The sequence below is a fragment of the Gavia stellata genome, chromosome 18, assembly GCF_030936135.1.
Source record: "Gavia stellata isolate bGavSte3 chromosome 18, bGavSte3.hap2, whole genome shotgun sequence".
In the NCBI taxonomy this organism is placed as follows: domain Eukaryota; kingdom Metazoa; phylum Chordata; class Aves; order Gaviiformes; family Gaviidae; genus Gavia; species Gavia stellata.
The window spans coordinates 20,555,702-20,626,993 of record NC_082611.1 but is presented as its reverse complement, the minus strand read 5'-3'; the positions used below and the strand labels follow the sequence as shown (position 1 = coordinate 20,626,993).

The 71,292-nt window shown below is 50.5% G+C and overlaps 1 protein-coding gene across 1 annotated transcript; it reads right to left on the bottom strand.

The window, feature by feature from the left end:
* Positions 1-24,730: 24,730 nt before the first annotated feature.
* Positions 24,731-71,091, bottom strand: LOC132318601 (hydrocephalus-inducing protein homolog). The gene is made up of 20 exons (XM_059826437.1): positions 70,988-71,091; positions 69,713-69,838; positions 67,690-67,809; positions 64,143-64,277; positions 59,783-59,982; positions 57,019-57,143; positions 53,346-53,547; positions 51,350-51,533; positions 49,835-49,934; positions 47,821-47,939; positions 46,033-46,256; positions 42,086-42,153; positions 39,853-40,088; positions 39,102-39,202; positions 37,700-37,835; positions 37,057-37,221; positions 35,405-35,557; positions 29,964-30,202; positions 26,747-27,002; positions 24,731-24,758 (listed from the first exon to the last, which is right to left on the bottom strand). The coding sequence occupies exons 1-20, from the start codon at positions 71,078-71,080 to the stop codon at positions 24,756-24,758; spliced, it is 2,985 nt and encodes a 994-aa protein (XP_059682420.1). The 5' UTR covers positions 71,081-71,091; the 3' UTR covers positions 24,731-24,755.
* Positions 71,092-71,292: the final 201 nt, after the last annotated feature.

The window sequence follows — 71,292 nt, the reverse complement described above, 5'->3', positions numbered from 1 at the left end:
CCCACCTGTACGCAATCTCGTACTTCCCTTTGTTCTTCAGAGCCAGCACTTGCTTTGCATCATCCAGGACCTTAAGCATCCCAAAATCCACGCTGCTGCCTGTACCTGCAGAAAACCCACAGAGAGAGGTAAGAAATGGTGAGTATTTGTGAGCTGCTGCAGACTCACCAAGTGACAAGTTACAGATTTGGAGTTCTCAGGTGGCACAAACCCCTTCTCGGCAAGTTTCCTTTCTGGGAAGTTTTCTCTAGCTACTTTGCTGCCCTCTCCCTTACTCGGAGAATATCTGCAGGGTTTAGCAGCTAAGGAGCTCGCTTTCCATCTCCTTGCTTCCAAGCACAGATTCAACCACTCTCTGTGCCATGCTGAGCCTTCAGGAGTTGCCAACTGCTTGTTCACATCACTGTCATTTCAAAGGCCCCAAATCAAACTGCACATGAAGTTGCACACTTCAAAGTTTAGAGTTGGGAGACTCAAGGCTCTCTCTGTGCCCTGACAGTGCTTCACTCCACGCAGCTTGGAGGATACATGCGTTATGTATCCGTGCCACGCTTGCGTGGTACCCCATCCCATCCCAAGTGCTTTGGTTGCCCACCTGCCAAGGCAATGCAATGCACCCGGACTACTTGGCTTCGGGGGCATCCACTCACCTTTAGACATGCTGATGCTCAGAGCAACATCATAGGCCTCCACAAGGATTTGGGTATTTTCAATCTGAACGATCCCCAGCACGTTTTCTGCACCTGAAACCTGAGGTGGAAGCAAACAAACACTGCTTGGACCATTCTCCTCAATTCTTTTGTAGACAACATACGAGGCCTTGCCTCTGCCGGCTGCTTCCACCCTGGCCTCCCCTGCTTGACAAGCATTTGTGCGACTCCTAAGCTTTCCTAACCTGTTCATCTCATGGGCTGACCCAGGGAGATTCTGACGCAGGAAGAAACCCTGTCAGCCCACCTCGGCACTCCTCTAGCAGCAGTGTTGCTGCTAAAGCACCCTGGGAAGCAAGGGGATGTTAGAGCAACCACAAGAAGTGTGAGGTGTCCCAGAGCATTGACGACCAACCCTCTCCTCTTCAACCACTCAGCACCCTCACTGAAATACAGCCCCTAAACCCTGGGGAACAAAATCCCAGGCTGAGAGTTTGTTGCTCCATGTTAAGAGCCCCAGATGGACTCCAGGATGGCTGCAGGGAGCACACCCAAGTCTGGACAACCAAACGACAGCATTCAACCAGGCACAGCAGCAAGGTTGGTGTTGTACGGGCTCAGGACGAAGCCCCGTAACCCAGACGTAAGCCACACAGAGGCAGCACCTCTTCCTGAGGTGCTGTACAGCAGTACATCTCTTCCGGACTCCACAGCATACTTGCCCCATGAAGCTCAGCTACAAGAGCACCCTCGTAGTCACCTAATTTCCAAAACGTTATCCTTCAGTGAGAGTCCCTTGCTGCTAAGGGCCTGGCCCTCAGCAATGCAGGCAGAAAGGAATCTCGGGAAGGCTCATCCTTTTGCCCTTTTGGCAGGGTACCCTTCAAGCACAGTCTCCATCCGTAAAAGCACAGCGATCACTCTGCCCTGCTCTGCCAGGGAGGGCACAGTCCTCCTCACCTCTAGTCGGATGATCTTTTTAATGCTTAGAGCCTTTGTGGCCTTGAAATAGAGATGCACGCCAAACTCTGTGCGGGGAGCAACGATGCCCTCATCCTGTGACAGGGAGAAGTCCTCGCCGAGGTTTTCCAGCCCACTGACCCGCCAGGCCACGGGCAGTGGGGTGCTGTTTTGCAGCACCAGGGTCTCGCTGTCCCTCCTGTAGAGACAAGAAGACACTCAGCACCGGTTGCTCAACGGTCGTGCTAGCCTTGCCACTGAATGCAACTTGGAGCAGCCCTAGCCATGCGTATGAAACCAAATTTTAATGGTTTTTCTATGTCACAAGTCTGAGAGGTGAGGTCCTTGGGGGGCAGCTTGGTGTTACAAGTGTATCCAACAGAAGGGAGATAAGGAGGAACAACTGGACTGCTCTGCAACCAGCAGACAAGATACAAATGCATCGAGATGCCCATGGCACAGCATTGCTGGGGGGCTATGGAGCTCGTGGCTGTTACAGGATATCGAAGCCAGCGAGGAATGGTGAGCAAGAGACTGGGAATTGCTGGGAGAAAAAGGGATGCTAGCCCAGCCAGCTGGGAAAAACCTCCCTGGCCTCTCCCTTGTCCCTGCCCCTCCCTTGTCCCTGCCCCAGACTCTTCTCAGGATCCTACAGACTTCATATGCAAGAGTGCATTCAGGGCGCACAGGAGCGAAGATGGCACCAGGCTGCAGTGAAGTGATGGAGGTGACACTGAAGTCCTCCACTGAGGCCCTGTTGCCACAACAGACATAAAATAGGTGAAGGGCTTTGCGTTATTACCTGTCCCACGTCTTTCTTCAGCGCCTTCCTCCTCCTCCTCCTCTCCACATTCAACTTTAGAGTCCACCTTGCTGGACTGGCTTTCATCAAGAATGGAGGAGGGAACGACTGAGCTATGGGATGAGATGGTGTGAACAGTCCCAGCAGAGCCCTTTCCTCCTTGATCTGACAGAGGCTGGACATCTTCAAAGTTTGCTGAGGAGGAAGGACATGGGGAGGGAAGAAGAGGGTGAACGTGGCCAGGCAATCTGCTCTTGCCATTCGTCACTTTGCACGGCCACGTGCAAAAGATGGAAAACTTCCCAAGAAGAGAAACTCCCAAGGCAGAGTTTCCCTGCCCAGGCTGTCTCTGCCCTCAGAATTTTGAGCTTGTGCTTTTGTTACTGGGAAGGAGCGAATACAAAAGAGCTAGTGATATTAGACCTGGTTCTACCGGCTGAAGAACTCATCCAGTCCTACTCTTTGTGGATGAGGGACACAAGGGGATATCCTGATTATTCCCCCAGTCCATGCTAGGCAGATATGAGCTTGCTTAGACTGCACTCAGGGCTGGCAGAGAATGCGCATTCCAAGCCACAGACTTTCACCCGGGAATTCCTCCACCAAGCTGGGGAACCGGTGGCTGCTAAAAGCATGGGCTTTCCATGGAGAATGAGGTCACGGAGAGCTCAGGGGATGTTGGGCTGGACTCCCTGCTGTGTCCACACTCAGGACAGCCAATGCCAAACCCTCACCGTTGTCCTGGCCTGCTGGTTCCCCAGTCTTGCGCTTTGCCTGCTCATCCTGCAGTCTTTTCTGGTCCTGATAGTACTCCAGCACCTCTGGGGGCAGCTTCTCACCCGGGGCGTGTGGAAGCAGCAAGAAGGTGGTGTGGCAAACACAGTCCTTGAGCATCCGCAGGATCTGTGTGCGTAGGGAAGAGAAACCATAGACGGGATGTGTTTCTTGACCTCCATCCCATGAACAGACTCCCCAGCCAACCTATCTTCTCCCTCATTCCTTCCTCCCAACAACACAGACTATCCAAGCCCCGCCACAGCCTGCCAGCCCAGTTGGCTAACCCTCAAATGCCACCAGATTTTGCCCTGGGGACTGCCTCCATCTCCCCGGCACAAGCCTGGGAACGCTGGTGCCCTGTGGAGCAACAGGAGCATGCACATGGGGACCAGACCTTCCCTCTCACCTGCTCCTCAGCAAGTACTGCTGGTTGAACTCCAGCGAGTAAAACTCGATGGGGAACTCGCATGGGTTTTCACCACCACCGTCCCCTCCGCCCCACGGCTGTACAGCAGCACCGCTCCCAACTTGAGCACTGCAGGGCTCAACTCCAGCTGTGGCTCCAGCCCCTGCCCCGAGACCTGCAGCTGGAGGGGCTGGCTGCTCTGGCAAATGTTAATCTTCAGCTCGCTTCTGTAGGAATTCTGGAAAGAGATAAGTGCAGAGAGCTCCTCCATGAAGTCCCAGGTGACAGGGCCTCAAATTCAACCCTTGCCCCAAGGTCAGGGATGTTACCAGTACCTCTAAGGTGAATGGAAAACAGATAGTAACTTATAGCAGGGGCTACGGCACCTGCATGCTGGCTCTGAGTAATTGGGATGCATCCTGCTGTGAAGTGGAACTACATATTTGGGGATCAGATGGATCTAAAACAGACTACCACATGTTTCCACCTAGTCAGTCATGAGGGAGCGCAATGCTCATAAGAAAGGTCCTCATGGGTGGACTCAGCTCCCACAGGACTCAGGGGCTGCTTCACCTCCTTCTTCAGGGTTATGTTGCCCAGACACAGTCCTGGCACTGCTGCATCAGGGAAACGTCAGCTACATGAAGGAGGCAGAGGAGCTCTCACTGGCTAGAAATAAGGGTCTTCCTCTCTGCTCAGTGCTTGGCTCTGGTTAAAGCCAGAGACAAGATGGTTACAGCCTGCAAGCACACCCATGCAAGGAGGAAGATGAGGGGAAACAGGCAGATTTCCCCCCATGTGCTGAGAGGGAGCCACACCGCAGTGCCCTGATGCTCTCTGTGCCAGCTCCCCATTGGCATTTCAAAGCCCCTCTCAGAAGAGTGCGCTGCAGGGGAAACTGAGGCACCGTGGGTACGGGGCTTGCAGAAAGCTCCATGTGCAGGCAGACCTCATCTCCTCCTCCCTGTGCTGGGCTCTTGTTACCACACTGCCCTGCCACACCTCCTGGGGGTGACACCTGCCGATCTCACCTCTTCTGGGGGGGAAAGCCTGACTTGCACGTTGCAGTGCTGTCCTGGGGCCAGGGCTCCAGCCGAGGGCAGCACCTTGAAAACACAGGGCTTGGCCTTCGACTCCTGCAGCAGCTTCTGATGCACCCTCACTGGCAAACGTTTGTCCACCTGAGCACAAAAAACAATTGTGGGAGGTCTCCCTGGTCTGCGAGAACAGACCCTCAGGTCCTGCAGTACTCTGAGATACTGTCACGGTGCTGAGAGCATCCGCATCCAAACCAGCCGCGGCCACCACTGGTCTACAGCTGGAGGGAAGACACATAGGCAGGGCAGGCAGATGGGGAGGCACTGTCCTTGGAGGAGGAATGGGGGAAGACGGCAGAGAAGTGAAGCATCAGCTAGTGAACAGGTCCAGGCGAACCCGATTTGCTCGGTACTCTCTAAAGCTTCCTCAACGAGCTGTAGCCCAAGTGCTCAGGCAGCCACAGGGGCAGAAAAGGCAAGAGAGGCAAAGAAAACCCAACCAAGAAGTTAGGCGCTACACGTTGTCTGTGCTTTACCTTCTTAACAGGCTCATTCATGGTGATGAACCATTTACAGGGGACCTGGAGCTGGTTGTGGAGCTGTGCGGTTTCTTCCTGGCACTGCCCACACTGGACAGCGGAGAACTCCAGTCTGTCCCTGGAGAGGCAGAGGGACGGCACAGTCACGTTGGCACGGAGGTGGACATGAAACGTGGGGCCTCTTGCTGCCTAGTGAAGGACAGAGCATCCAGCTGAGAGCCCAAGTGACATCTACTGCTGTCCCCAACCTGCTGCCTGCCCCAAAAGGTGGTGTGGGCACAGGGAGGCAAGGGACCGTGAGGTACCTTGATGGGCAGGAGCACGTCCACGGCTCCCAGTGGCAGATTGGCACTTGGTGGGTCGAAGTGCACTTCAAATGTCTTGGTCTTGCAGCAGGGCAGGTGCTTCACACGGTCCAGGTCTACGCTGAAACCTTGAACAGATGAAAATAAAGCAGCTGAGACACTCAAGCGACAGGAAATGTGTCGCAAGTACGTTAAGGCCATACGGGTGTCCTGGCTGGCAGCTCTGTGAAGAAGAGGGCAGCTCTTTGCCTCTCTGGAGAAGCCTGCCACTCTTTCTCCCTTGCCACCGCTCAAGGAGAAAGGCTTTTCACAGCCAGAATCCAAGGTTCGCATGGTCAAAAGGAAACATAATAGCTGACGAGCACCGGTAATTCCTTTATCAGGCAACCCAGGGAAGGATGTGCAGACCTCTCCAAAGGAGAACTTCCAACTACGATTCCCACAGGCTGTGGTGCTCCCTGGAAAACAACTTAGAGGAGACACCTGACCATCCTTCAGACACAGCCAGTCACTGTCTGATGGCACTGCAGCCTTACCTCAAGGCCTGTTTCGGAAGCCTATTTTAATACACCAGAGGACCTCACAGGCTGTTTGCTCAATAAAGGCTGAACAGAAGTGCTGTGACATTATGAACTCTAAACCAAAGCACTTCCAAACCACCAAGGGGCCATCTGTTTGCAACGCAAACCCACTGCATGCACAAAAACTCAAGATGATGCTCACGGTAGCCAAGAGCAGAACATGCTGAGAGGTGACCACAGTGATCAGCACATCCAGCCCCTGCAATCACGTGTTAGGGCAGCCACAGGCAGGCCACGTCTCTGGGCACTGCTGGCCAGGACAACTCAGGCTCCAAAGCACCAAGCAGGGGGTACTAAGGAGGACAAAGCTATACAAATAAGCACTCAGGAAAACTCCCCATGCCCAGTGGCTTAAGCTAATCTGTCAGAGACAGCTCCTTCAAGCCCACGTGAAGTCTCCCCAGCACTGGTTACCTGTGTCACACAGGACACGTCCATCGGTGTGAAAGGACACAGGGAACTGCTCGGTGTTGGTGATCTTCACGATGTGTGTGTGGATGTTCCTGAGAATGACATAGCCAAAGTCCAGGACATACTTGGGCAGCTCAGCTCTGAAAGGAGGAGTAAGGAGCGCCCTTAAACCACAGCCTGGCTACGTTTCCAAGTGGATGGAAGATGCAAATAAAGTGGGTATTTCTGTATTTACTGCTGTAAAAACTCAACTCTAGCCAGTGAAACCCAAGCCTGACCACCTGGTAATAAGTCTCTGGTAAGTCACAGGGAGTGTAGGTCCTAGGCTTTTTCCGCTACCAGTGGGACCTTAACAAAAAATTCGTTTGTACTGCTCTGCAACCACATCTGTCCCCAGAGGAGCACTGGTAAATGCAGTAATCCACACCTACAAGATTCATGGGAAGGTCCTTTGCCAGAGTAATCCCACTCACAAAAACACTTAAACAATCTGTTTTGCAGAGCTTCTTCCTCCTGAACTGGAGCCTACAGTGCCCATCCCTCCTCATGAAGGAGAAAAGGAAGGATAAGTTACTTAGGTAAGGCCTGCAGTCCCACCAGCACCCAAGCCACCTGATGTAGGGCTTGTCAAGGCTTTGTCAACCTGTGCCGTTGCCTGCTCTTTTTGCTTAGTGGAATCTGTTAGTTGGAACAAAGACGCCAGCTTTGAGCTGCCTCTTTCAGAGCTGGTCAGCAGGGATGCTGTCTGTGCTGTTTGGATGGGCTTGACGGTCAGCACTGGACACCCTCAGCTCCAAGAACAGAACCCATCATCGGTGGGGAGCTGAGTCCCCAGCTATTCCCAGCTCTGCAGGCACAAGGAGCTCTCAGGAGCAGGGGTGTGCCGCCGGGTGTTACCCTTGGGGTGCCTGGACATAGGGTACGGGAGCCCCCACTAACTTGAGAAGCCTCCGACGAGCACGCTGGTCAAAGACAGTGTCCTCAGAGGGACCGGAAGCGAGAGCTTTCTGCTGCTCCAGGGCGTGTTCCTCTATCAGCACCTGCTCCATTTGCATCTGCAGCTGGGTGTCAAACTGAGGAAAGCAAAGACGGTGGCTGGTTAGCAAAGGCCCTTCCCAAGGGAGAGGCTTGTCTCTGAAAGAGGATCCCACCCTGCTTTGTTGAGAGGGGCGATGGGGTCCTCCTGTCTCCCTGCTCAGTGTCTCTGAAACCTCCCGCCCTCCTAGCCAGGACCTTATCTGGGGGGAAATGAACTCCAGCATCTTTGCCTGTCCGGTCACTGTTATAAAAGCTGATCTGGCCAGACAAACAGACAGACAAGCCAGGAACCTTTCAGCGCTCCAAGTATTTGCCTACCCCCAGCCACTGCCAAAGCAGCTTGGACAAAAGCTCTCTCCAAAACGGAACCACGACAAAGCTGGTGCCTCTTGGAGACAAACACTGACAGCACGGTCCCAGGGCGCAGTCAGGCTGCTGCTATGAAGCTCTGTAAACCTGGCAGGGCTTGGGGTGTGAGTCACAAACACCCCAGCAATGACCTGCATCTCCATTCACAGAGTACCATAAATTCAATCACATGAGCATGGTCTTCAGGATCTCTCCCTGGGGTAGTCCGGAAGCTGGTGCATCTACAGGAGGGACAACTACCAGAGGTGGGCAGCCCCCGGGGCAACGCTGAGCTGATGCGTGATCATGGCCAGATGTGGGCAGGGAGGTCCCAAGTGCCAGCAGGGCCCTGGGAAGCCTGCTGCAGGGTGCAAGGGGCCTAAGTGACACGGTGGGAGGGTGGCACGTGACAAACGGGGCAGCAGCCGTTCTCACCACGGTGCCCGAGTCGTTCGTGGGTGGCTCCACGGCCGCAGCCTCCCCCAGAACCACTGCTTCGTCCCTCTGGCTGTCTTCTTCCATCTTTGCTGTCACCTCGGAGGATCTTCTCATACTTTTTGTTTCCTGAAGGAAGAAAACATCCACAAATAGAAGTGTGGGCGCAGCACCATGCCCACTTAAGCTGGGAAGTCCCACTCCCCCGATGCTGGCCTCTCCCAGAAACAAACTCCTCGAGCAATCTATGCAAAATGGATGCTGCTACTCCTCTCTGAATCCTGATGTTCACTCCCACCCATCTTCCTCCCCACAGAGGAGCATCTCATCCCCTGCAATGCGATGCAAAGCCAACCCTGACAAAATCCCTGCCAGCCTGCATTACAGCTTTCCCAAGCTTTTCTGTCTAGGCATCATCTTTGCAGGCCACCAACAGATACGCTGGCAAGCTCTGCAGGATGGTTCCCGGGGCAAAGCCTACATGGACTCGTCTGCTAGACACTCAGGAAGCAACCAGAGGGTTGAGTGTTGGTCTGACAGCCCTGAAACCTCCAGGCTTGGTGGAGATGGGTGGGAGCTGCCCTATGGGCATATGATACGACATGGGGTAAAAAGCCAGGGACCTACCTGGGGAGCAGACAGGCAGTGCTCACCGTTGGTGTTCTTGGGCAGGTCCAAGTAGTTCCTGGGAAAGATCCCCTCTCCTTTGAGGGAGATTTCTTTTGGCTCCAGGTGACCCACTTGGACCTGGAAAGTCCTGCAAAAGACTCCCGGCACTCCTGGCAGGTAGTAGACCTTCAGCACTTGCTCCTTGCCTGGTCCAATGTAACCCTGCAGGGCATGAGAGAAGAGGGAGGGAATGTAAACCAAAGAGGGTTTGGTGGAGGGATGGCTCAGACGATAGACACGGTGAGAAGAGAAGGCAGGTTCTCAAAGATAAGAAAGCATCAGACAACATCGCCTTCTAGCTCTCTTCTACCCAAAAGCTCAAGTCTCCTACACCAGGATGCACTGTGTCCTTCAGAGGGCCTGTAGGGATGCATTCTCACAGCACAGACTGCCCTTCGCATAGCATGAGCACACCTCTGCTAGCAAGAGCCAGACCAAATAAATAAAAGCTCTTTAACAGCCGCTGTGGAAGATGAGTGAACTGCCTGCGCTCTCAGCAGACCCAGCAGCTCCTCTCACAGCATGTCAGTGGTTCCCAGGCTGCTGTCGAAGGGCATCACCCCTTATTAACGACCCCAACCAAACATCTCCTGCCTGTGCGGTTACACCGAGGGTGCACGAGCCTATCTGGACTCACAATGACCTGCAAACATACATCTCTGGAAACGCAGGAGCAGAGACCAGGATGAGATCTCAGGAAGAAGGTGTTGCCAGGAAGGTCACCTCCTCTCCGGGCTTCCAGAAGGACTGTCCGATCCCCGGGCTGGGCTCACGCCAGCCAGGTCGAGAGCAAACTCAAGCAGATGACAACATGGCTCGGGGTGGCAGGACACAGCCGCAGCTTTCCTCGGCTCGCCCTCTGCACGCGGGGCTGGACCCTCAGCTCCCCGCTCCCCTCCACGCTGCCGGGACAAGCTCCTGAGCGGGACAGATCCTGCCACTTGGTCCCCCGAGCCCTTATCCAGCGCACAACGCAGCTGCAGCGAAAGCGAGCCCTGTCAAGCTGCTAGGGCCGACAATGCTGCTTACGGCAACAACTGCGCGGGTCTGAGCAGAGCTGTGTGTTGGGAAGCTCGCAGGAAGAGGGCATCTACAACCCTCTCCTAGGCAGCCTGACAAAGGGCCAGGGTTAATCGCTTGCGCTACCTCCGTACTCACCGTGCTGGGCACAACCAGGGGCACGCCGGGCAGAGGGCTGTCGGCAGTGGCCGCACTGGGGCTGAGCACCGCGAAGGTGAAGCCCACCTTGCCGCTGTTCTGCAGGGTGACCTCTGCTTTGGTGACTTTGTTAAACAGCTGAAGAGAGGACAGAGGAGCGGGAAGTTACAGACACAGGCCTGATGCTGGGAATCTCCTTCCTCTTTCATTGGCTTGAAAGGAAATGAACACAGCACAGCAGCAGGGACCGCAGAGGACATATGGGCACTTGACTCTCCCGGGTTAACCCGGGGAACCCACAGCCACTGGGTACCTCTTAGCCCGACACAGGAACAGATATTTACGGCAGCACGCAGAGGTGCAATAACAACCATGTAAAGACCAGTAACAAAGAAACCAGGGGATACAAGCCCTCTGCCCTTTAAGGTGTCATCCAACATCTAGCTGAAACAAAGAAGGAGGCATCGAGGCATTTCAGAGGAAAAGCCACCTGCATACAAGTACTTGCAAGCAAAATACCAGCAAAAAGGGAGACAGACGGTGCAACACATACAGGGCCAACAGCTGGAAATATCTGTGGGGTTTTTAACCAAAAAGAAGTAAAGTGGGGATTATTCTGGGACATTCTCTCCAGCTTCAGTGACAGGAAGCCCAAGTTAACTCCCTCCCTGGTTTATTTTGTTGATTAATTGAGAGCACTGAAAAAGAGTATCTCCTTGCACCTCAGGCTTTAGGAGCGGATCAGTGGATAGATGTCTCAAGGCACATCCCTCTGGAGATCACCGCTGGGATCCTGCCTGCCCCAGGAGGCAGCGTTAGGAACCTTGAAGAGGAGCAATTCCCAGCTTTGGGGAGGGATGAAGATGGCCATTAAAAACCACCTCGGATGCAGGACCTATCACTCAAAGGTTGTACAGCTGACAAAGTAGCTGGGAAGGGGAGAGAGCCCTAGACCAAGGTCAGCAGCAACCCGCCGGTGATGGTTTTAAAGACCGCTGCCAAGAGAAGTGCGTGGTACCTTCAGCCCGCAGTCGATCTCCGTGGTGTCTAGGAGGTAGTCAATGAGCGAAGCCTCCCCACTCAGCGCAATCTCATAGGTCGGGCCTCCCTCCACCTTGCACAGCGCCGTGACGCTGGCCACGATGTTTGCGTGGCCAAAGAAGGTGAATGTGACCCGCTGGCTCTCGCCCGGCTGCAGCACACCGTACAGCGGCAGGATGTCAAAAACCTGGAGGGAGGGGAGGAGAGATCAAGATGTCAAGCATCCAAATGGATGCAGAAGAAGAGCCATGGCTTGAAGCAAAGGACAGACATGACTGGAGGGGCCTGCTCCTCAAACACAGGCAAAATCATCCTAATGTCATCCTGCATCCATTACACTTTCCAGTGGAGAAACCATGGGAAAAATCTCCCATACTCACTAACTAATACATTCATTAATGCAGTACATCAAAGTAACTTGGGATGTCTCCTCTCTCTCTCTGATTTGCATGCTGCTATCTCAAGATGCTGCAGCAAAATCTACTGCAAAAATTTCCTATCGACCACTTGATTAGTAAGAGCGGGACGAATAATGCCCTCCATAGGTGCCACACAGGTAACGTCCTTGGCCAACCCTACGACATGTCCTGCATGGCCTCTCCAATGACGGGTTGCTTCAGCAGTGCTGTGCGACGTGCTGGGAGGGCTGTGACACCACTCTGCGAGCAGCTGAGGGCCACCAGTGGGAGCGGGGGCTACATAAGCAAGTCAGATTCCCACTTACCTCCTCCACTCCCAAGGTGAGGGGCTCTGCCTCCGTGAACGGCATCAACTCCTTGATCTTCACCCGGCTCTGAGTCTCCGCAGCACCCTCCATCTCTGCAGCACCTTCCAGCTCCGCAGCAGTGGACGGCAGCAACTGGAAAACAAGCACCATGAGCTGCAGAAAGCAGCTGCCTGGTCTGGGTGAGACCACTCTGCTGCAGGCTCCACCACCTCACCAAGCCAGGAGCAGCTGAGATGGGACCTGGGCACAAATCAAGCAGGGGTATGTCCCTCGCATCAGTTGAGCGTGGGTCTGAGCCCACCCACAGATGAGACACGGGCTCCATCTGCACTTCCTACACGCAAGCTTGCACAAGGAAGCTGCGTTCACTCAGCACTGAGTCCTGGCAGAGACCTCAAGGGTACTTTGCACCCTCGTGCCAGCCTGGCTTTGCTCACTCCCACCCAAGGAACACACCAAGAACCCCATGCCTTGACAGGTTAGGTTTTCTGTGACAAAAAGAGGAACACAGCTGCAAGTGAGATGTATTAAAAACAGGAAAATAAGGACTTAGAAAGTGCTCAGCACAACTATCCCGTTGCAGATGGTGCTTAGGCTTCATCTCATGCACTCATCGGTGCTGGAGAGCTGAGGATCCCTGCTCGGTCATTCTTCTCCAACAGCACCTTCCTGAAGAAAGCAGCTGAGATGTTTTTCTGTCTTGCAGCAGCCAAGAGCTGGTATTGAACCTCAAAGGCACCATGTCTCAAGAGGAACCTCATCCCTGGACTTCTGACCCCTATTTATAAAAGAGGGCTTTGCGACTGCTCTTGACGTTTAAGAACACCCCCTTGTTCACTAATGTCAAGAAGTGCTTTGTGCTGTGGCCTTGACTTCAGCAGAATCTACAAGAATATTTACAGGACATCCTTAGACCTAATCAGAGGCTACATCTCCCCAGTAGATAAAGCACTGGGGAGGGAAGAGTTTTCTCTCATCTCAATGCTCTTTCTGTTGTCTCTACGTTTTCAAACTTAGCAAAGCTTTGTCAAGTGTATATTCCCAAAGATGCTAACCCACATCTTTCCTAGGCCTGTGGTCTCCCACCTCCCCAGGGAGGTTATATGGCGATTGCCTTGAGAGAGTGACACAAGCAGAAGACCAAACTGCAATCTAGAAGCATCCTTTGAATCCAGAAGAATCCTTTGAAGCAATTTTGGATCCTACTTAGCCACGTCCACTTGTATTTCCCTGGTTTACTTCCCATGCATACATGTCAACAGAGCAGGAAATAAAGATCATTTCATGCTTCTATCCAAAAACATTCAGCCACGCTATTCTTTACATCTACAGGGTATCATTTCTCCTGATTCAGAAAAAATGTGCAGAGTTACAACATTAAAACTGCTGATATTTGGATGTAAGCACGTGCAGGTCCCCTCCTTGAACTTAATGTCAACGCTGGCACTTTCAGAGCCTCTCGGGCTCTCTTACATCCTTTTCTATGGCCCTCGGAGCAGCCTCTGTCCCACATGATGCACAACAGCATGCCAGCTCCCACTAGTACCAAGGTCAAGCTCCAAAGCAGCGAGGTTGACCAGGAAGGTCAGCACATCAAAGGCAACTTTGTCTGCAAAGCCTTCTTTTATAAAAAGTCGTCTCTGTGGCCATCACTGCAACACGTGGCCTTCTCCAAGCAAAACTGCCCTATTTCTCCCTCCCCAGAAGCCCTGTGTCCAGCCGCTGGCCCTGATGCCCAGCCTGCTCTCAGGGCATGTGGCAGCAGGGCAGCAAAAAGGGAGGTTGGCACGAGCACAGCTTTTCAGTGGCAAGCTGGGGGAGGCAACGCAGGTGGTAGGCAGAGAAGAAAATCTACCTTTGCTTCCAGGGAGTCATCTGCAACTGCTGGCTCCTGGGCAGGATCCCCCACTGCTGCCAGGGCTTCGGCTGGCTCCTTCGCACCCCCGTCCCTGGACCTGCTCTCTGCAGATGCTGAGTGCGCCGACCGGCCTCCCTCCTTCTTAGGTGGTTGGGCTTTGATGAAAAATTTAGGTGCTGGAGGGCTGAACCTGGAAAAGAACGTAACTTTGGTCACGGACCTGCAGTGGGAGGGAGGGGAGCCTGCACCAGCGGCCCCTTGGCAGAATGCGGCCCCTGGCTGGGCACTGGTGGTGTGAGCTCAGTGATGGGTCTGACCCAGCAGCTCCAAAACCAGGATGGAGCAGGACAACGCTTGGGGCTGCCCAGGGACGATGCTGGTATAGCAGCTGTGCAGGCAGCTGGCAACTGGCTGCAAGGAGAAATGGAAGAGGACAGAGGGGAATGGCTTGTAGGGAGGTAAAAAGCGCAGCAGAAAAGGAGAAGAGACACAAACTGTGCAAAAAGGTGAGGCTGAGATGCAAAGAGGCAGATCCAGCCAGCGATGAGCCAGTACAGACCCACTGGTGCCCTCTTGAAAGCACCCACTGCCGCGGACCATGCCTTCCTCACCCAGAGGGCCAAAGCAAGAAATGTTGCAGCTCTACTACACCTTTATCCTGAATATTTTCCCTGATAATTACCCGCAGCCACAGGTCACTACGAGCAAGCAGGGATGCTGGTGGCTTTCTCAAAGCGCGATCAGGCAGGAGCAGGGGTGGAGCCCGCAGCCTGCTGTGCCCTGACCGGACAGAGCCCAGCACCGCTCGGGGCACCCACGGAGCCCAGCGTGGGACACCCTCGCACGCGCAAGGCAACATGGAAAGACACGTCAAACAATTCCAAGCAGAGGCTCGCAATTAAACAGCCCATTGATCCCTGATGAGTGCCAAAGCAGCAGCGATTAGTACTTTGGGGAAGGAAGCTCTGGCCATTTTTAATCAATACACAGCAAACGCCGATGACATCATTCAGCTCCCTGCTGTGCCACAGGTATTCCCCGATCCCAGAACAATGGCTCCAACAGCACCTCGCGCTAAAAGGGGCAGCAGCTCTGCTGAAAGAAGGTTGGCATTTACCGATGGCGTGGTTACCTCCCCAGCAGTTTCTAAAAGCAAACCGGTTGAGGACCAATTTGGCAAATGATTCACAAAGCAGTTCTACGGCTCGTTTTACAAACAGAGCTGAGTTTATGGTTTGACCAACACCTCTCAGGAAAAAGTAGATGGTATAACTTTTTCAAATGTTCCCAGGTGACTCAGATTATATTCCCTGTTTCAAATCGCACAGTAACTCTGCTCCTATTTCTAATGCCACGCACTCAAACCATGCCTGCCTGTCACCGTGCCTATTTGCAAGTGTTCCCCATAGGCAAACAAGGCAGATTTTTTTACAGCAGCCTGGGTGCTTCATTCCCAGCTAGGAATTTGGTGCCTTTAATGACACGCTCCCAAATGAATATTTCTCTTCAGCTTTGTAGCTTATTATTTAAGGCTGGTTTTCTTTTCTGGATTAGAGGCTCTGCTCTTCACAACCCCCAGGAGGTCTCACCTGACTTGGCCTTCCTGCAACCACATGCAAGAACAAGGCTTGGCCCAGGCGACCTTCCCCAAGCAGGGACCGATGAGCAGTGGTGCTCTCACCCCTCCCCAGCCCTCCCTCTGCCTCCTGCTGGGACCCCATGGGGGACCCCAAAGACGACCGCAGCACTGTCTGCGTGGAAGAACAAACCAGGACTGGAGGGGACGAAGGCGTTCGCTTGCCCCTGCAGAGCATCACCCATCTCCAGGCCCATCTGCACAACCTTCGCTCCGCTCATCCGAGGCACCTTAATATGTGTTGGGGTGCACCGATAGGCGACCAAACTGCTCAACACCTCCAGCAGCCACGGACTTGGGCATCTACATAAGGATGAAATAAATTGAGCTCTGCTGCCAACAGCAGTGCCTCTGGGCAGCCTGCAACTGAACACTACTTCTCCTGGGTGAGCAGGGACATGCCTGCAGCATGGGAGTACAAATATCCAGGGCCAGGAGCACCTTGAAGCCCTCCAGCTACGCACCAGGCCGCGCACCAGTTCAGCGCATGAGCCTGGCCATCATCACAGCGGCTGTCCCAAAACTGCTACCTGTGAGCCATCCTAGCGAGGAAATGAAACTGCGGCTCTTAGAGTGCTTCTGATGAATACTGAGGGTTAATAACAACTCCTGAGAGTTGTTAATAACAACTCCAGCTCCTTTGCAGAGCCCCATGAAATCTCCCTGTGAGCTGAAGTCCTCCCCAAGCTGCTCTGCTGTAGAGAGCTAAAGGATTCCCCTCTCTTTGCCCCTGCCTGCCTCCCTCTCTGAGTCAGGAGATGTAGATTTATGGTGATACCTCCTCAACATCCCAAAGTCCTCACCCGAGCTGTTCGAACACAGGGGCCATACTCTCTTAACCCAATTGCTACTTGTTTGTTGAGTGGGCAAAGACAATCCACCTGCTTCTGCGAGCAGCACGGCAATCTGTCAGAGTTCAAGGATCATCATGCAATGTTCTTAGGCATATGGTTTAGTTTTAGGTAGTCCTGCGAGGAGAAGGGAGTTGGACTCAATAAACCTTATAGATCCCTTCCAACCTGAGATATTCTATGAATCAATGCTCCTGGCAGCTACGAGGGCAGCAGGAATGGTGGTTCTTCACACTGTGGCTATTTTCAGGGATGAAGAGATGGGCCAGCTGGATGAGAGACAATTTTTTCTTTTTTAACAGTGTCATTTAACAGAGTCTATCGCAGCACGGAGTGGCTCCTCACCTACAGCACATGGAGCAGCTCCTCACCTACAGCACATGGAGCTGGTGGCTGTGGCCAAAGAAACCATTGGCAAAGAAGCCATTGGGGACCACAACACTGTGGTCACAAATGCGTGATGATGTCTTGGGAAATGATCTCCCTGACTGGTACTCTCCTCGTCTGCCTTAAACCAGCCAGTAAGCCGCAAGGGATCTGAAGCCAACCCAAAACCCTTGCTGTCCATCCACCATCCCAGTATTAGCCTCTCGAGGGGAAAGACGGGCTGTACAGAAGGAGGAGCATCGGCTTCACTGTCCTGGGAGAGTCCAGCCTCACACAGGACAAAATCCCCGTTCTCTGGAAGGGTTTTTGATGTCAATCCCTGTCTTGGCAGCAGCCAGCTCCGGGCGGATGATGGGACTGGCAGGGAGCTGAGCTCTCCATCACCTGTGTGCTAGGAAGCGCCTTGGACTAGAAGGAATCAGCACAAAAATCCCCAGTGCAGATTTATACCCAAAAACATGTGAAGATTTGACACAGGGATTCAAATTTGGCTTGAGCTCCCGCTCCTAAGAGTGTAAAGATTTCTCAGCTCCCCTGTGAAGACAGGGATGCACCAGCAAAGAGCACAGCAATACTAGAAATGACACTCTTGGGCAGAGTGATGCCAGTGGGTTCAGATGGGTTTTCCCTTAAGGAAAGCTGTGTGATGCACAGCTTGCAAAATGTAGGAAAAGTGTAATGGGTGAGAAACAGCTGGAGAGATTAAGAGAAACGAGGTCTGAAAAAATCAACATTTTGTTTCATAAACAGTAAATCTCTGCGGAGACGGGGCCTTGAGCAGCAGCCCAGCAGCAATTAAAGCATGAGCCATCCGGGCAGCACAGGCATAATGGCATTTATAGGGAGAGGGATGCTGTTTGCAGTGCAAACGTACCTTGGGTTCCCACTCTGTGCCTTGGGTAATGAAGACATTCAGAAAGCAAAGAGAGAAGTCGGCTGCTCCCCAGTTTCCCTAGCTGAACATCGCTGGCAGAGCAAGAAGTCACCTTCCAGCCAGCGTTTGCTGGCCAGCTGTAAAACCAGAAGGCAACCCCCGTCCAACCTCAGCCCACTCAGGGCGTGGATGACACATGGACATCTCCCAAGTTTTGTCCTGATGGCACAGGACAAAGCCAGGGAGAAAGTCAGCTGCCTGACAGCACCTCAGGGGGGATGTGCAGCGCTTTTCACCCAAGCAATGGGTTCTCCTTCACCTCCCTTGCCCTAAATCCATGCCTCCAACACCCTGGGGCTGCTCCCCCATCTGCCAGGGCAAAGGAAAGCTCTCGGGGTCTGTCACCCTCCTACAAAGGAGGAGGCTGAGCCTCAGAAAACCCAAGTGTAATACTTGAAGTGATTCCCACGCAGCCGTTCTGGGCTCCAACCTCCATTGCGATGGCCCAGGTAAAAGTCCTCCAGGTGCTCAACAGTGAAACCGTTGGTCAGAAGCCCCGGGGCAGCAGAAGCTGTCGCAAACCTGCAGCTTCCCAGCAAATGAGCTGGGAAAAAGCAGTGTCGTGCTGGAAGGCACAGAGCTGGAGGGTACATGGCGAGGGTCACCATGCTGAAGGTGAACGTAGAGAAGAAGCAAGTTTACAGACACATTTCAAATAGGAAATCATCACCCTCCAACCTTCGTTCTGATAAAGCATCACTGTACACACCTAGTATATGGGTTTATGTCTCTAATACAGACTTGGCAACAACATATGCTCACTTACTCCTGGCTCCAAACCCCTCCTTGGCACTCACTGTATTTACTTTTCATCCTTTCTGGAGGGGAACAGGTCACAAATTTCCCCAAGTCTCCCTTGCTTCAGCTCCCCAGTGCCTCTGTCCACGAGTACAGAGCCTCTCCGTAAGCCACTCATGGCAGCCGGACTGCCACCCCAGAAGTAAAGCCTGCGCAGCATCCAGCCCTTGCTCCAAGAGACTCCGTCTCCAAAAAATAAGAGGCCACTTCTCTGTTACACCGAGCAAACCGCTTCTCGGCTGCTGCCAAACCACACGCAGCTGAAGGACACCTTCAGCAGCACACTTCCATCACGACTCAGTCCTCCTTTTCTGAGTTACCCATGGGATTGAAGCAGGAGAAAGAGCACCCATAGGGCTACCAAAGCCCAAAACATACTGCCCCAAGGAGCTGATAGCACTACGGGGTGAGAAGGGGGTATGCTCTACTGTCACCCATCCCAGAATCCCCGCCATGAGCGGCATGGTGGACGTATGCATTTTGGATGTATATTCTCGCTGCTCATGTTGCTACCTCCCCCCTCCGGTGGCTGACACAGCACTGCTGTCAGATTTTTGCCTTGCACTGTTTCTCACTCTCTATGTTTTCCATTTCTTCCTTCTTATAAAACCAACAACAAAGCAAAAAAACTCATCAAGTATAACACAGACTTGGGGTTGTGGGGGTTTTTTGTCAGTAACAAGGCTGGGATCTGGCTTGCAGGGTCCCTGCAATGCAACCTGCCAGGGGACATGGACGGAGAGAGGGCAGAGGCATGAGGAATTACTAATGCTATAGGAAGATCCACTTGGGTGGAGAAAGACTGCTGGTTTGTTCAAAACAAATTGGCTGAAAAATCCTGGATGGACAGGAAAGAGTCATCTTCTACATGTTTAGCCCAACAATCCCCCCTTTCCCCAAAGAATCTACTGGCAATTCATTACGCTGGATTTGTAGCCAAGACTCTCCCACTCTCCAGAGACGTCGGATCAACACATGGAGGGGGCCTGACATGTGCCACGGAGGTGCAGAGCCCCTGCTGATCCATCCTGGCACACGGAGCGCAAGGCGTGTGTTAGCTCTATCCCAGGGAGGGAACATGGCTCGCGTGAAGGGGACAAAGAGGTGATGCAGGAACAGCAATGCTCAAAGGAAATGACAAGGCGTGGATCCTTAATAAAGGATAAAAACTCTAGAGAACAGCTAAGTTTGGGGGTGAGCCTTTGGCAGCCTTTGTCACAGGTCTCTAAGAAAATCCTTGTATAGCCCTTGGATTTAATGTCTTCCTTTTCATGGGAATCCCAAACAAAGCTGAGGAGCTGGGTACTGCCCTTAGAAAGGGGGACAAATCTGTCTTTCAAGAAGAAACCTTTAAGATAAGAAAGATGATGGAATGTTTGAAATTGACTCCAGATCTATCATCTCCTGCTGGGCCATTCTGGAGATCCTTTCCAACACTGCAGAAAACATCTGGGTGCAAAGGCTTAACTCAGCTTTGAGCTATCAAAGGTCCAAGAGGTAAGGAGAGCCTATTCTCACTCTGTCTCTAACCACAGAGAAGAAGAGTAACCAGGAGAGATTTATGGCTCAGCAGTGTCAGAGAAGGGGCATGGGTTGGTGTGAGTTGGGCATGTCCAGCCACACAGCAACGGTTGGACTCTGCTGCTTCTATGATTGCTCTGCTCAAAGTCGCAGCAGTGACTGAAGAGTAAGGAGGAAAAAATGGGTTGAACAATTAGAAGAAAAAAGAAAAGAGATCTAAGCACACAGCATCTTCTCCAGGCAGAGAAACAACACTTTTCTCTCCTGGCCAAAATAAATGTGTGTGTGTGTCTGATTGACGCTGGGAGTCTCTGATGATTGGCTCCAGCAAGGTTAGATGTATGGACGGTTAAATTCTATTGATCTCACCTTCATGAGACCTCATGTTTGATTCCCGCAGTGTCAGACTGAGTTAGTTTGATCTGACAATTTAGAATACCAACAGTGCTTAATGTGGACCAGAAATAACATCTGACATGTTGCCCTTCTGCAGGGCTCTTCATGAGCAATTTGAGGTGTGAATAGCTTGGAGACAGTCTTCATTTCCAGCTCTGCCACAGAGGATCACATGGCGTCTGCTGAGGGACCCAGAGAGAGTACATTACTGCTTAATTAAAATGCAGAGCAGAAAAGGGAGCTGTCGTAATGTCCACAGTGCTAACGAGCCAGCAAAGGGGCTATGCCAAACCCTTTGGAGCCGAGGCTGCTATCCTGCCAGATGCTCCGGACCCTCAGCTGCTACCGACTCAGCAGAGCTGGGTGACTCTGCGTCCACTGGAAGAATGAGCACCTGCAGGCTCAGGTCCAGCAAAGCCTTTTTAGGTGGAGACCGGGGTAATTAAAAGCTGGAAACTGATTCAGCATTTACATTTCCAAAAACCTAAACTGGTTCTAAAAAAAGAAGAGTCAAGATAAACAGGCAATCGGCCAACAAGTGGCTCCAGAGGAAATTAATTCCACACAGGCTTTGCTGTAATACGTTTGTTTCTCTTACTATAAAATACATGCACTGTTCTATCCTCAAAATTAGATTTTCCCTTTAGCTGGTAATTAAACCCTAATCTCATTTACCAGGAGATGACAGGGGCCTCCAAGCAGAGCTTACAGCCCTGCTCCTCTTCCCCTGCCCACCTCTCTCCACCTGCTTTTGCAGACTTTCCTCTGCATTTTAGGGTCTGTTCTTGAAGGTGCCATGCATCAAGAAGGGCCGCACTAAAGACTTCTTGTTGCTTGGCAAGACCCAGCTGTGAATGGGCTACCCCAATGCCCAGGTCTTCTCCCCCAAGCCCTCCTCATAGCCATAGCTAATTTCCACTTCCCAGTAGGTTGTCTCCTCTGAGACAGATCCCAATGCCCTAAACAAAACTGTTTATTGAGGATCTCTACTATTTGTAATAGCAGCACTTCAATGCACACTGGCTAACTTTGCTCGGTTTCCTGAGGCATTATGGAAAACCCATTTGCTACTGTAATCAAAACTGCCCAGACTAGACTTTTGTACTACGTAGAGAGGCCACAGCAGGAGGAACTGCTAGAAATGTGTTTATAGATCTGCTCCAGCAGGACTGCACGATTGCCTTGGAAACCACAGACCAGCGCTGGGTGGCCCTGCTCCCAGGGGATGTTCAGACAAGTCCTCCCACCAACACCTACAGCTGTACCCGAAGCTGCAGCAGAACCTGCCATTTCGCTGTAAAACACTAAAGAGCTGTTTGGCGAATGTAACGTGCAGTTGAGCAGATGAAAACCCACTTCACCAAGGTGGTAATTGCCTCAGGCCACGAAGGTCTGAGAAAGCAGCTTTCCACACCAGCTTTCCTGGAGAATGCTGCCTCTTTCCCAGCATCAAACTGGTGGAGATCACCTATTCCCTGCGCATCTAGCCTGACCACAGCTGGTAGGTGTTCTTTCCACAAGGGAAAGTTGAAAGCAATTTGTCGGATGCCAGGCAAACAGCTTGGTCTTTGCAAAGTACAAACAGGACACCGGGAAGAAGAGCTTCAAGGAGAGGGTGGAGGCGCACATACCTCATCTGGTTCACGTGGCTGTCCATCAGGAAGGACCAGTGGTACCGGACAGGAAGTGGGCTGCAGTTTGTCATCCTGACATAACGCACAGCTTCGGTGTCATTCAAGAGGCACCCAAAGTCCACGGCCATGGTCGGGAAATGGAGATTGGGGAAGTAGACTTCTCCCCAAACGGTGACCTGCTCCTCCTGAGGGTGCTCGAGAAAGCGTATCTTCAGAGCCTTCTCTGCTACCCAGGTATTCAAACCCTCTTCATAAGCAGGGTTAAAGCTGATGGAGAGATGAAGTTCCTCTCCTATCTCCAGCTTCATGGGCTGCAAGGAGATGAAGAGTATTAACCACCAGTGTGATGAAGTCCCAAGTTCTGACGGCATGAAAATGTAAATATTCAACGTGTGACCCCAACATGGCCTTCTCAGTTCATCCTTCCTTTTCTTTACAGTGTGCACCTGCCTGCAAGCACCACAACACTCTGGTCTGAGACTATCTCACGCTCATGCCTCTGGGCTCTGCATCCATACAAGAGGGAAAGAAATATTGTCCTCCTGAATTCTGGACCCACAGAAGCTATACGCTAAATACATAACCAAACCAGCACTCTGGCAAGCCAGGGCCTTTTGCCCTGACTCCAGAGGAACATCTTTTTCCTCACAGCACAAGCGCAACGGCATTGCAGCCTCACCCTTGCAGGTGCTAGTCGCTGGCACGGCACAGAAATGGTGGCCGTGCCTACCACAACACGTTTAGCAGAGTCCATACCCAACACCTTCCACCAACAACGGGGCAGGTGCCAGGGAGCAGCTGGAGGAGCATCCTCAACCTTCCTGAAAGCAGGGCTGCCCTTGAAGGGAGCAAGCTGCTCTTGAGGTTATCCAAGGATGGCTGCTGGAGAACTAGGATGGTTTCCAGGAGACACCTTTACTACATGGCGTGCCCAGACCTAGTTGCACGCTCCCCTCTCCTCATGGCTTAGAGCCAGGACGCATTTCCCCAATTCAGATGATATTTCGTTTCCTTCAGCAACTCGTTTCAAATCTGATTTAGTTCAGGCCAGTCTACTGCTGATTCTAAAGAATAAACCTCTCTACCAGAGGACCTCCCAACAGAAATGCACCACCACTCTCCTCCCTCTTCAAACTCCACCAGCACGAAGGTCCACGGCTGCTCACCTGAACATCTGCGGGGAGGGGCTGCCGGTCCGCATCGCAGATCACGAAGGGTTGCTCTAGGGCCAGGACAACGCTGAGTGGCAGGGAGGACATGTTTTTTAATGAAAGAGGCTTGTGCTGAAGAGTTAGGACATCACCGGGTTGCTACAGAAACAGGAGACAAGGAAAAAAAACAACCTGAAGCGGCCACGGACCTCCTTCCCTTTTCTGATGCATTTCAAGGTTTTCAACCCCAAAAGAGCATACATCTCTATTTACTATTTTTATTCACTTCTACCCTTCTAGAAAGGTTTCCTTGAAGTAGATCAGATGCTTTTCATCTTTAGAAACTACAGCATCCCCCGGGGGACAGGGAAACAGTCTCACATACAGATGGGGGGATAGGACCCCGAGAGGAGGCAGCTGCTTGAACAAGATCAAAAGAGAAAGTGAACCCAGAGCTTTTGTCTCTGCGTGGTTTATATAAACTAGACAGGGTTTGGGAAACTACTTCTGGGTGTATTGACATCAATCAGCTGCAGCTTCGTAGTACTCAATAAATCAGAGCGTGTGGCATCAAGCAGACCACAGGCAGACATCAGGCAGAGCTGAAAAGCTTCTAATTAAAGCTGAACTCCCTGCTCACAGGATTTTGTGCTTCTCTGGAAGCCTGGGAACCAGAGGAGAGACCTGAAAACACAGAAACTAAATAATGAAGTATCTTCTCTTTTTCAGACACCTCACGGGAGAGAGAAAGATGATGCAGGAGTCAGGATCCAGAGACTAGAGGGCTCCTGCTTTGTGTTGATATTACCATCACTGCAGCTGAAGGACATTTGCGGGTCCTTTGAAGAAAGTGAGGCTTGGGGAAATGCAAAGAGCATACCAAGAGCAGAGAAGGCAAAGAGAGACAAGAGATGACAGTTTTCCCTCATCAGCCTGAGGAGCTGACAGCTCTCTCAGTTTTTCTCAGCTCCCCTACAGGATCAGTGTTCAGACTTCACCGTGCCTTGAAGGAGGATCCTCAAAAACCTCCCTTTATCCTGAGTACAGAAACTGGTGTCTCTCTAGAAGTGGCCACGATCCTCCTCGGCAGAGCAGCTGTAATCTCAGTTTTACTTCGGTGAAGTTAAAAACCAGTCCCATCCCTAGAAACATCCTCACTTACTTTACAAAGCACCTCAGGAGGGGTGAGGAGCAGGTTTAGCATCGCTCAGCTGCAGCTCTCTGCTCTCCCACCTGCAGCCCCAGCACACGAGGGGGCTGCGCAAAGCCCACGCTGTTCTCGTGGGTCCCACACGTCTCACCCTGTGCCCTTGGCTCAGCAGCTCAATTCTGTATCCACATCAAGAAAGGCCGAATACGGCTGGTGAGACTGTCCCCAAGCCCAGAGGAGCGAAATAATGATCTCGGTGTTAATGGCAAAAGCTTGGTCCTGCTCAAATCAATAGCCAAAGCCCTGAGGACTCGGACAAGATATTTAACTTCCCCCTTTGAACACAAGCACACACACCCCACGGGCTCTCAGTCATCAGCCAAGCTATTCAATGCCAGCATGCAATCTGCAGACTTACCTTCTCCACCCGGAAAGTGATTTCTCTGGAGGATATTTGCAGAATGGGAGCAACAAACTCACAGGTGACGTCCACTTGCATGATCTGTGCCTTCCCTGCCTTGCTCCCCACCATGGCGTGACACAGCAGCCGCTCCTTCACTACCTGCATGCAAGAGTCACACGTCACCCAGCGGGTGCTAGCAGGGCGTCCAGAAAACACCCTGCAGTTTCTAGCCACCTGACTGTGGACATAAAGGATTTTGATAGCCTGGATAAAAACTGTGCCATGGGATCTTGGCCATCAACCATCAACAGGTATTACTGCCCTAAAGTGACAGTCACTCGTCTCCTCAACAGCCCTCTCTCTTTCTATGCTACACCCTATTTATGCTGCACTCAAACATCCATACCGCTACACCCCAACATCCACAAAAGGCACTTGAGTCACGTGCTGTCTACAATCGTAATAATCCCTGCCCCAAATGATTCTTGTTTTGATGTGCCCCATCGCTAAGCATAATACTTACAGAAAGCTGTAGGAACTGATTAAAAAAATATATAACTATACTAAGGGAAACAAGTGGTAGAAGGGCCAACGCCAGCAAACCCTCCCTTGGAAGCTTAGTGGAAAGGATACATGGCAAAAACCCAAATAGCCAGCCTGCCTTCAGGTAAAGAGGGGATCACTCATTCCTAGGATGTACTGTGCCCTTCTAGAGCTGCTTTGAAAAGAAATCTCCCTAGGAAAGAGATGTCTTGCACATCAAACAAAAACCCTCTGCTGAAGCTGGATGCTCTTATGTTCAAGACTTTTTCCTGATTTCTCATCGTTTCACTTTCCCAAATTCCTCCCGTCATTTCTCATTCTTCCCTCTGGTACAACACCACAACCCAACAACTCCTCGGAGTCTACAGCCTCCAAAATCATCTGTGCTGCACGTGCAGTGCAGGCAGTTGGGCTTCTGGCCAACCGGAAGAGAATTAAGTTCCCAAGACCCCAAGTAAGGTGGAAAGCCCACTCCCAGGGTCTGGGCTTTGACTGCACGAACCAGGCAGCCACAGCTGAGCTCACAGATCCCCTTTGGCCTTTCCAGGCAAGACACCCTCAACAATGCCCTGATCATTTTCCTTCCTTTCTAGTACCTTTTTCCCTCTTCAGCAAAACCTTTGGGCTCAGAACTGCACAGGGACAATCCCATCACAGTCAGTTGAGTGAGTAATCAAGTCTTCCTCAAGCTGCCACTCAGGCAACCCTTTAAAAAACCTTTCAAAGCACTGCTGTCAGCAGGAGCTTAATGCAGATTTAGTCCATAGTTGCTTAAACATCTGTGCCCAATGGTCCTGGAGCCAGGGAATGCACACCAGGGGTAGCTGGCAGTTTCTCTGCAGAGTTGGATTTCCCCTGGAAAGAAGGGTCCAGGGAGAACGCCCAGTGACCCTGCTGAAATCCCCCCCCTCTCAGCTGCCGTCCAAGGGTGTTGCAAGACCTGGCTGCCCTTGGGACACCGGGGCTGGCTGAGAGACTGGGGTGAGCTGGTATGGAAATATTGACAAAAGTCAAGCTGTTAATTATAATGATCCCTGGGAACAGGCTCCCACATGGGGAATGATCATTAGAGCTGACACACCCTGTTCGTTTTTTCTCCTCCAGGACTCAGTGCTAGACAAGCCCTCTGCTTACGTTTGTCTACAGAGGAAAAATGATGCTGCTCCCAGACACTCCCTCCCTTCACAGGTGGTTTGTTTTGCTCACTGCTTTCCCCAGATAGATGACCTTGCATTTTTTAATCTACTTTCTGCCTGTGCCCCTAGTGTAAGTAGAACTTATTTGCCCTGCCCTTCCTTTCTGCCTCAGCACATGACACCTTATAACCTGCCCTTGGCCCCTGAAGTAGCAATACTTCCTTCAGCCCCCATTTTGGTGTCAGCAAGTTGGGTTTATGGTAGCTCTAGAAACACAAAAAAGCCTTAGCAACTGATGGTGGCCAGCAAGAAAAGCAACTGGTGCTGCCGTGGTAACTTGTGGCATTAAAACAGTTTCTGGAAAGTTCTTGCTCATTTTCGCAGGAAAATGTCAAGGGGCTGCAAAAGAACTCCCAGTGGACGTGATCCGATGGGAAAGGCTCAGCCCTCATGGGGGACCTCACCTGCGGAGTGCTGGAGAAGCCTTCCAGGGTCATCTCCACAGTCTTGCCCGGCATCAGCTCCATCCTCAGAGGCTGAAGCTTAAACACGGGGCAGGCAGGTTTGGGGTTCTGGGCGGAATCTTTGCCCTTGGTGGTACCAATGGCAGGGAGACGATGATGCCGGTGAAACGGGCTGAAACCTTCTGTTGTCCAATACAGGTACTGGGTGCGTCGCCCTTTATTCGTCATCTTGAAGTGGTAGCAGCAGGGGTCCAGGCTAGAAGAGAAGCAGAGATGGGAAATGTCATGGGAGCTGCCATTTCCCAGCGATCACCCAGCTTCAGCACCCTGATGGCGTTATCCGACTGCACACTCAGCAATAAAGGCACCTCCAAAAAGGCTGACCTAGCTCAAAGCTACAGCAAGAGCCAGACCTTGGTTGCCCCGAAGTTTATCGCCATCCAGCAGCTGCTCTGGTTGTGTACAGCAGGGAAAAGCTTCGTGAAGAACATTATGGTGGGTTGACCTCGGCTGGATGCCGGGTGCCCACCAAGCCACTCAATCACTCCCCTCCTCAGCAGGACAGGGCGGGGAGAAAATCAGATGGAAAAAAACTCGTGGGTCACGAGAAAGGCAGTTTAATACGGCAAAAGCAAAGGCCGTGCACAGAAGCAAAGGAAAAGAAAAGATTTATTCTCTCCTTCCCATCAGCAGGTGATGTCTAGCCATTTCCCGGGAAGAAGAGCTTCAGTACGCTTAGCAGTTGCTCCACAAGACAAATGTTGTAATAACGAATGCCCCCCCTTCCTCCTCCTTTCTCTTAGCTTTTATTGCTGAGCAGGCGTCGTATGGGATGGAACATCCCTTTGGGCAGTTTGGGTCAGCTGTCCTGGCTATGACCCCTCCCAAGATCTTGCCCACCCCCAGCCTAGCGGGGAGGGGGGAATGTTGGAGAGACAGCCCTGGTGCTGTGCGAGCACTGCTCAGCAGTACCCAAAACACCGGTGCCTTATCAGCACCCTTCTAGCCACCAATACGAAGCACAGCACTATGAGGGCTGCTATGGGGAAAATTAACTCCATCTCAGCCAGACCCAATACAAACATCATCTCAGTTGCTGCAGACAGAGCATCACCAGCCTTTGGGGCTTAATAATCCGAGTAGTTTTCCAAGGGGCTTCCTGCAGGTCTCGCTGCATCAGACACTGAGCTGGCCTGGCCTGGCTGCAAGTGGAGGGAGGAACAGCTTTGCTGCCATTTCACCTTCCCCTTGGGAGCTGCTGCCTCAGGTGGCTTCCTCCAAAGATGCTATTGGGGAGGCTGCAGGGTATACAGACTCATCTGGTGACCTGGGCACCACTTGCCTCACTGGTGGGATCCCCCTCATCCCCCCATCCCTTAGAGAGCAGCCAACCCTCATCGCCCCCAACATATCGCCCTTTGCCTCAACAGTGCAGCTGGGTTTGTGTTTTAGGGAGACAAATGCACTCTGAGAACACAGGATCAACAGAAGTTTCCCCAATACGAACACAGCAGCAAGACCAGCTCTAGCTGCTGAGGGAACGGAACGACAACCAGAGATGAAGAACTAGAGCTAGATATAAAACCAAATGAATATTCAATGGAAATGGATTCCTTCAGGTAAAGAAACACTAACCGCAGGCTAGTCTGCAGTAATTATTTTACCCTCTATAAAGCTGAGCATGACCAGGAAATGAAGAGTTCCTGGAACAGTTATTCTCTTTTTGAAAGGTACAGAACATGTGGCTTACAAAATGCATGTCTGCCATAAGCAGCTAAATACAAACACACAAGCATGTACTATAGAACAAACAAGTCTGTGAAACAGACTGTTAAAAAAAAAAATAACGAGGTTTACAAGTTTAATATGAAATGGTGTGTGTTGTGGAGAGCAACGGATGAAAGCTCGGAGCAGCTCTGGGGAGATGCAGAATTTGTGGCTCTGGGAAAGCCCAACTCATCGGAGATGTTACCGGGGTCCCACCACAGCTCACTCGGTGGCAGTTCTGCAGCCGACACCAATGGCAACAACTCCAAACAGAGCCTAGGGGTGAAGGGGGGCAGAGCACAATGACATGAGCCACCCTAACATTGTCCCCTGTGTTGTGTAGCCAATCTGTGGCTGCACAGAGCACAGGACACGCTGGGCAAGCACCAACCTCCCTGCAACGTCCCTGCTGATGTGGATGGCTTGTGGATGCATATTTAAGTCGCTGAAAATCTATCCTAAATGCTTAAGGTAGGATTAACCTGCTCTTTCTAACCAAAAATGTAGGTATCGGAGCACTGTGGACCCTCTTTGCAGCCAGGGAAAGGAACAGGCACCTCGAGAAGATGATGCCTCTTGCCCCAAAAGGTCTCCAACACAAGGCAAGCAGCACTTTGCAAAGGCTTATTTCCCTCCCCTGTTTAGAAGGACGTGCCTGGTTTCAGACACACACGGTAGCATCAACAAATCCCCTCCTCCGAGCCAAGCTCCTTCAATGAATACTCTCAATTTATCCCGCCCAACCTCAGCAGACCTCTCCTCCTCTCCCTTTCAGAGCTGGGCCTGCAGCCACCCTCACTTGCCCGTGCCCCGGGCTGCTGCTGCGGTGTTGATGGAGGAGACAGGGAGGAAAGCAGGCAGGAGGAACCAGGAAAGAGCAACTATGTCTAATAAAGAGCGGCCTGGCAGGGGAGCCGGGGATGATGAGTGAACTGAGGGATGATACAGGGCAAAGACAAATTCTGCTGCTCCTCCAGGACTCCTGGCAGAGGGGAAATAAAGCAGCACCATTACTTTACTCGAGGAGTTGCTAACAAGTTACCTCCATGGTTTTCCGCTGTTGCAAGACGATACTCCATAGTGAGTGAAAAAGCAAGCCATGTTACTGCAAAGGGAAATATGTTTATACTCGTGATGTAGTGTTTTCCAGCAGGAGGCTTATGGGACCTGCTGGTTTTCCTCTGTATTTTTATCTGATGAAGTGAGGAAATAAAGGTATTATAAGTAAGGGCAATTCAGTGACAATTTAGCAACTGGTGTACATTTTGGTGGCTTTTGAGGGCATCTAACATCTTTCAAATGGCCACAAAATGCTTCTAAAGGAATTCCTGTGGCTTCAGTGAAACAGAGCCAGGACCTTGAGCATGGAAGGAGAACTAGCCTGAAGGACTACAGCAAAACTCCTCCTGGCTGAGCCCACGGCAGAAGCGGGAGCTGAGAGGTAGCCTACCTGAAGTGGCGTCCCAAGTTGAGCTCCGGACCAAAGGGTTTGTCGGTGACAATGGTGGTGCCAATGCCGACAGCCCGGACGGGGATGACATAGGAACGGCTGTTCTCTATGAACAGGTTCACCTCGTCCCTGAATTTCTCCGTGTCGTCCAAGTTTGCGGTGATGGTTACAGACACCTCGGTCTCGGGAGGGATCACTCCTTTACTGGGTTCAATCCTCCAGCGCGAGCGTTTGCCAGCCTGCAAGACAAGCCAAACACTAACTTAGCATGGAAACCACGGACCCTGGTCTCTTGAGGGGTGCAGGAAAAGGAAGGACTAAAGATACGAGGGTAAAAACCAGAAAGGCTTCATTTCCCTAAATCTAAGCTACGGTGTCTGCAAACAGCAACTATGCAGGAGCTTATACAACCTGTAGTTTACCCTCCTTTAACAGACTCACTTCATTAACCCCGTTTTGCCCAACCCAAGAGATGCTCATCCTCAGGAGAAGGTTATTCCCCCTCCTCTTTTGGTCTCTCTTTTGGAGTGCGCACCAAGGGAAGCTACTTTCTCTCTCCTGGCTTCCCAGCAACGGTGGCCGGGTTTGCATGAAGGCTCAAGGCCAGAGGAAGCCAGGACTGCTCAAATCCCACCGTGGCAGCCACGTGCCTGGGGGATACTGCTGAGAGCCTGAAGAATAACTCTGCAAAACCGGTCGTCTCTCCCAAGAGTTAGGCAGTGCTTCTCAACAGCCCCTGAAGGACTGAAGCACTCAGTCCCCACTGATCACCAGCTGCAGCGAGGTGTCCCACTGTCCTTGGCTTTGAAACATTCAGCTCTAAGTGTTTACAGCAGGGCAGTAAAGAACTAAGCAGAAAGAAAGGGCAAGACATGCCCTGTGGGCATGGCCCGGGCTTCCCAAGCATTCTCCTCCTCTGGTTTCTCATGCACCTTGCGCTACAGATGGGGCAATGAGGGGGCTGGACCCCCGGTCCATTTAAAACCACAGTCGCAGGGAGCAAGCTTGCAGCAGACAAAGAGAAACGCATGCAGTGTCCCCTGGCCAGCATGAAATGCACTGGGATGTAGATGTACGGCTTCAAAGTGTCCATCACGGTGTTAGTGGCACACACACCCCACAGTTCAGTGCTGTGTTTGGGACGACAGGCACTACTCACCCAAAACACCTCAGTATTCTCAGAGAAAAGGCTTTTTTCTTCTTTTTTTAATGAAAAGCAAGGATGAGCTTGCAGGCCTGACATGATCCAAGTGCCTGATCCAGGTGAAGTCAGCTTGAGTTTCCGTCTGTCAGGCTGGTGGCACTGAGCTCTAACAGGACACCAGCCAGCCCAAGGGAGAAGAACACCAGCAAACCAAGCAGCACTTCAAAGTCATGGAAAGCATTTTAAATAACCCCCCCAAAACGACCTCAGCTAACGAGGGTAAGACTAGCGGGAGGACAGGGAAGCAGTAACTTGCTGAGCATTCAGGGTCCCGGCAGCGTGGGGAGGTGCCCCAGCTATGAAAACTCCTTAGGCTGACTGCAGGTCAGGTCTGCATGCCTGCATCCCAGGATGGAGCATGCCAAAGGCATCAAAATTATTCCAGGCACTGGCAAAACTAATAAATTCAGTTCCAGGCTCTTCAAAGCCTTCCCTCCCCGCAGCCTGCGCAATTCGCTCAGATAACAAAATCGCACATCAGCCAGAACAAGAAACAGAATCACTAAAGCAGCATCCCTTTATCGGCACTGGTTTGAAGTTTATCTCCTTGGTTTGCTGTCTCTCCATATGACCATTTCTTTAATAAAGGGAATGTCGTCAAAAGCTTGAGATAATATGCAATGAAATCAGGAAATGAAACAAAACCTGCACTAAATGAGGAGAGAAGCAAATATGGGAATGGGAACTGCATGTTCTCTCCTTGCTTACACCGAGTTTGACCAGAACTCTTTATATGCTGCCTGAAAATCACTTGATTCTCTCCAGGGAATCCCAGTGAGAAGATAAACAGGTGCAGCTTTTTTTTTTTTTTTTAATAAACAAAACATGGTCTCTTCTGCAACATCAGCTCCAGTTGAACCTGAGGGCAGCTCATCCCTGGGAAGGTGGAAGGGGATCTGCTCCCCAGGCACTCTCCTGAAGACGACAACACATCTGGCTGGATGACCGCTGCTGGAGACCACGCGGCAGTGAGCTCCATCAGGAGCACAGGGCTCTGGATTAGGGAGGTCAAGGATCCCGTCAAAGGAGACAGGAGCCCAAAATCAGGAAACAGAGCACCGTCACTACAAGGGGAAGTCCCAAGAAAGCTTTCCTCTCTCCTCCCTCATTACAAGGCACCAGGAAAACACCGTTTGCCTCCCTGCGGTAGCACATAACACACCCAGCGCGGTGGTTATGCAGGCAGAAGAAAGCTGCCGCTGATGAACAAAAATTGCACCCTAGGCCTTGTCTTTTCCTTCCTGATCACACAGGTGTGATACGCAGCTGCCTTCTGTGATGCTGAGACATGTCATTCTTGGTAGCCAAATAAAAGATGCCTGAGGAGACAGAGTGACAACAAACAAGTAGGAAATGATCAAAGAAAGATGCTTTTTTCTCTCTGCCTTTCTGCAGGGAAAGCAAACGCTTCCATTAATCAATACAACTCTTTTGCACTTGTCAATACAGCAAAAATCAGACACTTAGGGAACAGGAAAAGAAGATGACAGCGACAGCAAGGAGGAGAAACGGACGCTTTTTTCAGCAGGTCGCATCAGCCCCCAGCTAAGCTGCAGCAGCTCCTTCATGTTGACCTATTCCTCCAGTCTTTTTTACCACGAAAAAGGCAAACCCTCCCCTTGCGGGATCCACAGGATGCTCTAACAGGGCTGCCTGGCAGCTGGGAAAGCAATCTGACAAGGAAAGGTACGTCAGACAGACACAGGATTCAGTGGGTGAGCACGGGATGACACGCTGGCCCCAAGGGTCACAGCCCTGCAGCTACCCCGGCAAGCAGGGATAAGCCAACCAAGGACTAGGGTATGAAGTCCCTACGCTCCACTACAAACCCAAAAAGCCCCATCTCAAGGCACAGCTTTGGAGGGGTTTTTTATTTCCTTCCTTCTGGTGGCAGAGATGCTCAGTGCTGCTCCCCACAACTCATCCGACACACACAAGAGGGGTACGGGGAAGCCTGTGCACGATGAGGAGTACTCCAGGTAAGTCTTGAAGTTGCTATCCCAAAGCGAAGTTTGCCACAAAAAACATCTCTGCTTGCTCAGATAATGCTCTTTTCTCCCATAAAGCAAGAAGAAAGCTCGACTTGACAGGAACAGCAATTTGCATGTGGTGGTTAAGGATACCACCATGGCCATCTGCATTACAGCATCTTCCGTTTCTGTTTTGAACAAGACACCAGCCTTTTATTTGCCCTGTTGCTGCCCCTTAATCTAATCTCATTCAGGTTGTTGAGCTGCCAGTCAGCGTGCTGTAATGTTGCTGATCCAACACTGCTCTGAAAATTTCAATCAAGAGCTCTTTCTTTCGAGTGAGGACCGTGATCCAGAAGCCTAACTGCAAAGAGCCAGGGTTTTGAGATTAGCCATCAAACGGGAGACAGGGAAATCACAGCTCACTGTCCTGCAGCAATCTCCAAGCAGGAAATCAAAGCAGCAGCTTTGGCATCTTCGAGAACACAAGACTTGGGTTCAGGGGCACAAGTGAATGAAGGATGCCCAGGTCACGCACCAGCTAGGCTAAGGGACAGCCGGAGCCAGTTCTGTTCTCAGATCTACATGTGCAGGTCACCCTGACACCCGACTGCATCTCAAATTTTATCTCCAAAATTATTCAGTCCCCTCTTCTTCCCATCAATAAACTGCCAGGCAGCCTAAGGCAGCAGCAAAGGGCAAAACTTCAACCGAGGCAACAAAACAGCACCAAAGTAGGCAGTTGCTGAGGGCAAGGGAGTAGCTCGAGCACATCTCGCCTGCCACGGTGCTGCTCCCATCAGGCAGGCTCAGCATCACCGTCTTGAAGAGTCTGAAGAGCCCTTGCTGAAACGGCTGATCCAGCAGGTTCCCAGCACCTGCATCCTTGAACACCTCCAGGATAGCAGCAGCTATCCTGAGAAGCTGAGATGCTCACCATGGGGTAACTCCGTGCTGGGGAGTCAGCAGAGGGGCTATGGAACAGCAGAGGCCGTCTTTACTGCAGGGAAAGAAACCATCCCTGAACCATCTCATATTACCATTCTAGTTATTGATTAGCACAATATTTGCAGAGATCGCCGGGAAGCAGGATGGGATTTATTGCCCAGTCCCATAAGTTAGGGCACTGAGGCAATGGAGAGGCAGATATACCCCTGCAAGCCCCCTGGGTGCACTGCAAGCTGCCCAGGGGAGGGAGGGAAGGCATCACACCCCGACGGCAGGACCTAAACAGAGCTCTGCAGGTCAGTCTTGGGTACAAGCATGCAAACCCCATCATTTACACACCAGTACCACCCATCCGAGGTGGCTTGCTCTCTGCAGAGATGGAAAGCAGATTTTCTTTGTGGAGCCAAAGAAAGTTGCCCTGGGAATCCCCCACTTTGAGGTTATGTTTATGCTCCTGGGCACAGAAACTGGAGCGAACAAGCTGCAAAAGCAGCAAGAGGGAAATTCAGCCTGGGTTAACCAGCCCCAGAACTCCAACCGACCTAGCACAGAGAAGCACAAACCCCCTCCAAACCCTGTTTTCCTGCCTCGATCCCCCCTCCAGTGGGGAGCACATCCCACCCAGCCTCAGCACCCGAGCCCTTCCCGCCTGCATCAGCCCCGTTCCCCCTGCCAGGGAAGCAGCCAAGCTCTCCTCCTGCTAGGCAGCTTGTCACACTAGGCAGCCTCCATCAATTAAATAACCTTCTTCTGCAGCTAGTCTCCAGAGATGCTCTGCAACGCTACGGAGTCCACAGACTCCGTCGCTACACCACCCTTACAAACATATTTTTGGGCAACAACCCAGCTGGTGTGACCCCCCATAAGTGTGAAACTCACCTCACCACGAGCAGTTGGAGGACAGACCTCACACCCTAGTCTCTATCGTTAGCAGGAGGTTGAGGCAAAGCAGATGCAGACGGAACAGGGAAACCACAGGGAAACCCATGCTCTTTCAGGAGCAAAGGGCCACAGGGTTCCCTTTATCACCTAGAGCTCCAAAAGCATGACTCTCAGAGCTAAATAACTTCCACAAAACAAAGGGACAACTTGTAAAAGTGATCCAGACTCATTTCTGCTCAAACATCTATGCAAACTCTCTATTTTACTGAGGAGTTCCCCAGAGAAAACCGCCCCCAGAGCCAGGCTCCTCTTGACACGTTGTGATGGAATATCTCCCTTTCTCCCTCGGAATGCAATATGGAAATGTTGCATAGAAAGGTCAAGTCACAGGCTGCTATGGACCATGTTTGCTGGAAAAGAGCCCCACAGATACTTACCATCTCTGCCCAGAAGGATGCAGGGATGACAGTCTGATTGCAGAGGCGGAGAGTTTGGGAAGCATCTTGTAAAACTTGGATACGGCCAAAATTTATTTTACTCGGGTGCACGGAGACAACTGGTCCTTCTCCAACGCTCACTAAATGGATTTTCTGCTCCAGGAAGCAGGTAGGAAAGATCAAAAAGGACAGGGAAAGTTGAAAAAGATTAGACAGCTCTAAGGGTACTCCGAGACTGAGGGATGATTAGGGTGGTTTGAAGTTTTCAGTGTGGTAAGACTGAAACAGAAGGCCTGGAGCACGTGTGGGATCTGGAGGGATCCCATCTGAAAGCCACAAGCTCCCGCTATCAGGGGGTAAAGAAACCCAGTTTCCCACGCTTGCTTTTTCACACCTCCTCCACACTGTTAGCTCTCTTCCCTGTACCCTGTGCCTGCTCCCACCCCTTTTCCTGCTCAGTCTTGCCCCAATCCACCCTCCCTGACTTCTGCTGCTGCACAGCCCCACTTGGAGACTAACTTCGTTAACACTCCCAAAGCGACGCCTGTGACAACCAGCACAAGTCAGAAGCAAAGCAGGCTCTTCAGAGTACAGATCATGCAAGTTAGTTGCCTCTGATTTGTGCTTGTGTGTATTCCTGGTATTATATGAATAACAGACATCAATTCTAGTGGGGGGAAACCCTTCTTTTGAAGGGAAGCATGCCTTATATTTACGAGCAACTCTTGTCAAGCTTCACGCTTCCCTGCAAAGCCTGCGTTGCCTGGCCTTCCCGTTGACTGCTTTACATTGCACACCCACAAGGGCCTGGGTTGAGAGGTTCAGTGGCATCCAGGGGATTTAGCAGCATCATTTCCATTCCTTTTAATGGAAGTTTAAAGCCCTCAACTACTTTCAACATGTCAGCCTTCCTTTCTGTTACAGAAAGCCTCAGGTTCCCAGCAATCCTCTGACATCCTCCTTCATGCTCAGACAGATGACAAGACATTTTAAAACAGCTGCTTCAGAAGTTAGTATCCTTTTCATTTAAAGTGTAACTAAATTTCATCTAGATTTCAGCTAGATGAAGCCAGGACACTACATACAACGGTCTCTTGACTACATTTTGTTGTCGCTGCTGCTGTTGTGTATGCAAATGGTGTGGAGACTCACGTGTCTTTGGCTGGGACTTTCGGCAAAGAGATTTGATGGATATTTCTCAAACATGATGGGCCTGACTTCAGAAAAGCTTAAATCCAGCTTTGGACAAAACATCACTTCAGCATGGTTTCTTACGTGCTTGCTTTAGCAGGATTCAGGGAGGTCCCTGTGTGCTCCTGAGCAAAAGTCCTAATGAAGCAGCGGTTGCTGCTCATCTAATAATACAGCAGAGTAGGAGAGGCAGGGATTGTGCTGCATTTTAGACTGGGCTTGTTATCCCATCTCACATATCCATAATGAAACGCTGTGTCAGACACTTGGATTACCACCTAAGAGAATACCATCCCTCCTCTTCTCTGGGCATGAGCCATTGCTCATGCCACGGATCCCTTCTTTCCTTGTCCACGCCAGCCATATATTACAAGTTCTTGTTTTCCCAGGAAGAATCCCTGTACACTTTATGCCCCACCAAGATGAGTCGCACAAAGGCACACATCTCCCCTAGCACTCACCAGCGGGGATCCTTCGCTCCCAAACACCGCGACACGAGCCACTGTGTCCTGCTCTCCCGTCACCTGGGCTTCCAGTGTAACCGGGACCTCCACCAAGCTGCGAGGCTGGATAATCCCGCATGGCGTGGGGCTGGAGTACCACACAGGAGCATCCTTCTTGTGTTCCTATAAGGCACAGAATCAAAACCAACTTTAAAGCTTCCTCAAAGGTCACTCTGAACTCCTTGACATCTACCACAATGACAATTCACGCACATTTTTAAAAATCCCTAGGAGAAAGCAGAAAGGCACAAAAACAGATGCAAGACTAGTATGGGCTTAGCATCCTGAGGGGGTCCGAGAGCTGCTGCATGCACAAACACCTGCTCCTGTGCTGGCAGCCTCCTTGCAGCAGCCTTTCATGACCTTCTAAGTTCTCCTACGGGAAAGCACCCCAAAGACTAGACTATGAACTGCTTCCTAAAGTTTATATTCACGCAGGTTCCTATTTAACTGCTTTCTAAAGTTTCTATTCAGGTAGGTTCCTATTCTCAGCAAACCTTTAGGTTTGACTATAAACCAGCAAGGTCTTCTCCAAAACTCCTTTTTTCCTAATATACCCCTTGACAACATTTGAGGAAAGGAGGTGGATGCGATGCCAAACCTGAGGAAGAACTGCGTAGCAGCCTGGGAGATTGCTGTCGTTCTCAAGCGTCAGCATCTGCCGATACGGGTACTTTAGAAAGCACCGTCCAAATGTCACGACCGGGTTGAGCACTCGCAGCCGAGGAACGACGCATCTAGGCAAAGAGATGACGAAAAGGGAATTGGAGATACTAAGAGAATGTAGAATTTATTTACTCCCCAAATAGCATGAAATGACACATAACACGTGTCACTGTCAAATGGACGTTTAAGACCCCTACAGCAATCAATTGCCTTTAATTTCTTTTTATACAACCACCTCTTGTAAAGGAGGAGCAAACCCTGAGTCTCAGCATTGTAGAGGCTGCCAAGTGCCCAGGCAGAGCACTGTGCCCTGTCCCAGAGCTGTCTGATGGGCACCTTTGCCCCAGGAGGCTTGCAAAGACACCTTGCACCCTCCTGACGCTCCCAGCAAGGCATGAGCTCCAGGGGAGCCTTCCCACCCATGACCAGGGCTCACCAAGCCTCAGGGAACACAAGACCCCAGAATCTCAGTAAAAATTACTCCCTCCTCTCCCATACCTCTCTTGCCCTGCCTGAAAACTCAGCCATTTACCCCAGCAGCAGAGGGCACAAGCCACCACCTGCCTCACGCAGTGGCTGGCCACCCCTTCCCCACTTCTGTAGCCACCTTGCTCCTTGATCCTCACGGGTCCATACACTGTCTGCTCCCATTTGCACTTCTTTTACGGAATTGCAGCCCAGGCACTGACTGGAAGACTCTGCCTCTTGCAATTAAACTGACACCCACTGCAGCACGACAGCATCGAATCTGGCTGCAGCAAGAACAGCTTTTGGCATAAATCTGAGAACAGTACGTCTCTGAAGAACCAGAGGAAAGCAGAGAAACCTGAGCTCACCTTCCACATCAAGGACTATTTTCCCTGTCCTAAGATCTTGCCTCTACTTCCCCTCACCAGTCCTGACACAAGCCCCTTCCCCATTTGCACATGCCTTCCTTAACTGAACCAGACACCAGCTTTCAGCAGGCTGATCGCTGCGTCCCAAACGAATGTTGCATTTTGGTCGCAACCCAGCACAAGTCCACCACTTGCAGGAAGAAGGAGGGGCAGCCCTTGGGAAATTTCTTACACCTCAAGCACCAAAAGCCAGGCCAAACATGAATAGAATTACTGTTCCCTTTAGAAAAAGGCTCAGCCCCATGCCTGTCCGTTGAGCACAGGTGCTTCTCAACGTGGGCTGCTTTCAAAGCACTGCTGTTCTCCTAGCTAGCTGGGTAGAACTAGCTCATTAAGCAACGCTTCTCATTTGGAGATGGAGCCAGAAAACCGCGTGCAAGGCAGTGTGCTGGTGGGGGGTGCATGAGGAGAGACGATGAGCTGCAAGGGAAGCGGTGATACCTGGCTGTGAGAGGCAATGCCAACACCTCCTTGCCAACACCGTCCACGTCCACCACCAGTGCCAGCTCGTATCTCTTCACGGTGTTGGAACACAGGGTGACCTGGCGGAAGAGAAGACCATCAAATACTTCATCACTCCCAAAAGCCATCGTCCATGTGTGGACTCACCACTGTATTAAAATTAAGGGACCAGTTTGTAATCTCGACTAGAATAGCATAAATCCAGAGGACATCTGTTGCCTTGAACAGAATGAGTTCAGCTTTACAGGGGGAAGCTGAGAGCAAAACGTGGCCCAGCAGATGCTGTGCAGTTCACGGCTGCCAGAGCTTTTGCAGTCCCCCTTGGGGATCGCTGCAGTGAATACAGCTCCTCCTGCTCAACAGGACAGGAGAAATTAGACTGGGAAGAAAGGCAAACTGCTTTATCCAATGACATCTCTCTTTTGAACAGCCACCTTCTGTCCTCATCCTTCCTCTGCCCACTTTAAATCCAAGAGATCGCTCTAAGCAGCTCTCAAAAACACAGGAGTGGCTTCTGTACCTGACTATACGGTACAAGACCTTCCGCTTAGGATTTTGGAAACAAAACGGTGCTCCTTCTGAAACGTCCCAGAGTAACCCAGCCAACAAAAGCCTAACACTAATGCATATATCTTACTCGCGTTATGCTGGCAGCCCTAAAGCCCTCTCATGCATCAGTGAAGCTTCAGCTCCACCTGCTGAAGCACGTATGGCCGGACTCTTTCCATACCTGGATATCCACGATCCCCTGGGAGCGGATGGTCCCTCTGCACGGCGTGATGGTAAATTCGGTTGGCTTCACAAGACCTTGGGCTCCCCTTCTCCAGGATGAGTGAGTGTTGTCCGACACAGGAACAAAACTGGTAACACTGGGCTCTCCCGAGCCGTCCCCAGGAATGCGAAGGTTGAAGGTCATGGGCACCAAGGAGGTGTTGGTGAGGCGACACGACAAGGTGCGAGGAAAGCCTAGGAAATGACACAAATATGAATTTACGCCCCAGTTATCCCCCTGAGTCCTGGTGTGAATATCCTGTTATGATAAAACTGTGCCTGGAGTTTAGCTCTTTTCAATCTGAACCACAGCTAGTTGAGAAGCTAAGCAAGGAATTCATCATCACTTAAGCTCTCTTTTATGCTGATCACAGAGATTGTTTCCTTGGCAATGCCCACTCTTAGCGATGCCGAACACCAGAATTTTGTCTCTCTTTACCTGAGGAGCGCTCTCACATGCCCCAAAACCAGCATCAGTTATTTCTCGCTTATGAGTGTACATCCAGACAGACCATTTTTTCTGAAAATTCAGTCCGTAACATTCCCTGTTAACTCCACGAACACTCCCACAGTTTTCAATATATAAAAGCAGTGTATTGTCATCGAGGAGAAGCTCCAGTAAAAGAAAGGATGGATGCAATTGGCTACTACAGCACGATGCAAAGCACTCCAATGCAGTTTCTCTAGGCAGCATCCTCAAGGCATCTCCTGTTTGGGGGCAATCAGACTCAGCTCGTGACAACCTGCAGCCCACTTCACAAGAGGCAAGCCTGATGCTTGCTTAGAAATTAGCAGGAACCATGTCTCACCTTACCTAACAAACAGGGACATCACATCCACGCTGCACACTGGCTTTGGTTACTGCCCACAAGGGTTTACATCACTTTAGCTTGGATACTTGCTTTGCATAATGGAAAAGCAGTGATACAACCACACCTGGTGGGGATGTGCTGCAGAGACAGGACATCAGCCCACAGCCTGCTCTGGAGTGGACATCTGCCTTGGATGGCCAGCTCTGTGAGAAAGAGACATCTCCCATGGCCTGCTTACCAAGTGTTACTTGAATACAGATGGGGAGGAAAACCAACTGCAGACACAGCAGGTAGTTCATCCATGCCCATCGACAGTGACCACTGCCCACCTCCAGCAACTACTCCAGCAGGGAGGCAGGAGACACACAGAAAGGACAAACACAGACTTCACAGTCCCAAAGGAGACCGAAGTCTCCAGGGGCAGACAACAGTCAGCAGCAGAGCTAAAAGAAGCAAAAACACAGTAGCTGCCTTCAGCTCAAAAGGCCTTATTAACGAAATCAGATTAAGTAGGATGAAGCTCCTATTACATAACCATATTTCTGCCTGGTGCGTTTCTGGTTTTATTTATTCAAAAGGAAATAAAGAAATGGCAGAGTGGTGATGTAGGGAGGGGAGGAAGCAGCTCAGGAAAGGTAATGAGCTTTCTTAGAAAGTCCATGAACAGCATGAAAACACAGAGGCATCCTGGGTGCAGAATGATAATGGCCCTTCAATCACAATTGATTTCACATTTCAACTTTAGAACATCTCAGTAAAAAGCCTTTTGTGAGACGGAGGTGGAGAATGAGAATCTGCACTTTAATGGAGATGCTCTGGACGCTCAGCCACCGGCTCCATCAGCAGACCTGGGCTTTTGGCAGGGAAGGAGAAGGAGCCCAGATCTCGGAGGACATCAGTGCCCGATGCCGAGCTATTGCTTGGGCATATTACCTGGGAGGTGAGAATGAGGTGCCCTCACAGCACTAATCAACATCTCACACTGAAGGTCAGGCGGGGAAATGGTGTCCTTGCCTTGCAACACGCACATTCACCCAGAGCAGCTACAGGCTAGCATGGGGCTTCAACTCCCTTCTCCTGCAGTCCCATCCCCTGGGCCCTTCTGGCACAAGGACTTTCACAGCCATTCTGCTGCCAAGCATTGGGAGGTTGGGGCTGAACAGACTATGAGGAACACCAGAAAATACCGACTTTCTGTTCCTTTGGTCCTATCTGACCTCATGATGGCACAACACTGCCTAAGCCACCAGCAGCCCTGGTTTTAACACCTCGAAGGCTGCTATGGAGGAACACAAGTGACAGGTGCTCTTCTGTTCAGGTGCTCTGTTTTGGTGATGCACAGACCTCTCAACCTATGCTCCAAGCCCAGGGAACACTCACCGAAGGAGATGTCACCGAAGCGGAGGGAAGGTACGTTGAAATGAAAAGTCGGTCCGATGACACAGCCCCTGTGAGGACAAAGACAGGCAGAGGAGGCATTGGCTTGGTTAAAGAGAAACGCAAAGTGTTCGGCTTTCGTTACTGCTCGGAGGGATAAAAGCTGGTCTCAGAACCACAGCGGGTTTCAAATCAACCCGTCGCCTTTCTGCTCAGCACAGCATCCATGTGGACAGGAGACAGCCAAAGCAAAGTGGTCAGCAGCTGATAGCCGCTGATGTGCCTTAGGGCACCATGTCAGGCAGGGTATGCCCCCAAGTTGCTGCTGGCCTGATGAAGGACCCTGAACAAGTGATGGCTCCATGCCTCAGTTTCCCCATCTGTAACGTGATGACACAGAGGTCTCCATGCAAAAGTGGACCCATTGTACTAGCTTTGCCAGCTGCAGGTTCTCTGCTTTGGTATTTCTTTGCTGGAACTGGTATTCCCATGGAGTATATGAACATCTTGGCCTCAGATCATCTTGATCCATGCAATCATGAGGCATGCAGGATTTGGAGGCATGAAGCCAGGGGAGCTCCCAGACACCCACTGGCCACAACAAGAGCAGCAACAGTTCTACACAGCGGACAGCTGAATCTTGGGGGAAAGGATCAGCTTGCCACCAGTGCACCAGCTGACACATCCAAGAGCAATACACGTCTCCAACCACCAAACACGGGTGTCCTGAACCCACCACACCTCCTCACCTGTCCTTAAATTCAGCAGCCAGGCTCCAAACTCCAAAACTCACCAAAATCCCCTGAAATCAGCACTTGGAGCTGCACAACAGCCATTAATTTCTTTCATGGTTGATGCCAATCAATGCCAGCTCTGCCTCTTAGTTAAAAATCAAGGACCACAGTGAATGCTGCCTTCTAGTTTTAATCACAGGACTGCCACTGACTGTTTGGCACACGACCAGACTCAAGCATCCCGCAGGAGGGACCTGCGTTCATCCGTGGTGTCCCATTTCCAGCATCCCTTTCTAAACACCAAAGAAACAAGCATTCACGACCTTGTAAGGTTGGGTTCCTTCCCAAGAAGAATCACCTATGGTTTGGGCATCTTCTGATTGCATAGTTAAAAAGCACTCAAAAACTGACTTTCAGGAGTTTCAATCCAATACTAATTCTCAATTCTTGGAGCTGAAGCAGCTCCTGAGACTAAGTCAGGGAGCAAATCCCTGATGATGATGATGAAGTTCCCTCTCCAAGGACCTCACATAACCAGACCTAACCACCCAAGCCCTAACACCTTGCTTTGGACGGAGCAAAGGGAGCAGGCATGTTTTCCGCCACAGCACTTGCCAGGAGACGATGGAAAACTACCTCCAAACCAACCATGACTGGGGATCACACTGGGAAACTGCCAAGGATGAGCCTTGCCAGGCAAGCGGAGAAATGACTGCCATTTCTGCTGAGTGCACCGTATCTGGGCTCAAGTGAGTTAAACCTGAATGACTGCCCAGAAGGCTCGAGCAAGGAGCCAACCAGAGCCCTGTGCACCACAGCTCACAACAGTACAGCTCGCAAAAAGATGGGGGAAAAGGCAGTGGTTTTGGCAACTACCGCGTTTTACAGTAGCATTAGATAATGCACTTGTGAAGGGAGATCAGGGTCCTTGCAGAGCACGAAGGATAACACAAGGTGGGAGAGGAACCGCTTCAACACTCATCCCCATTCCTTCCTTCCTTTGCAGCCCAGTCTCCCACCAGCCAGCTCGCCTCCATTCAAAAGAGCTGGGAGTTTTTCTCCAGGGAGGACTAAATCCAGTGCTTAAAACTTCCCGACAAGGGAGGCTCAGCTTGACCTGGTGGGTGGACATCTCAAAGGCCTTTGAAAACAAACAGCTTGAGCTGAGGGGCTGGAGAATGAGAGATAAGGACTGGATAGGGATCCCTGAAACTAAGGCAAGGCAGAAATCAAGGAGGCAGATGACATCTCAGAGCAGAGTGGACTGCAATGAGAACTACTGCTGAGGGACAGCTGTACCGGAGCAGGTGGGCATGCTGGGGTACCCTCAGATGGGCTGCATAGGAGCCACCACCTAGAAAGGAGGAATACAAGGATGGGGAAGAAATAAATAAAAAAGGACCCAGCAATCCTCTTTCACTGAGACATAAGGTCTGCACCAAGCTCAGGGCTGTGCTGGCAGAACAGGGCAGAGCGGCCACAGAGAAGGGGAGGACATGCTGGGCACTGGCAGCCAGGGCACCAGTGGGGAAAAAAGGACCACTTCAACCAGCCCCAAAGCTCCAGAGCACCCAGCATCAGCTTCCCTGCCTACACCACATGATCCCAGCAGCTCGTGGTTAAGACTTGCTGAGACAAGTTCGCATGCTGCTGTGGTCCTGAGAAATGAGCTTTGCCTCTCCTTTCATCAGCTTTTTTTTTCCCCCCTTCTCCCCTCTTGCTCGGTCAGGATTCGCTTTTGCAATGGCACCAGCCCAGGGGATGATGCCCGAGTCCTTGTGACAGTACTTGCTGCAGAGCTTCCCGTCTCCTGCATCAGCACGTTTCTGGCTGCAGAAAGGAGGTACCGTAGCACTCACTGCACAAGAGCCGGGAGGACAGCTTGTCCCAACGCATTAGCATGAGAGATGATGTTGAGGCTGCTGCTACCCATTTTGTATGGAATGTTAACAGAGGATTTTAAAAACACTGCTTCTGGCTGCAGAATCACCCAGGCTGGCCCCTCTCCAAAGCCCTCTTGGCCCTGCTGGGTGTTCAGGGGGACATCCCAGACCATCTACTGCCCAAAGCTGATACCATCACACTGTCTGCCATGGCCCAAGGGGGAATGAGCTACCTGTAGCAAGGAGTCACTTCAGCTCCTGGGTACCGGGACAGGGCAGCAGGCATCTCCACACCTTTCCCGTACGGCCTCCAGTCAAACTTTTTTCCAGCACGGGTAGTCACTTAAAGCCCCACGGTCCTCACACAGAGATGTCAAAGGGTCACAAAAGGAACCTGCTGCTGCCAAATTCTGGACAAACAGTGTCCTAGAAAGTCACAGAGCCACCCTGGCTCAACCATGAAGGCAAAGCTGCTTCCCAGAGGAACCCAAGACTTTGAAAGTTAAACTGCGTATTGAGAGCAGAGGAGGCATGGTCACAGGTGGCCAGCAGCTCAAGGGAGGTGATCCTGCCCCTCTACTCAGCTCTGGTGAGACCCCACCTGCAGTACTGGGTCCAGCTCTGGAGTCCTCAGAACAGGAAAGACATGGACCTGTTGAGGCAGGTCCAGAGGAGGGACACGAAAACTATCAGAGTGATGCAACACCTCTCCTATGAAGAAAGGTTGAGAGAGTTGGGGTTGGTCAGCCTGGAGAAGAGAAGGCTCCGGGGAGACCTTCTTGTGGCCTTTCAATACTTAAAGGGGGCTTATAAGAAAGACGGGGACAGACTTTTTAGCAGGGCCTGTAGCGATAGGACAAGGGGTAATGGCTTTAAACTGAAAGAGGGTAGATTTAGACTAGATAGAAGGAAGAAATATTTTACAATGAGGGTGGTGAGGCACTGGCACAGGTTGCCCAGAGAGGTGGTAGATGGAAACATTCAAGGTCAGGCTGGACGGGGCTCTGAACAACCTGGTCTACTTGAAGATGTCCCTGCTCACTGCAGGGGGGTTGGACTAGATGACCTTTAAAGGTCCCTTCCAACCCAAACCATTCTATGATTTCCTCTCGCAGGCAATTACGCTTTCTTGGCTGCTGCAATTGCAAGGTTCAAACTGGAGTCAAGGTGAAAAAGTCTTGGCTCTTAGTGGGGGGGTGCTAGGATCTGAGCCAAGACAAAGACCTTAGACAACCCCTTTTTTCTCTGCTCCATCATAAAATGAGGTAGGGGGGAGCTAATTACCCAGAGAGAGCTACAGATGTGCCCACCAAGCTCCTATAACCCTCCTCACCTGATAGTCAAGGTCACAGGCTCAGGGGATCCATTCACACTGAACTTGAACTCTTCTGTGAACTGCCCCAGGATGGTAGAACTGAAGGAGATCCGGATCACCTGGAGCCCGTCTGGCAAAATGGTGCCCTCCTGGGGCAGAAAGGTGAAGCAGGAGCCCAGAGCTGTAGCTGGAGGGACCAACTGGAAGAAAGCATCGATGGCTCCTTTGTTAAACAGGACCGCCTGCAGCAGCAAGAAAGCGAAATGGAAATACATAAGGAATCCTCCTTTCTTACACAAGGCTGACTTGTTTTCCCATTAAACAAGTAACATCTGTACAAAGACAGAAGACGCCGTGTGCTGCTGCTTGGCAGAAGCCAAAGAATATGCAACAGGACAAGTTCTGCCTTTGGGTTTTTACATGCAAAGCAGTGATAACTTCATCTAAACAAAGTCAAGCCATATTTTGTTGAATGCTCGAGAGATCTACTGCCTCGAACAAGTAATACAATCCCGCAGCGTTTGTTGAAATTCAGCTCTTTTCATGTTGGGCAAGAAATGCCCACACCTGCCTGTGAGTACCAGCACGCTGTCCATCACCAACAAACCTACCCAAAGCAAAGCTGTAGTTTCTGATTGCTGCAGGGTGAAATCCTGCCATTTCCGTGGACTTAGCTATCTGCTTTCAATTTCTTTTCCCTAATTTTTCTCCTTGCAAAACCTGTCAGAAAAACTGGGACAGAAGCATAGAAACAGCGTTTGTTTTTCAACTTTGCAGCTGCTGCTGAAAATATGCATGTATTCAAACTCCACAATGGTAACTTGAACACTACTCTCGCCTCTTGTGTGTTTTACACCTTCGTTACAAATTGCACTTAGGGATCCGACGCTGAGCTGAGGTTTACCTCCAGTCTAGCTGCTTAGGAAAGCACTAACAGCTTCATCTACTTCATCACATTTTCTCAAGTAATGAAAATCATAAATTGATAGAGAGAGAATCAATAAAGTAGCAGCATTAAAAATGCACAGAGCACACAATATTTCCCTAAGAAAACACCTTAATCTGTCCTTCCCTGCCACAGTCAAGGTTTTGAAAGTGTCTGGCATGATCTATTGCCTCGTCTTCTACCTCTTTCACTTGCTCTATCTGGTTTTTTGCAGAAGACTTGACACCATTGGGGGGAGGCAAATATATAGAAAGTGCCTTTGCTTCATTTCCAGAAATGCTTTGCTCTTCATAGAGCCAGAGGTGCACCAAGCCCGAAGCGTGGTGAGGGGCTCGTCAGCAAGGGGAAGCACTCCCAATTTCTTTGCTGGGGACAGCTCGGAGCCAGGAGGCTGGACGGCTTTCCTCTGACTCCCAGGAATCGGTAGGATGCACTTAACTGAAAACTCTTTGCAAGGCACTTGAGTTCAAACACAGTAAATTTGTTCCAGCTGCTTTTTAAGAGCCAGAGTACAAAGGTGCTTTGCATCTAGGGCTGAAACAAAAGCCTCTGAATACTTATCTTTTTGACCCAGTGCTGCTTTCATGTGTCAAGGGGGGTTTTTTTGCATGAAGCCTCCCAGCTGATCTCAAATGGACGTTGCCAAAAAGCAGGGACTAGGGCTTCATGAAAAGATACACCTTTCAGACCCCACCAAAAGTATCCAGATTCTGTGAAACCCCCCAAACTTGACTAGTATGTCAAATATTCCCTGCTCACAACTGCCTCAGTTGCCAGGAATCCCCCAGGTCCTCGAGGCTCAGCATTGCCCCGGGAGCCGTGAGGATCCAGCCCAACCCCTGCGAACCCCTCCTGCTCACCTCATAGCTGTGGGCTGATCCAATGAAAACCTTCCCGATGTCCAGCTGGTCAAAGTTGAAGCGAAGCCGGGGCCCTATGCCTTCACCTTTGATGCGCAGGGGCAGCCTGGCCTCTCGGCCTGGGGAGAGATTGCCGTTTCAGTACAGTAATTCCCTCTGTTGCCCTGGATTTTCCAGCCTGCCTCAATGCTAGTCCCTGACTCCGCGATGGATGGGACCAGCTCTAGATGCTCCAGGGAGAAGATACAGGACCCTTCTCCTCCCTCAGGACATATGCCCTTGGGCTGGTTTCTAATTTAGTGATCAGTTTGCACCCTGAAAACGGGATGCTGAGTTTAAAACACAATCTCTGAATTTCTTCCCACACACTTAGATGAGCTTTGAAATCCATTCAGTGAAGGCACAAAGCTCACAAAACAGAACTGAAGATAAAAATCTGCCATCTATACTGAGGCAATCAGAGACAACAGCACAGGAGCCGAGAAGTACGAGCCCAAGCAAGGCGAAGCTCCCTGCTAACGGCCATACGCACATCAACAGTAACCGCTCCCAGAAGAAGACTTCACAGCACTTCCGTAAGACAGGATGGGCATAAAGCTTGTCTAGCGGACTGCTCGGATTCCGATTCCCAGGGAGGACGTTCACCCTGCTCAGTACAGCAAGGCCTGTGCAACGCTACCCATATGCACCATAGACGCCGAGCCACGAGGTGACAATTCCCACACAGGGACAGAAGCACTGGCTGGGGTGTTGATCGACACCCGGCTGAATATGAGCCAGCAGTGTGCCCAGGTGGCCAAGAAGGCCAACGGCATCCTGGCCTGTATCAGAAATGGTGTGGCCAGCAGGAGTAGGGAGGTGATCATGCCTCTGTACTCGGCGCTGGTGAGGCCGCACCTCGAATACTGTGTTCAGTTTTGGGCCCCTCACTACAAGACAGACATTGAGGTGCTGGAGCGTGTCCAGAGAAGGGCGACGAAGCTGGTGAGGGGTCTGGAACACAAGTCTTGTGAAGAGCGGCTGAGGGAGCTGGGGTTGTTTAGCCTGGAGAAGAGGAGGCTGAGGGGAGACCTTATCGCTCTCTACAACTACCTGAAGGGGGGTTGCAGAGAGGTGGGTGTTGGTCTCTTCTCCCAAGTGACAAGTGACAGGACAAGAGGAGATGGCCTCAAGTTGCGCCAGGGGAGGTTCAGGCTAGATATTAGGAAAAATGTCTTTACGGAGAGAGTGGTGAAACATTGGAATAGGCTGCCCAGGGAGGTGGTAGAGTCACCCTCCCTGGAGGTATTCAAGGAGCCTGTGGATGTGGCATTGTGGGATGTAGCTTGATGGACATGGTGCTGTGTGGTGTTGGGTGGGTTGGTTTTTGGTGTGTTGTGGCTTGTTGTTGTTGTGTGGTGGTTGGCTTTTTTTTTTTTTTTTTTTCAGGTTGGACTTGATGATCTTACAGGTCTTTTCCAACCGTAGTGATTCTGTGATTCTGGCCAGAAGTGGTCTTTTCGCAGACACCCCGCACTCAGCAGGGCTCAGTCACTTGACGTCTGACAGCATCTGGGGAGCGGGAGGTGATCCAGGATCTGGGAGCACATTTGTAACTCGGCTCCTGCTGCCTCAGGCGTCTGATGATGCATCCGTGTAATAAAGATTCATCTTGGAAGTATATGGTCTATAGGGGCTTAGTGCTCGTCCACGAAAGCTGTTCTGCTGTGTCATTCTTTGGCCTTTCCAGGCACCTTGCAGCAGAGCAAATGCTGGCAAACCCATGGCATGAAAGCTTATCCCTTCACTGCCTTGGTTGGTCTGGGATCAGTGATCCAAGCTTGTAGCCAGGCATCGCGAGGGCTGGCCTTGGACAGGAGATCACCTGGAAACCGCAGGGACAGCGGGCATGTGCCAGCCCTGACCTGCTCACCACCCACCCTTCCCAGCAACTACATGAGAACCGAGGGGGCTGGAAGACTATTTGTGCCTCGCCTTCACCATGGGTAACAGAAGCAGGAGAAAGGAGCTGTACCTGAGATTTCACAGTAGACCGCTTGTTGATACACTCTGGCTTCTCGGGGTTTAAAGATCACCTTGATTTCAGCCGAAGAATTTGGCCAGACATCTCCCTCCTAAAACAGAAGCAGACAGAAAACCATTTATCTTCAAACGTTACATGTCTTGTTTTCAACCACAGCCCTGTAGCCTATATTTAGAGCATCAGTGAAGAGCAAGGAGCAAGCAACACTTGCCAACAAAATTTATAAGAGAGTCTGGAAGCAGTTGCAAAAAACTGTCCCAAGTCCCTTACCTTTACTGGCACCCGGGAGAGGCATTTTGTTAAATTAGGGCTACAACGAAGCAACCCAACTGGCAACCAAATTCCAGCAAATCAAGCAGGATTTCTTCAGAGGTACCAGCCAGTCTAAGGAAAAGGGACCTGGCTACACTTCATGTCTGTACATCATTACATGGAGTACCAGCACGCAGTACTGTGGGCAGCCAGACTTCTGCACCTCACCTTAATGCACTTCAGGAGCTCAAGGGGGGGTTGAGCTAGTTCTGGAGTCATACTCCAACTGTAACGAAGCAGGAGCCCTGGGACACACTCCAAAATCAACTCTAATGCATCGCACGATGCCCTTCATGCTCAGCTTATCAGCTCCCACTCTACAATACTCCTACTGCTCTGACACAGTCTCTTGGTCACACCATGCTGCTGTCAGCTACAGTGGTGTGAAACTGCAGTTGTGTTGACATTGCTGGCTCTCAGCCTTCAATGGGCTAAAGGAGTAACCAAGAAGAGAACACAATCCCCTTCCTTGGTTAAAAAAAAAAACTAGTTTCACCTATTTTAAAAAAAGAAGAGGTTGGGCTTATTCTAGGGTTCACTCCAAGATGAGAAGGGATTTTGCACTGCTCAGACAGCAGGCATTCTTCATCTCACACCATGCAAATACTCAGAATCAGAGCTCTGGTTGATTGAAGGACATGGGGTTTTGCTTGCAGAAACAGAAAAGCAAAGATTTTTCTGTACCTATGTGCCATACAACTCAAAAAAATCCTGCCAGTCTTGTGTCCAGGCTCACAGATGCCATTGGAAGGGAGATTCAGACATGGTCTAAGTCCAGCTTATACAAAGGGATTGGTGTTTCCATGACTAAACTTGGGCTGAATTTGGCCTCCTTTCCACAGAGGACCATTTCATTCTTCAGGTCAACATGTGAACTGACAATGCTCTAATACCCTTTGTTACTGCCCATACAGTATGCGTCAGGTGTGCCCTGACATATAATAATCAATACCTCTGAGCACTCTAAGAACACTTATTTATAGCCCTTGCAGTAGCTCAGCTTTAGGCAGGCTCTCGCTGCCTGTCAGGAGCCCGCAGTTCAGAAGTGGTTTTTGTAACAAGCTCTCCCAGCCTCACCAGAAACCTGACCTTTTCTCTCGGCACGTCAAGGCAGCTGATGCAGGGATCTGCCAAGTGACCTCATTCAGGGAGGAGGAGGAGGAGGAGGAGGGGAGGTTCTCAGCTACAGCTTACCATCGGCTCAATGGTGAAGATATCATCGGAGAAAAGCATGGAGTCTCCTTGCACCTTTGCCCTCTGGTTCCGGAAGGTGCGGGAGAGAAGGGAAAGGCGTTCTCGGAGAGTGGGGTCCACCGCGCACTCCTTGAGGAAGCAATCCGTCTTCTCCTCTTCCTGCCTCTGCAGCCTGTGACACAGCCTGCGGCCACGGGGAGAGACAAACCAAACAGATCATTCAATAAGCAACATATTTGCAGAGACTGCCGGGTAAGTGCAGGGGCAGCAATGCACTCGGGGAGGAACAGCAGCACCAGCAGCAGCTCAGCAAGGGGCTGACCCCGAGCCATGGGGTCCCAAATGGATCAGATGATCACTTGTTGCTCCCTGGCGTGGCAGGTAGTTTTACTCCACACTCACAAGTTAAGAAGGGGTTTTGGAAAGCTAGCAGCCCTCAAGAGAGCCTCCTGGCTCAAAGCCACTGCCACAACTGATGGAGAATCCACCAACCTCAACTGCCTTTTCCCACCATAGAGCTGCTCGGGGGGAGGCAGATAAAGATCAAGGAGCACCCACTGCAGGGCTTCACTGGCAAGGGGAGAAGCACCTGGGGTTCAGCTGCAGGTTACGAACATCACTCTTTTTCCTTCTTTTTGGACCAGCAGGGATAAGCAAACAATGCCTGCTCCCAGTTCCCTATACTGCCTTCCACCAGGGGATCCCTGCTTCTCTGACAGCAGGACAGTGGCCTTAGAGCTATGACCATCCCTAAGACTTCCAAGTAAGGAAGAACAAAACGTCCTGCTGAAACTCTAAGACACAAACTGGCACGAGATCAAATGTAATTGGAAAAAAAGAAAAAAAAAAATCCGTTGAAGTCTACTGTGGGGAAACCTGGTTACTTCTGAGGGGAAAGAGGAACACTCAGGGTCCAGGCTGAGACAGGCAGCTGGGAAGAGATGGTCAAGGAATGGGCCAGGGAAGTACCAAGAGAAGGTCAGGAGGTTTCCCTTCAACACACTGAGCTTGCACAGAAGTCACACACTGTGTCATTAAAAAGAGAGAACAGTGGAAAACTAGTTTTGGCCTTCAAGGCATTTCTGACCTAATTACGTTGCACTTTATTTACTCAGAGGCCCTCAGAAAGTGCTCCACTTTAAGGCAGTTTCCTGATCAGCTATGGGTTCAGACTAACTCCTATATACCTACATCCATCCAAGTCTGAAAAGTCACACAAGGATTCCCTAAATCACCCAAGCTTTGAAGTGTCATTTCCAATTCACCCCCCCAGGCTGCAAGTGTTTCTCTGCTGCCTGAAATGGGAATTTCAAAGCTTGAGCAAAGACACCCTTTCAAGAACCTGCCCCATCTCTCACCACCATGAAGACATGGGTGGCTGAAGCCCAAATGCACTTCCAGGTCCTGTGCAGCCCTACCTTCCCTGCAGAACCCTCCACCTCCAAACTCTCCCCAGCCTCGAAGGAAGGGCACAAATACCTCCTTGTGCTGGAAACCAGGGCAGCGCGAGGCAATTAACACCCTACAGCAGGGTGGCCTCAACTTTCACCCTACCCCGCACATTGCTGGAAAAGGAGCCTGCCACCTTATCAAAGCTGGAGGGGAAGAAACTGCAGTGACTATCGTAATAGTTATGTTATCTGCAGCTACATTACGTCCCAGGTAACGAGTGCTGACACTTTCCTCAGCCTCATGGACCCTCTGTAGCCCAGGGATGTCTGGACCTCAGTGGTTTGTGCTCCCACAAACCACCAATTTGCTATCCAGTCATTGCAACCAACCTTTCCTCCCTAAAACATCTTCTTCAGCTGGAGTATGGGTGGAACTGGAAAGGGAAGTGCTGAGCTCCAGTACCCTGAAGCTCAGTGACACATACCCTGACACTGGGGATGGTTTACTTGTCCTAAACCATTCAAAAGCACCAACACCCCTGAGCCCACATGTCAGTTTTACCCTTGGGCAGCGTATCTTATGGAAGCGAATCTTTCAAACGAACCTCAGCTTCCGCTGATCCTCCTCTTCCTGTGTAGCAAAAGCCTTCCACTGGAAGTGGGCTATGATTTCACTCCGATTGTGGATGACCACGGATCCGTGGTTTGACAGCGAGAGGTAAGTCTTCTCAACCGCCAAGGAGTTCCTGTCTAGCCCGATGTTGACATCTCCAGCTGCTCCATAAAGGCTTGTGTGAACATCTTCACCTGCAACAAAGCAAAAGGCAGTCTTTGCTCACCTCACTTGCTGATGGAAGTACCAGGAACAGAGCAAACCACAGGTAACAGAAGAAAGCGTTACAGCTTTTAGCTGTATTAGCAGTTCCACAGATCAGCACATTTATCTCATCCTGATAGCTGCCTGTGTACAGCACAAGGATGTCCTGGACACCATCTAAACCACCTTATTTCTGGGTGTGTTTGTAGAGGTTTATCCCCAAGGTGACAGCATTTACAGTGAGGTTTTTCAGACGTGCCCAGGTGCCCTTTGGGTTGCCATCCCACTCAGGTCACGGGGAATTCTGCATCAAAGTCATTCAGGTGACTCTGAGGAGTCCCACCACAGTCATAGCTTGACCAGGGTCTCCTGCAGGCACACCACCAGTGGTGGGTCTCTCCTGAGGATCCCTTGTTGCTGGCAAGCAAAGATGCCTGGGGGCACGTGGGCAGAAAAGGGACGTTCAGAGGAACAAGTCAAGTGACAGCCCACCGCAGGATGGCACGCAGAAGAGAACTTCACTGTGTTGTAGAAGCAGTACCCTCACTTGCTGTTTGTGAACATATGTCAAAATGAGACTGGTAGGGCACGGTCCACACCAGCCCGCCCATTACAGTCCTGCAAGCCCATTTCTTCAGCCTGGATCCTGTTGCTTATGCCTGAGGGTGCAAGTCTACGCTGCATATTCCCAAGCTATTCAACTACCAGAGTGAGGACATCTTTGCTTTCCAACTCAGACCAAGCTGAAGAGGAGAGAGCCTTGCCTGTGCACATCAACTGACTAATGGCTGGAGTCTTGCTGGGGTACCTGCCAGCATTTCACCCTCCAGAACAGACTCCCACCAAAGGCTCCCTCATTCCCAGAGCTTTCAAACCTTCATTCTTCCCAACCAAGGAACTCCTGGGAGTCAACCGAGCTCAAACATCACTACCAAGCCCACTCTTCCTGTTGTGGGTGAGTGTTTCCCAGGTGAGATGCAAACAGCAAACATCAGACATGCTCTCCGGAAATGGCATTTCTAGGGAGTGGTGATTAAAGCCTCCGAGCCAGCCCCAACTGACAAGCGCAGCAGCCCGGCCATGGCCTGGAGGGCATCCGTCTGCAAAGGCAGAGCCTTCTCCTCGCTGCAGGGCTTACAGCAAGGCAGCCAGAGGATGGACCTGCCTTTAAAAGGCTGCCATGCAACACCACAAGGGGAGAGCTGGATGGACTCCTTCAATCCTAAGCCAGGCAACGCAGCAGAATCCCATTCATTCTGGGAGCCAGGTTGGGGAATGAGGCAAGACTCGCCCTTAAAACAGTAGATCTCTACGGTCAGTCATTCATGTCTGCACATGGAGAATTCAGCCTTCATGCCTGTACAATCCTCCATTTCTTTGCTCTTAAGGGAGTCTGGAGTGGCAGGGATTTGTGGCCAGAGCTGAGTTATGTTGGGAGAACACCAGCAATGTTTCCAAGGACTGGACAATCTGCCTCCTAGAATGGACAATTTAGCATATAAAAATCACTGAACTTCAGAAAAGTTACAGAGACGGCCATGCTTTATAAGCATTACCTTTCCCCTGCGCTGAATCCTCGGCATACATTGGCAAGCAGATGAGCCAGGGCCCAAGAAATGGGAGATAGGCACAGTGCTTTGAGCATGCACAACTCAGGTTTATGGAAACACAAGCTAATCCTCCACAATGATCAAGACAAACTACTACAAAATAAACACCGTGAAAACTGTCACCTCACTGTCTAAACCCATGGCCACGTGGGTCTTGAAGTATTGGGTATAGTTCCGATCTCAAAAAAACTAGCTGAAGCATTTGAAATTAATAGAGAAGGGCAGAAAGTACGATTAAAAGTATGGAGCAGCTTCTATATGAAGACTGAACAGATTTCTCGGTTGAGGAATCCGTATGGGAGATAGATGGGAGAGGTTTGTAAAAGCACGAATGGCCCGGGAAATGTGAATAAGGAAAGACTTGTCATGATTTGTCACAAAACAGGAACCTGAGGGCCTGAAATAATCTTCTTAGTCAGAAATTACACAAAAGTACTAGTACTTTTCCAGGGAAAAAGTAGTACTTTTCCAGTACTCTTTGTCAGTAAGAACAAGAGTCAAAGAAAGATCTAGCCCTCGGAATTTTACCCTATAGATTCTCTAGATGCATACAAATGAGGCACTTTTTTGTGCTTCTCTACCCGAAATTTCAGTAGTTCTTTCAAGAAAGCGCTACCCATCCCATGAGCTTCTCAGAGTGAGCATAAACCATTCTCTGGGAATATGTCATTAACTGACAAATATTGAACAAAGCTGTGACAACTCATAAAGCCACAAAGAGCATTTGGAAGATACAGGAGCATTTTTGTAACCCCTACAAACTCGAGACAACTAAAATGTTCACTGCTGGGCTAAAGCGTCACACTATCACCTGGATTAGGACATCATGCTCCCCAGGACCAACAGTCAGGAATAGGGACAAAACAAACCTCTCTTTCAAGCAAGAGAAAACGCACACCAAATGCATACATGCAACAGAGAAAGCGTCTCGTTCAGCATCAGGAGATACCTCTGCTGAACCAAGGGCGACAGAAGCATTTTAACATGTCGCACCTTTTTTTTGAGTTCTCCCCACTTACTCTTAAAGTGACTTACAAAGCTGACGGTATTTCTGTGGCCTGATCTTGGCTTCTTGTACCCTAGCATACATTTTACACCTATCTCGGGAGGCACTGAGCACTTCCTGCCAAATCCCAAGAGCCCTCAACTCCTGGCTACTTTAGTCCTGATGTTGGGAAGCATGGGCTGTAGATGGGTAGAGGGTAACATGGAAAAAAAGGTCTGTGGCAAGACGATGGAGAAGCAGTACATGGGACAGAGGTGTGTAAAAGACAGCAGGCACTGGAGAGAGTCTGACAGAGACATCTGTTCCCCACGTTACGCTTCAAACACAGCGTTGTCATGGACTAAAACTTCATGCGTGCATACGCACGCTGCAATGGAGAGTCAAGGTTTCTCCCTCCTCCACTCAGCAACTCCCAGAAAAACAGCATTCCAAAATCTCATTCCCATTCGAGGGGATCTACTTTAACAACCCCCTCAACACCAACTACTCTTCACTTTTATCCAAGGTAAAGCTGGGGCAGGGCAGGTACACCTGGAGAGGGAATTGAGGTGGCTGGGACAACGGGGAAGGATGGCAGAAGACTGTCACGAGAAGGTGCTGGGTGCAGAACACCATGCTGACACCAGGGTCCCCCAGCGAGGGACCAGCGCACAGGACATACAGAACAAGGACAGGCTCAGCCTCTGCCCCTTATCTGTTCACTTCTAAGCACTGAAACATGCAGAGCTTTTGGAAGAAAAAGTTTTAGAAGTTGCCCACAAAGCGAACTTAACATTATTCTGCTTAGAAAGGGCTCTGCTTTGAAGGACGCAGAGAGCGTGCACCACGCAGCGCCCAGCACTTACCTGTGTCGTAGTGAACTACCAAGGACCTGGAATGGTGCCCCGTCTTCAGTGGGTGAAACTCCACTGTCACTTGCATGGCGTCACCAATCCCAAGAGTCCCGACGGAGGGATCGACAGAGAAAGGGCTGCAAGGCAAAGAGAGCTATCAGGACTATTGCGGGAGATTTGGGGACTGTATTCCTTTGGCAGTCTAGTTCCCTTCAGCTCACTTGCGCAAGCAAGGAGCAAACAAACCACAGCCAGCAGAAGACAAACACAACATACAGGATCAGAAACAGAGCGACTGACTCCCGCTTCTGCAGAGATCCAGCCCTCAGAAGATCCCATGGCATAAAATGACCTCATCTCCCCCATGCTCTGCGTCCGATTCTCTGCAGCCTCAGGAGTCCAACTGCTAGCAATACGATCAGAGAACGGCTTGTGAAGAGCACAGAAATGGTAAGAGCTATTCGCATGCACAACCTGATGCTGATTTCCTCAGGAATCTGTCTTTTCCTGCCACCCAGAAACCTCACCTCAAGAGATGCAAATGTCAAGGCAATACCTGTTTCAATGAGATCACAGCCTAGAAATCAGACAGAGAATAAAAGTCTTTTTGAAGACCTGGGAATAATTATGGTTCAATTTGCAGAATCCTTTTTTTTTTACCTTGAAAGCATCCTGGTTTAGCCTAAGAAAGGGCAAGTTTTATCGGCATTTCAATGAAAGCTGCTCTAAGAAGAAAAGAACAACAGCAAAAATCTGAATGCAAATGCAGACTGGAGTGATACCACAGCATGGAAACAAGACACAAAAGGAGTATCCCATTTACAGCCTGAACAATTAAATCCCTAGCTATGTGAAGCGCCATTAACAGGAGCATAGCAAGGCGAGTTTAACAGGAGGTTTTCTCTCTGTTCACAAGCAACGCAATCTGGGACTCTGGGTTGCAATCCAAGCTCGGTAAGTGTTTGCCTGGCCCACCAGACAAAGTCTGTGCAATGTCTTGGAAATAATTATGAAAATGTGTTGGCGTACTGTGGATTTAATATGAGCAGTTATGATTTGTCACCAGGTAAACAGCTCTTGGCTGATAGAAACAAAACTCGATGCTTTAATGCTTAGGGCTAAGTCAGGTAAAACATGCTTCTGCACAACGGCAGCTGCGCTTCATGGCTCTTGTACAGCCACACTTAGAAAACAAAAGTTACTGGGTTTAGTGCTTTGCTGGTGGTCAATTTGTCACCTTAAAACCACGTTCTGGAGAGTTTTACCATGATTAGAGGACGCAATGCGCACACCAAAATAATGAGAACTGGAGCCATGCACCAGCTGAACTTTGCTCACCTAAGTAGTGACACCTGATGAAATTGCACTCAATAGAGCAGTTGGCAAGCACACTGCAAAAACATGCCTGACTTTACTGGGTATTCAGTTTGGTGGTGACAACTAGATCTGGACAGCCCCGATGGAAACTGTACACTGATTTGCAAGTTCCTGCCTATGTATTCTCCACAGCGATAAGCAGCAGCCTGCTGAAATAGCATCCTGGAAGCCTGCTTAAATAGCTTTGCCAGGCTTTGGTGGAAGCTCCTCTTGGACCCTCACGTTTCACAGGACAAAAGTAAGAAGTCTTCTTTTGAGCCCTGCTTTCCTGGGGAAGAAATTGAGGCTACTCAGGTGCACCAAGTCAGACAGTGGGTCTTTGCTGCATTCTTGACCTCAGCTCCTACACCGAGACCTCTGGGACCAAACAACTCTCAGCCCATTATCAACCAACTGAACTGGTTTCCTTGCAGATGCAGTGTCAAAAACGCATTACCCTCTCCAATTCAGCAAACCCCAAAACCAGTGACTGCCTTCTGAGACCAAAAGGAACAGCACAGGCTGACTGCGACACCATTCACATCAGGCATTTGATAGGGGACCCCGGAATGTGCTTGTGGCCTCCCAGAGCACGGGTGTATTTGGCTGAGAGTGGTATGCAACCGTTTCAGAAGGTACTTACCATCAGCAGGTTGCAAGCTAGCTACTAACATTCTAGCACTCTCCAGGAAACCTAGGAGAGATAAAGCTCTAGGAGAAAACGCTCCCAATCCATGCACCAGATTTTTGCCGCAGCTTTTGCCTGTGCCCTCAGTAGCATTCTGCTTGGGGGCTGTAGTGCAGTCTTGAAGCCTGTGTCTGCTCCTCTCCACTTAAGAGCTCATTCTACATAAGAATATTTGCTCCCAGGGACCAGACCAAACTTACCGGAAAACAAAGTTCCTGGACCACACAGTGTTACTGTCAGGACTTCAGTACCCTCAGCTTTGATCGACTGATCTCCAATTGCTCAGAATTACTTGCCAATAGAGACACAGCTGCTGATCAACTCTTAAATGTCTCTTCCACCAGCTCGTAGCTGGTCATTTCCTAACACTGCATTTGGTCTACATGAACTGAGCTCCTAGAGCTGTCATCTGCCACGCACTATCCCATACAGCCCAAGGGCGGTCAGATGCCTTCCTTTACTTGTTCTTTCAAACTAACACAATTGGTCTTGTGAGATGCTGTGCTGGAGACACCACCGCAGTATGAAACTTCCCTGCAGCTTGCCGAGTTTTATCGAAGGTTGTATCATGCTTAAAACACTGTAACCAACTGCCAGACCCACATGTCCTGCCCAGTTCCAGCTATGCCTGCAATACAGCAGCTCAGATGCTCTGGTTCTATTTGTTACTGCTTACCAAATCTATTATCACACAACAGTATTTTGCACAAGCAAGATGCTGAGTTCCTTTACCTCTGAGTGCTCATGCGGTAGCGGGCCTCCCGGTTCCCCATGTTGCGAACCAGCAGTGTTTTCTGGGTGCTGTACTTGACTGGACAGACGCCGAAGTTCAGCTGGTCAGGGAAGTCCAGGATGGCTCGGGCACCTATAGCTCGGATCGGCACAACGAACTTTTCCCTTTCCGTGATGCAGGTGACCCGGTGGAAGTAATCCTGCAGGGAAAGAAGCAATCTCAGCACAGTCCGTTTAGGACCATCCCCATGGCAGAAGGAAAGCTGCTGTTTTCTAGGACTCTAACAGGAGCATTCAATAATATAGTAGTCCTTTTTGCCTTAATGACCTTTCAGTCCAGTAGCACGACTTGAACAGGGCTGCTAACTCGCAAAGAAGGAACAACCCCCTTGAGTCACCTGCTTTCCCAGCAAGCTGGCAGATCCAGACAAAATCATCTGACACTTGGATTCTGAGGCACCAAAATAGAGTCATTTCATGTACGGGATTACAGCAGTAACAAGAACCTGCCTTGATCGCCACTGCAGACTATTAAAGGCACCACTAAGAACTCAGTTGTGCCACAGGGCCAACTCCAATACCAGCAATGCAGTGACCTCCTTGAAGCTTGGCAGGGGATGCTCAGGTACATTTTCAGAAGGACTTTGCCACATGCACGATCAAGAGTCAGTCTGGTGAAATACTTAACAAGTTGGACACAATACTTTTTTTCTGTCAGCTGAGTGTAGGGTACAGGTGTATTTCCCACCCCTTCCCATAGCATTATGGAGACAAAGCTGGGGACACACACCCTTAAAAGGTTATCTGATCCACCTCCCCACCCCAGAACTGGCTCAGCTCTGTACCCACACTACTCAAGAGATGTTTGACAAGTACTTGAAAGCACTAACAACTCCACCCCTGCCCTCAGCAGCCTGTTCCAGCTCTGCCCTAGGCTTAAAGAGAGCTCTTCCTGTGTCTAATCTCAATTTCCCTTTACATCTCCTCCTAGCCTCAGGGGAGGCAGCAAACAGCTTTGCTTCCTCTCCGCTGCATGACTGATGTCTTCATCACCTCTCTTTTGTACAGTCTCCAGAATAAGCGACTTGCTGCCTTGCTAGCACGCCTCCCTGAGGCAGGTCAGACATCCCGACCAGAGCAAACTCAGCTCTGCCATTCCCAGTCATTGGCTTGCTCAGAAAAGAGCCAGACAGACCCACCCCCCCTCTCAAGCTGTCTGGCATTTAGCAGTAGGGAGGTGAATCCAATCACCAAAATCATGCTGCTGGAGGGTTGAGCAGATCGATCTCCAGATCTACAGTGTGGCATAGCTGTGCTGGAAGTATCACCTTGCCCCCCGCTGAAAGCAGTGGTAAAACTGTTTAGTAGGGCCAGGAGCCATTACCTCCAGCAGCTCTTAGTGACCAGTTGATAAAAGCTCTGCCTCTTATCACTCACTTGCTCTCCTGATCTTTTTTCCACTCAGCGCTTTTATCTCGTTTGGTATTTTTATAATTGTTGAAGCAGCAAGCAGACAATTTAGGATTTGCACACAGCAGCAAACCCCCTCAACCAGGCAAGATTCGGATTCCTCTGCCCTTGGGATTTCCTGCTCCCATACCCATCCTCTCCAAGCCTGCAAGGGACCTACAGCAGCCAGACGAGGCACAGACACAGAGCTACAGCTTTAGCACAAAAGTTAACACCCAGCGCCTACCAACCGCCTGCTCGGCTGGGGTTTAAGGTTGCAGTAACAGACGCTGTCACATCCAAGGTAGAAAAAGAATAAAGTAGTATCTTTTATTCTGGGTATCTCAAATATTCACACTGGATATTGCAGAAGGGCTTTTGCTTCTCATATTTGGAAGGTAAAATACCAGGAAAGGAACTGCAGCAAATGACCTACAGACTGGAAGATCACATTTCAGGAATGCATTTCATCTTCAGCAAGTCCTTCTGAATTAGCAATTTTGTACTCAACCTTGCAGCCTAAGCCCTCTAAAATAAAAGCTATGGGCAGTCCATGTGAATTTAAAGCACCTAGTAGCTGGGTACTTCAATTCCTGGACTGTTTAGATCCTCAGAAACTGCATTAGCAAATAAAGAATCCTATTTACTTTTTTTTTTTTTTGTTATTTTGGCCACACTACTGTAACAAAGGCATTGTAAATCCAATTGAAATCTGCGTGCCTTATTAAGTCTGGGCATGCCATATTTACTTATCTCTCCCTTCCAGATGCCAGGTAGACAGAGGAGGACACAAGGAGTTCAGATCAGCAGGGGGATAAAGAAAAAAGAAAACTTCAACAGTTGAAGGCATTTGAGGGAAGTAAAAGGAAAAAAATTTCAAGTCATTGTCATTGCTAAGGAATGGATCAACGGCAATGTAAGTAGGGACAAAGTATTGGACATCAGTGCTCTTGGGGGTTATCTCACCCTACTTCTACTTGTGGTGATGTTCATGTGTTGCTCTGCTGCCTCTCGAAACTTGAAGAGCAGCACTTTGCCGCCCTTCATGGGCACCCATTTACCTCTTCCACCCCAAAAATGAACACTAATTTATACTAATAAATCACATTTTAAAGTCACCACTGTATTTTGCAAAGCCTACCTCAGTGACATTAAGCTCTCGTGTCACTTGGGTAGCATGGAGAACTGCCCGAGGCCAACATAATTTTTACCCTAAATATTAATGATGTTAAATAATTTCTCAGTCCCTCCAAAGGAACAGATTATTTCACAAGCATGGGGAGCCAGGCACCACAGGGCATTCCCTCTTCAGTTTTCTATATCCATACTGTTTGAGGACAGGACAAAGTGTTAAACTGAATCTAAGCTGCAAATGGAAGATGAGAAAACAGCTATGCCCAAAGAGATCTTGCACCTCTGGCCTGCTGCAGAAACGCCAGCTGGCTCAGAGCTATCCCCTAACCTGGCCTCTCCAACAAAGTCATGCGAAAAACAGTGCTAAGGGGTGGCGGGGGGCTGGCGGAAGGAGTCAGCCTGCCTGTCTTTGTTTGCCTGCAATGCTTCCTCCCTTCCCTGCCATGGACTAAATCCTCTGTATTAACAAGCCTCCAGGTAACAGCACTGACCCTTCGCATCACAGCACAGAGAATCAGACTTGCCAGGGCCACGGCACTGGTGTTCAAACCTCCAAGCAAAAGTATGTGTGGCACGGAATAGGCGCCAGGTGACAGAGCAACCACAATAACACGCATGAAGACACAGCCACACCGGTATTACTGCCCACAGGCTCTGGGGTAAGGTGACTGCCTGCAGACTGTACCTGCCCCTTTAGTCCTATACGTGCTCTGCCAGGCAGATACCTCACTGTCATCTGCAGCACATCAACCTCCTGCTGAGTTAAGGACATCTAGAGCTCAGTGGCTCTGCACCGGGCTGGCTCCCTGCCATGGGCACAGCACTCCCTCTCCCCTCGACTCGCAGCTGGATCGCAGACAGGCAAGTATCCTCAGAAACAGCACGGCTGCAAGGCTTGGAAACACAGGGGATGAAAAAGCATCATCTTTGCTCCAGTCCAGAGCCAGGCAGGGAAGTGGCTGCCAGATGGGAAAGAGAAAACCTCTCTGGATCTACTCATGCCTCTAGGATTTTCCATAAGAATTACACCCCTGCCATTGAGATGGCTAAACATCTTATCAACACCCCTCCCTGACACTTTCCTACTGTTCCACGTGCACCTTCCCTCACGAACGCTCAAGAAAGCACAGGGAGGGAAAGCACAGCCTGCGAGTCCCTGCTGCAGCGCCTAGCAGCACCCTGCAATGCCAAGATGTGACCAGCTGCAGCCTGGAGCAGACCTCACAGCAGGGGGTGGACTAGAACCGGCATGCAAAAAAAGCGATTACTTTAGACACAACGCTCAGCTGTGTCACTACTGTGTCCAACGTGATATACATTAAGGTGACTGCAGTTTTCAAAGGTGGTGGTCCTCACTCTGATCAGGCTTACTTCGGGTCCCCCAAATAACAGGTCACTTTTAAACAGACCTTTGTATTTATACAATTAGTGGAGCAAACCCATAATTATGCAGCAACGGACAGATACTACAAACCGACACCTTGAGAGGCTGCCCCACCACAGACAGTAGACTCTCTTATCCCTGAAGCCAATAGACATTACGTTAAATGTGCCAGCGCTGAAGGATAAAAACAGTCTGGAACACGGAAGAGCCTCCAGCCTGTGAGAGCATAATCTTCACCATGGGGAAAGAGTTTCCCCCAGTTCTAGATCCAGTGCAACCCCACCAAAACCAGGACAGTTCCACAAAACCCACACCAGATGCCCTGGTCTGAATCCAGCCCTGCAGGTGCAGCTTCCCCTGAAGGCACCAACCTCTCGGCACCTCCACTCTCACCTTGTTCTCCTCAGGGGTGAAAAGGATGCGGAAAGTGGAACGCATGCCAGGTGCTACCTTACGGCACATATCCTTCGGGCTGATCAACTTGAAATAAGGTGACGTCTCCAAGACGACCTTCACCAGCCGAGGAACCTGCAGGAAAGACATGAAACTATGACTTTGCCAGTTGTGGAAACACGAGGAGAAGAGACCTAGCCATGCCCCGGTGACATCCTGCCTCAACCACCTTTCCAAAGCACTTTTAGCTCTCGAGGTACATACACATAATACACAAGGGTGGACCTGAATCCCTTCTGCTGGGGGAAAATAGCTCCAGGCCAGAGGCAGTAGGGCAATGCCCGGCTGTGATGGAAGTGCCAAGCAAATAAGACACCAGCAGCATGGCGATACGATACCAGAATTAAGTCATCCACATAGTCCACAAACCCAGAGAACCTGCTTGCTTCTGCCTGCGCACATCCATGCCATCGCACCTCTAAAGGGGGAATGTATTATCTGAAGGCAAAACAGGACGTGTTATACTGGGGCAAGGAAGAAATTCACTTCTAACATACCGGGTTTGAGCGGGGCAGTCCAGCTGCGATGCTACAGAGTCATGCAGGCAGACCAACAAGAGAAGGAGACCACAGGCATTGTGGCCTTACTGGGAATAAAAGCAAGCTGAGGAGCAAAAGGAGGAACATAGGAAAACAAAGGGACAACCCCACAAACAAGGAGATGGCTAAGAGAATTTAAAGGGGGCTGTAGAGAAGCAAGGAAGAAGCATCATACTCTACAAGGAAAGGCTGATGCAGAAGATCAGAGCAGTCAACTTACCACAATAATGGCAAGCCAGACGACCCCCCTATCAATTATGGGCTTCAAAGGCATTTTCTGCCCTGAGATACACGACCAGCACTGACTCACAGTGTGGTTTCATTATTAAAAGCCAATCCCAGCTCTCCGGAGGCTCTTGCTGCCTGCTGATTGTAGCCAGGCAGCTGCCAGTGCAGGCAAGGCAGATCTCTGGGCATTCCTCCCCACACCCGGGAGTCCCTGCAGGCACCCTGCTGCAAGTTTCTGCCCTCTGGGATGCCACAAACACAGAGACTGCACACAGGCATTTTCTAGCACGCGGATATCAACCCCTGAGCACCAAACCTCATCTCAGAACGTCTAAAACAGGCGATTTTGACTGACAGGCAGCTTCACTGGGAAACAATGAACCCACATGAGGCTTGGCAAAAGTGGAGATTCATTCTGCACCTCCCACCCGAGCCTCATAACCCATGGCCCAGGCAGTCCTGAACTCTCCAATCTCCCTTTGCTCCCAGCAATCCCCTGGGGCAGCGAGTTCCCAGAGCCAATTTCACACTGCAGACAAACATTTGGGTCACCAAGTCCCTTGGGAGATGAGATAAGACCTTCAGCAAAAGCCACCCAGAAGACATGAGGAGCAGCCTGAAGGCAGAAAAGCACTTGTACAACACACAGGTACAAACAGGAAGTATGTAGCAAAGCGCTTCTGTATTTGAATGATTACAGAGCCTCTCTTTGGAATACACTTTGCTGTCAGCTGGATTTTCATGGAGCAGACAGCACCAGGCTACCATGCAGTAGAAGCCAGTATGATTCAGAGGAATCTGGGAAACTGGTGAGAAAACTGAGACAGAGCACATGTTGCTTTTCTCTAGGACATTATCAAAAGCCAACGAAAGTAAAATACAATAACCTCTCTTAGGACTATCATCTCTAACTTTGTGTACTTAAATATGCCAAGGATTTTCCTTAGAGCCGATCTTACTTTCACACCAGCACTATCCAATGGTTGAGGTCTTACTAGCTTCAAAACTAATTCATTTTGGAAAAAAAAATCAACAGTTCACACATTGCCTCCTCTTTACAGGGCATACAAATCCCAAGGTGCAGCTGTACAAGTTTAGAATTTTTTACTGGGAAAGGCAGAAATGTTGATGCAGATGTTCTTTTCCACTTGAGGAAGCAGGAATAGAGCAAATTAACTGTTTGCCTGTTGGCTGGTACTTGGCAAAGACAAACATTTTGAAGTGCCACTTGGATAACGGAGCAGCTGAAGCCAAAAGACTTAGTGGGAATGAAGCAGAGCCATAGGGAAAGAGAAACTGAGGCACACTTTAATCAGGAAAGGATACCTACAGCAAAGAGTGCCCAGAATCACTGTGGACCACACAAGTGGTATCCCTGGGGCATGGGCATCCACGCTGCATCTTTCCAATATCCCCGAGCTGAACGCCAGACCAGGAATGGCGCAGCACTCTCCAGGAATAACTGAGGGGCCATGCCTGCATCCTTCCTTGCCAAAGGGGCTTCTTTTCAACTGTGTCCCTGTCAAAACCTGTCATCTCACAATATACTTTGACTTCTCTTGCTGTTCCTCCACCTGCCATATGCCCCAACAGCGCTTTTTTGTCCACCTGTTTGTTTCCCCCAACAGGGAGATTTGGAGAGGGGGTTAATTCACCCGCTCTCGTGCACACTTCCATCTTCCCATCCTGACGCCCTCCTCTCATGGATACGTCTCACTCTTCAGTACACAAGACTGTCTTTAATTACACCTTTCTTTTTCTGACCCTTCTCTGCTTCCAGCACACTTACTGCTAGGTGTCAAGAGAAACCCTTGCCTGTACAATGTTCTCTCCCAGAGCACCTTCTAACTCAGCTCCTTTCCTCGCTCCTCTCTTTTCCCACCAGCTTGCTCTTGGCACATGCCTCACTCCAGCAAATGTTTCCCCTGCTGAAATTCAGAAGGTCTCAATTCTCCTCTTTACAGTGGAAGAAAATTGCTGACGTTTTTCAACTTTTCCCTTCTCAACTTCCTTGGGAAATCTCAAAACGATCACAATTTTTTCAAGTAAAGGTGGAGACCTTCAAGAGCATGTTACTGTGGATGGGCTGTGGTTCTCCAAAGGGAAAGCAGAGACCCACGTTGCCTTAGAAAAACCTGGGCAGAACTGAATTAAACTTAGCAGGAGCCTAAAGTGGCCCCTAAAGGCCTCCCACTGCTCCTGCTAAATCAGTCCGCTTCCACTGCTGTTTCAAAACACCCTTTCTGGAGTGCTAACACCACTAATTGTAACTTATTCCAACATAAAGCGGAGAAGACTCAACCCCTGTGCTCTGACAGTGAGCTGCAGAGGCAGCTAAACAGGTTGTGAGAGGCAGAGATGCCCTGCCAGAAACCAAGGTTAACCAAGGAGCCACCAGGACACGATACACACTCGAGGTAAAGCATGAGGGCAGGTATGGACTGTACAGCCCTCGACATTCCCCTCAGTCCGGGGATTTCGAGAGGAAGGATACTGACTAGAAAAGCTCCTTTGGGCTAGATACCACCAACGCATGGCCAAAATCAGGGGGAGAATCTCCAGCATGGGAAGATTTCCACCAGCTTGCAAAATAAAGGTGGTGAGACATTTGATTCTGACGTGCTGTGCTGCAGCAGATAACTTGCTATGCTGTATACCACGTGAATTACACTGCTCTCCTCTTCCAGCACGGCGTTAAACCTCCACGTCCCAGCACTTACCTTGTCGGTGTTCCTCAGAATCAGAGGCGCTTCATAGACCTCGCAGGGGACGTAGCTCTGAAACACCACCTCTGATGGAAAAGGCTGAAACAAGCTCTGGTCCAGGTCAACTGAAGAGAACTGGTGGTGCAAGAGAGAGCAGTGAGAGGTTCAGCTGCTGGGAAAAAGATTAATGAATGAGATTCCTACATTGATCTCCCGGGAAGTACAGTCTCTTGGTGAGTACGTCTGCCCAGCTCACACTAGGGAAACAGGAGCTCACCCACCTGTGTTCTGAGCTCAGCAAAAGTTTCTGGGCCACGCTGAGTGGGCTCAAGCTAAGAAGCTCTTTTGGGAGGTGTTGCTTCAGGTTTCCTTCTCCAAAATGCACGGCAGCGCTTACCTCCAGCAGAGCCCTGTGCTAACGGGGTCACACAGCTCCGGAGCACTTACTGAAAGAGCCATGAGCGCTCACGGAGCAAGCGAAACCCAAGAATTTACGTGAGACTCCGTGGGAAACCATTTCAGGATGATCTTTGCTCTGAGACAGAGAGACCAAGTCCCACACATCCCCAGATATCATTTTTTGATATAGAGCCTAGAAATCAGTAAGAAGAGAACAGTACCAGAGGAGGTAAGGCCAACAAGAAAGTAACAGTAGTTAGGAAAAAGACATGTGAGGGGAACATTGGATGGTGATAAGGTTCAGCTCTTTTCTCAGCATTACTGGGCAACTTGAGTAAGACTGGACTTGAGATCTCCTTTTGCCATGAGCTTTAAAAGGGATTCTTTACTGTATTCTATTATTGCTCTTAATTAACACCACTGCAGAAGCACAGCTGAAAACATACACAAACAGCAAATGCTTACAGAGCAGAGGCATTACTTTGAGGAAATTCCTCCCTGCTTTGTCTCCCCTCTTCCAGCTGCACTGCTCCCCCTCGAAAGACATGGGCAGGTCTCCATGTGTGGCTGCGGCACACTGCCAGTTAGTTGTGCACTCGTCTGACGCATTCCCAACCTCCCGTGCTGTCTAGGGCAATCCTTAACCAATTCGTTACAGGTCTCTGGCTGGCAATTTTCCACTCAACAGCCTACCTCAGTAATCTACCCATTTGGACTGCGTGTTGTACTGAGCAGTCCTGTAAGAAAAGCAGCTTTAAAGTAAACGTTGATCCAGATAAAGCACCTCCATGTCGCCTCTGCCCAGCGTGATTCCCCTGTATATCTGGCAGCCTGCAATTTCTAACACCCTGCAAGGGTCCCACACATTGTTCCAACCCAAAGCATTAATGCAATTGGTTTTGTTAAATCTTGAATAATTACCGTAGGCCCTCAGCTTTCAAAGGCCAATGCTGCCACCGTTGAGGGAGTCCTATGACCCCAAGCATTTGCCAGCAACTGTACCGAAGCAAGATGCGACTATTTCAGCAGGAGGATGGAAAATGGCAAGCTCGCACCCTGGTGTCCTGCCCCAGCCTTCCCCCAGTATCGGGCTTTAGCACTGGTAGCTAAATTCCAGCAAAACCCACCAAGTTCAGCAGAGGTTATTCGTATTGGCTACTAAGCATATCAGGACTTCAATGTCTCACCGGGGAAAAATGTTTTACTTTTCCCCCAGCAGAAGGAACTCCACCACCACCAGCAGTTCACAGAATCACTAAGGTTGGAAAAGACCTCTAAGATCATCAAGTCCAACCACCAACCCAACACCACCATGCAAACTAAACCGTGTCCCGCAGTGCCACGTCCACACGTTCCTTGAACATCTCCAGGGATGGTGACTCCACCACCTCCCTGGGCAGCCTCTTCCAATGCTTCACTGCTCTCTCCGGAAAGACATTTTTCCTAACAACCAACCTAAACCTCCCCTGGTGCAACTTGAGGGCATTTCTTCTTGTCCTATCGCTAGTCACTCGGGAGTTGGAAAGGACAACAGGACCTAGTCACCGAGGTATTCAGAGAAGCTGGAGGCAGGCCTGTCACAAGCACGCACCCTCTTCAAATGTCACCAACAGCAAGGAAAAGGGCAGGAAAAGGCTACCTTTTGATGGGAGGTTTCACTCATGTCTAGAAGCTGGATAATCCGGGGCCGCCTCATCTCCCGAGTGCTGGCCAGCCTCTGCTCCGTGGTGAGAGACATCTCCTTCAGGAAGGCCGAGGGAGTCAGCTGAAATGCAAAACACCAGCAAGAGTTACACAGATGCCTTTCTTCAGAAAGGCTTTTCTTCTTCAACTGCCACTGATGAATAATTTGTGATCACAGCCACTAGGATAGTCCTGGAAGTCCCCTAAGTTACCTGCTGAAATATTTAACATCAGTAAATTAATGACACAGAGCCGAAACACACGCTCTAACCAAGTGGCTCTGCCCCGCCGTTAGCTTCTCCTTCATGATTTGATGTGACATGTTTGGGGATTTCTGCTCTTCAGGCATTTGTTTTCTCTTTAGTTTTGCTGGATTGAGCCAGATTGAGCCTTTAAAGAGAGTGGCGAGGAGTTATCAGAAATCCCCAAACTCCATCCTTGCACAACGCGCACAACCAACACGTGTGTGGAGATGTCATGGCTGGGTGAGTCAGAGGAAAGCAGAAAAGGAGCGTTGTGCCAAGACTGACGTGGAGAGGAATGGGTCCAAGTTTTAGTTATCTCTTCTTCATTAGCACTTGTTTTCTCTCTGTTCTGGCCTCACAGACCCCTCTGCAGAAGTACACGGAGATATCTCATTCACAGAGCCTGAGCACTAGGTCATCTCCAGTCAAGTGAGCTCCAGTCAGCAAAGGGGACGTCTGTGGATGGGAAGGAGGAATCGCCCTGACTCCACTGCTGTTTGCAGGGCTGGATCTGTGCTCCACACAGGACATGAGATACAATTACTGTTTTGCAACCTGTTCCGTCTGGGACCAGCCACGTCTTCAGGCAGAGCTCAAGCAGCCCACCACATGCCCGGCTGCCTGGAGGGCAGGTACGATCAGAGCAGCACTGGCAAGTATGCCTACGTGACAGAAGATATTACTGCCCACACAAAGAGGATGGAACGAAGCACACACTCACGCTTCAGCTATGCCAGTGCAATGCCCAGGACATTCATTTAACTTGGCCTCCAGGCAAGACTCTGGACTTTCCCCGAAGCAGCATGCACTCCATCCCCCACTGCACCATGACAGCCACCTCCGGCAGAAGCCGGGCAGCAAAGCGATGGGGAGGTGGGGTCCAGCTTCACAGTGCTGCTAGACAACACGAGGGGAAGGCGAAGGAGGGACACAGGGGGAGTTTCCAGCCTTAACACAGGGCCTGCCCAGCCACAGCAGGTACTTACAGTTACAGACTCCTCTGTCTCTCTAACTAGCTTTGGAAAACGAGGTGCTACCACTTTGCTCTGGAATCCATCAGCCATTTTGGAAGACCCCATGGACAGATGCATCTTGCCAGTGGCCATCTCTCAGCTCACCTGCAAGGAGCAACAATGGAACTTTGAAACTCTAGAATCCCATTCACAGCAGAGCCAGAGGACACACCCACGTCTCCAGGCTGCAGCATCCTTCCGAAGTGGAGAACTTAAGGCCTCCCCACCCTGTTCCGTGATTAGACCATATTTAAGTGGCACAGTCAACATTCATAGCA

Coding starts and splice junctions, on each gene's coding strand:
- LOC132318601 (XM_059826437.1), bottom strand. CDS start 71,080: ATGGGGTCTTCCAAAATGGCTGATGGATTCCAGAGCAAAGTGGTAGCA. Junction 46,257..47,820: donor GATCAGCCCACAGCTATGAG/GTGAGCAGGAGG, acceptor TTGCTGCTGCAG/GCGGTCCTGTTTAACAAAGG. Junction 37,836..39,101: donor GCATTGCCTCTCACAGCCAG/GTATCACCGCTT, acceptor CTCTTTGCCTAG/ATGCGTCGTTCCTCGGCTGC.